The sequence below is a fragment of the Protopterus annectens genome, chromosome 2.part0 (assembly GCF_019279795.1).
Source record: "Protopterus annectens isolate FY-2018-M chromosome 2.part0, PAN1.0, whole genome shotgun sequence".
In the NCBI taxonomy this organism is placed as follows: Eukaryota; Metazoa; Chordata; order Ceratodontiformes; family Protopteridae; genus Protopterus; species Protopterus annectens.
The window spans coordinates 795,732,909-795,804,997 of NC_056728.1; positions in this window are offsets into that span (position 1 = coordinate 795,732,909).

The window sequence follows — 72,089 nt, forward strand, 5'->3', positions numbered from 1 at the left end:
GTGCCTGGGACTACTGCTGCTTTTGATGGCCTGGTTTGTTCTTTATCTGAAACAGAATTTAACTGCAAAAGTTGTTTATTACTTAAAAGTCATCTCATATATTCTGCAAGTAAACTGTCAGCCTCCTGGTCTGCAGGCATGAGAGGTTTCCATTGAGGTATATAGTATGCCCTCCCAAATAATTTTTCAAAAGTAGTTAACCCCTTTGCATTTGGAACAGTTCTCATGCTCAACAATGCCAGATGCAGGCAGTGCACCTAGTTCCTTTGTGTCTCACTAATTAATTTCCTAAGTTTGTTTTTCAAAATTCCATTATGCCTCTCTACTAATCCTGCAGATTGTGGGTGGTATACACAATGGTTCTTTAAGGAAATTCCAAAATATCGGCTCAACTGTTGTATAGTTTGATTTACAAAGTGTGTGCCATTGTCACTGTAGATCTTTTCCGGTATGCCAAATCTAGAAATAATTTCTTTAACAAGGGCTTTTGCAACAGTAGCTGCATCTGGATTTTTGGTCGGAAAAGCTTCCACCCATTTGGAAAACATATCCATAATGACAAGACAATACTTCTTATTTTCGCATTTGTTTAGTTCTATGAAATCCATACAGATAGTATGGAACGGGTATGGTGGTGTTGGGAAACTCCCTTGCTTAGGCTTCAATGCCCCTTGTGCATGATGCTTGTTGCAAACATGGCATGCTGCACAAAAATTTTTTGTGTACTTTGTAAATCCATATGCTGTGAACACTCGGTTCACTAACTGTACCACCCCCCCTGTTGAGACATGGCACTGCCCATGGCTCAACAAAGCTGCATATCTAAACAAATTAGATTGCAAAATCGGTTTTCTTTCTTTGGAGATGTACAGCCCTTTCTCGGATAAAAAGTATTCATTTCTGTTTTTCTATTTTCATAGTAAGTGTCTGCATTGTTTTCAACATTTTTAAATCTAAAATCTCAGAAGGTTGTAATTCCTCATTCAAAAGAAATACTTCTGAAGCTGAAGCTGCCTGCTTTGCAGCTGTATCAGCTCTCGCATTACCTTTTGAAATCCTATCCTGTTGCTTGGTATGAGCTACGCATTTACAAATAGCTACTTTCTGAGGTAACTGAATAGATTCTAACAAATCTAAAATAAATTGCGCATGATTAATCGGTTTACTAGTAGATGTTATCATTCCTCTATTTTAAACATGTACAGTAGAAAAAGCATACTGGCTGTCAGTAAAAATGTTCACACATTTACCCTTTGAAAAGGTACATGCCCTTGTCAAGGCAATCAATTCTGCTGCTTGTGCAGATAAGTTGTGTGGTAAAGACTTTGCTTCTAAAATCTCAGTATCAGAAACTACTGCATACCCCACTAGGTTCTGTCCTGTAGGACCCCTTCTGCATGAGCTGTCCACGTAATATGTCACCTCAGCATCATCCAAGGGAACATCAGTTAGATCTTTTCTAGGCAGTGTCTTTTGCTCAATCTCCTGCAGGCAGCTGTGCGGTGTGCCATCCGCAGGGGTCAGGAGCAAGGTAGATTGACTTAAAGTTGTACATCCTTCAATTGTCATATGAGGTTGGCTCAAGAGTATAGTCATACAGGAAAGATGTCTAGCAGGAGAAAGATATGCTACTTTTTCTTGCAGTAAAATAATCGTGACTGCATGAGGCAGTCTCAATGTGAGAGGGTGGAACAACACTACTGAGGCCGAAGCCTGTACTGCCATTGCAGCTGCAACTACTGCTTGTACACAGTGGGGCAGGGATCGTGCCACTGGGTCCAGCTGTGATGAATAGTAAGCTATGGGACGTTGCTTATCCCCATGTTGCTGTGTTAACACTGATGTCATATAACCTTGCTTACAATCTACAGTTTGGAAAAAACGTTTATGATAGTTCGGTAATCCTAAAACTAATGAGGATGCTATCAATTGTTTCAGTTTGCAGAAAGCTGATTCTGCTTCTGGTGTCCATTGTAATAAATCTTGTGCTGCCATAGACTTCTTGTATATCAAGTTGGTCAGTGGAGCAGACTCCAAGGCATAGTTTGGAATCCAACTCCGACAGAAGTTAGTCGTGCCCAGAAAGGACATCACTTCCTTCTTGGTAGTCGGTTTAGGTGCTTGTAAAATTGCTATTTTCCTATCTTCATCCAATGTTCTGCCTTCTTTGGATATTACATATCCCAGGTATTTAACCTGCTTTTTCCAAAGCTGCAATTTGTTTTTGTTTACTTTATGTCCTTGAGTGGCTAGAAATTGTAGTAATGCTATGGTATCTTCTCTGCATTCTTGCTGGGTGGGGGCTGCCAGCAGGATGTCGTCTACATAAAGTAAAATTTGGCTGCCTCTTGGTGGGCTAAATCCTGCCAAGTTGCTTGCCATCTCTTGTGCGAATATTGTTGGGCTTTCACAATACCCCTGTGGTAGTCACGTGTATGTATATCTTTTCCCCTAAAATGTGAATGCAAACTAATGTTGGCTGTCAGGGTGTATCGGTATCGAAAAGAACGCATTGCTAATATCTACCACAGAAAAATACTTCTGTTGAGGCTTCAAATCATTCAATAGGGAGTGTGTGGATCTGGCACCATAGGTGCTCTAGGTATTACTGCATCATTTACAGCTTGTAAATCTTGGACCATACGCCATTTTCTGTTTGCTTTCCTGACAGGAAATAAGGGTGTGTTACAAAACTGCGGTGGTGGTGCTGCGGTAGCGTTGTCGCCTCACAGTTAGACGTTGCCCGTTCGATTCTCACTTAAAGCGTCTACTGTGTGACGACATGCGTGAATGGGCGTTCCTTCGTTGAAGGTTGTGCGTTAGGCCCGGCAAGCCAGCATGTAAAACTCTACTGCCAATCATTAGCGGACCGGGGTTCCGCTGTGGCGACCCCTAACCGGGAAAAGCCGAAAGACACACACACATGGTGAATCGGGAGATTCTACCAGTACTCCTTCCTTAAGCAAAGCTGCTATTATAGGTTTGATTCCTACTTCTGCATCTTTTCTTAAGGGATACTGTCTCTTTTGAGGTCTAAATGCTGATTTTGGTGTAATAGTAACTGGTTCTACTGTACGAATTAGTCCTACATCTGACTTCCCTGTTGACCAGAGAGTTTCTGGTATGCTCCATAAGGCATTTTCTTCCTCTTCTAGTAAGAGTGCTAATCAGCTGTCCTTGCTAGACTGCAAGTGTACAGCTGGGTGTGTCTGTGTTATCCAATTTAACTTTTGCTTCTGTACTCCTTGTTCTGACAATTCTAACTCTGTCTGTTTTTCCCACTTTGTGACTTTTTCTCCTACGTCTGCCCATTTCACATTCTTGTCCTTAGTTAAACTAACATGTGGTAATCTATTAGATTTATAGAGTGCAAAGAATTCCTGGGGCAATGAACAGCTAACTACACTGTTTCCTTCTGTGTCCCAGTACAGATTACGCAATATTAATCTGTTTGCTTGGTTTTTAAACAGTTCTTGCTCATATTCCTTATCAGGTTCTGGTGTGCTACAATAATACAGAGTACAGTGCAATAAATGCTGTTTATCAGTGTCAAGGGAGGGTGACTTACTGATGGCTACATTCATCAGTTCTTCATTTACTGCCCCTGGGCCAGTCATGACTAAGTCCTGGCTGTACCAATAAAAAGTTTCGCCCTCCGGTCGCACCACAAAAGTATCCATTTGTCGCTGTGCTTCCATACCCTGCATAGTCGGAACTACTGCTATGCCAAATATCTGTATAAGATCTCTGCCCAAAAGATTTACTGGGCATTTTGCAGAAACAACAATTTTGCTTTTCTGGGTCATCCCTGAAACAGGGTCAGTTATTGCTATGTTATAGGAGAGCGGCTCCCAATACAGCTGTCCATTAGCTGCTTTTACTAATATGTATTCAAGTGATTCTGAATTTTCTGGTAGTTTGGAAGGATGTATCAGGGTCCGTGAAGCCCCTGAGTCACACAGGAATTTAACTTCCCTCCCCTCTACCAGAAGTGTAACTACCGGTTTCATGTCTGCTAAATAGAGCTCTAGGCTCAATAATGCCAAATCTAAAATTTCACTTTCTTCACCATCTGTGATTTCTTGCACTTCCTCTATTTCTTCTATCACATCTTCTACTCCCTCTATCACATTTGCATTTGTCTTTTCTCGGTTACTCCCTTCTAGTGATTCTTGACTATCATATAGTCAGTCCTCACCCTCCTTATCTTCCATGGCTACCTTCTTGTTTTGCTTGCAATCCCTTGCTAAATGTCCCTTTTTTCCGTACTTAAAACATTCACCCCTTTTCTTTCTCTCTTCAAACTCTTCTGATCATTTATCAGATTGTTTGTTTCCCTGGGCATTTTTCTTGCCCTTTTTTCCAGACTGTACTACATAAGCTTCTGCTCCATCTTCTACAGAAAATACTTGGGCTTTCTTTTTCTTTTTACTGTTAAAATGCCTTTCGGCATGTCTAGCATATTCAAGTAGTGACTGTAATCTACTTGTACGATGGTCTACCATGTGCTTTGTAATAAAGCTGCTTATAGGCAAAATACTGCCTTTCAAAAATGCATTCTTTAGCTGCTGCTCATACGGGGAATCATGTGTTTGGTCTTCAGGTACCTGCATTCCACAATGGTTATTAAAACACTCTAATAATCTAGCATAATATCTGTCAACAGTTTCACCTTCCTGTTGGATGCGTTGATTAATGCAAGTCCAGTCGCCCTAGGCTTCCACTTCTCAGAGATTCGGTCTGTTAGACCTTTCACCTTGTTATCCAGTTGTGCATTGCTATGTGGGTGTGGCTTGTGCTCTGTGTCACAGGGATTCCAGTTACCACTGATCATGTGCCAGTCTGGACCTACGATTTGTCTAACTACTTTTTCTACTTCTTCTCCATTTAAATGATAACTTAACCTCATGCCCTGTAAGTCTTCTAAGAATTTTCTAAAATTAACTTTTGGATGGGGAATTCCCTCTGTGGCTTTCCGGATGTCTTCCAGTGTCCACGGTCTATATACTAGGAGAGTCAGGTCCTGTCCTACCTGTCCTGCCTGTCCTGCCTGAGGATTTGGTACTTCTATGAGTGGACATATCTCTTCTTCACTCATAGCTTGTGAATTTTTGTTTATTTGATATAACTCAGTATCCCCTCTTAAGTTACGTGTTCGAGACCTAGTTTCAATGGGATCTCTGACATACGGTCTTGACTTCGCGGTGACAGCCGGGTATAGCGGAGGTAGACCAGCTTGTCCACCTGCTTCATATTCTGGTGCGAAAAGTGGAGGGGGCGGAGGGGCTGATGCTATTACCAAATTATTGTCTTCTTTATCTAGAAACATAGCTTTTGAATTATTACTTTTTTGTTCCCTAAGGTTTGCTTCCTCAATCCACCTGTGTGCCTGAGGAATGCCTAATTGACGTTGCTTTTTTACCTGACCTTTTGTGTTGGTTTTAAGCTGTTTGATAAGTTTAATAAGCAAGGCTTTTTCTAATTTGCCATCAAATTCATATTTATTAACCCATTTTGTATAGTATCTAACATTGTCAGCACTCTGTAATTGCATATATTTTGCATCTTCAGTTAGCAGTGGGTCTTGGGAACGTTTTGTGCACTTATTATAGGTTCATAGGTTCATAGGTTTATACTAGGCTATCTGCCCCAAGGCATTTATAAGCCTAGCCCGAATTTTTGTGGCTTACACCACCCCTTATATGAAAAAATACTGTACCCATTAGTTTGTTGTGCCTCTGTCCAGCAGTGACACAGAGATGATTCCCGGGGTAAACCTATGATCTCCCATCCACAGGTCAAGATTTCTCTTGAACAGAGCCAGCGAGGTGCTCTGCTCACATGGACCGGGACTCTATTCCACAGCATAGGGAGTCTCTGAGTGATAAATCTATCCCTCCAGCACGTCCTATTTATATCCGTGCTAAGGTTTAAGTCGCTTGCTCTAGTGGTTTTGGTGGATTTGGATTTTTTGAGGTGGAGCATGTCCATTAATTCCGGGTTGGACATGGCCTTGTATGTCAGGCACATGTCACCTCTGAGCAGACGGTATGCGACTGAATAGAGCTTATGACAGATTTTGGAGTCCTTTTATCCTTTTGGTGAGAAACTTTTGGGGTCTCTCCAATTGCTGCAGATGTCGGGTGAGATACATCCCGAATGGGGCATTGTACTCGATCATTGGTCTGATAAGTGAAGAGTACAGGGGAACAATGACCTCACTAGATCTGGATGTGAATCCCTTCATGATCAGGTGGGCAATGTAGAAGGTCTTTCTAACCACTTTAGCAATGTGAGTGTCAAAAGAAAGGCCACTGTCAACCTGGGTCCCCAGGTCCCTAATAACCTCTTCTGTGCTTAGTGGATTGCCACCTATATGGTAGCTTGGGGTTACCTTGTTTTTCCCGAAGGGTATGACTATACATTTTTTGGCGTTTAACTTCAGGCCATGGCTCTGGCACCAGCTATCTGTTTCCGTGAGTCCCTTCTGAAGGATATCCATGTCCGATGCACTTTCCACTATGGTGCCCAGTTTGCTGTCGTCTGCAAACTTTGTCAGCCAAAGTCCTCCCATGTTGGCCTGTACTTCTGAGAAGTAGATGCCGAACAATAGGGGGCCAAGGACCGAGCCCTGTGGGACACCACTTGTGACCGGCTTGGAGTCTGACATAGCGCCAGCAACTCTAACCCTGTGGGTTCTGTCCTTAAGCCAGTTTGCAACCCATCTTGTGACATATGGGTTTACATTTAAGCTGGTAAGTTTTTTTTACAATACCCGAGTGGGGTATTGTGTGAAGCCTTTGCAAGGTCAAGGTAGGCTGTATGGACTGCCTTTCCCTCATCAATGGCCTTGGTGACTGTTTCGAAGAAGTCAACCAAGTTCAAAAGGCATGATCTTCCCTTGAAGCCAAACTGGGTCGGGTCCAATGTCTGCAAGTCCCCTATATCTTTGTTTATGAGCTCCATTATGATCCTCTCCATAGCTTTACAGACTAGACTTGTTAAGCTTATGGGGCGGTAATTACCAGGGTCCGTAGAGGCACCAACTTTGTGGAGTGGGACCACAGTTGCCGTACGCCACTCCTTGGGCACGTATCCTGTGGTAAGGCTGAGATTAAACAGCTGCCTTATGTGCGGATTTAATTCCTCATTTAGCTCGTGTAGCTAAATCATTACCCATATTGTTCTGACTGTTAAAAATGTTACATAACCCTTCTTATTTTCACGTGGTACCACGACTTTCTGTGTCACAGTTTATCTAGAATAACTGTCTTACCTATTCTGTTTCCCTGATTTATGACAAGACTGCAGTCTTTCTGCCCCTGACTTGTACAAAACAAATCTCCTGACAGATGATTCAAATCAAGTCCCTGATCTAAAACAGAAAAAAGGTAAATCTCACCTTACCTGAGCCTCCGTGATTGACAGTCTCTGGTTCACGTGATAACTCGTCCTCCAGTCACAGATCAGAAAAGTGGCTGGCCTCTTTTGAACGAGAGTTCAGTCGGAGGTCTTTCAGAGCAGAAGAACTGATGTGGTTTCTTCCCCGTATGGTTTCATGCCCCCTGGCCCATCTGACCTGAGGCGAAGTGAGAGTTTCCGGTCCAAAGGACCAATCTGTCAAAGGAAAAACAACTTCAAAAAGATCAACACACGGCAGGTTCAGGTTAAGGCACTTTAATCTTGCAGCAAGGAGACAAAAACGTGCTAATACAGAGTTTGTCTAACTAGAATCAGGAAGTGAAGCTATTCTTATACATTTCTTACAAGACATTGCCTACCAAGCTGACGTAATAAATCACAAGTTCTTTCAATATTATTTCATAGCAGCTGTTTGTCCATGATTTTCTGCTGGCACATCAAGTTTACAAAAAAAACTTCCTAAGAAAAACAACGTGGCTTTGATGACCACCGGTCAGATACAACTTCTCACTATGCAATGTTACCATTCAAGGTACTATGGCTAATTCGAGCACAAAGCAAGTACAGATTATAGTTCATTTCTTCAAGCAGTCTTTGTTCGATGCATCTTTCTTTTCTGCAGCTGTGCATGTTCTCATAACATGAACAGAGCTGATTGTTCAAGTTCAATAACATTATAGAAAACAGTATTGTTCTATTCATTTATTTTCCTGACCTAGCAGATAATCACCTGCTTCTCAGTAAATTTCCAAAAGGCATAAACATGAATTTTGCTGTGCTAGCAAATACTAGGTCAGAGAGCATCTTGCAATTTCAGAAAGCATACTGCAGTTTGAAAAGCATGTTGTAATTCCATACAGAATTAAGCTGTACATAAAATAGAATAAAATGTGTTAACCCTTTTAGCTTCTAATAAGCACTAAACATATACATTAATACATATTTTTCTAACAAGTCGTATTAAAAGGTCATCTGGATACAACTGAGAGAGCAGAATTGAAAATTATGGCTACTTAACTGAATATACAGATATTAAGCAGAATAAACTTAAAACATAACAAACTGAAAAAGTTGTTCCTAAAGATAAATGTTATTAGATAGAACTTTACTCTGCATTGTACACAGCATGCAAGGTTAATAAAGTAAAGTAAGCTTTGGTAAGTTTGTTGTTTTATCTCAGTTAAAACAGTTGTGACTATGGTAACAGGTAATTTCAATTTCTTACGACAAAGCCAATCATAATTGTGGTGGTAAAGATGCAAAATCAGAGATGATCTGTAAATATAATTAAGCAGGTATTGCATCAACTTGCATTTTCTGACAAATAAAAAAGAAATGTTAGACTTAATGTGTAATACTGTTGACTGAATGTAACTCCCACTGATTTGACAAAGTCTTGTACATTTTATGAGGAACAGGGCAAAGGCATTAGGGAAAACCAGGCAAAGCTGAGAGATACGTACAGGAGGCAGAAGGTTTACAAAGGTATTGAAAGATTGGTAATCAGTTTTGTGGGTCATCACAGTCTGGTAAAGGAGATGAAAGGTTCCATGAGATGAAACATGTTTTTCTAGTATACTATTAATGCAAAAGAAACACTGAAGCAAGACATTATTTATTATTTTATTATTTATTTATTATTTTATTTTACATTTGTTGACCGGGATAGTCCGACTGGATTCATGTCCATTTTCAGCGGAGGCCCGGGGAGAAAAGCTCCAGGGTATACATAATAAAACATAGTAATAAGGACAATATAACAGAGACAAAGGTGAACATAGCAATGCAGACAAATACAAGTATGCTATTACCGTTAATACTTTGACAGTCAAAAGTAGACAGGTTCACGACATTAGTAAGCACTAGTTACAGTCAGGAGAAATTAAAACACATTAGCATTGACGTGTTAGATATTTTTGTACATTCATTAAAGCTGGCTAGCCAGGTTTGTTACAGTGGCAGAGCCAGTTTAGTGCCAGATGTTGTTTGAGTTTGGTCTTAAATTGACTTAGGGAGGAGAGCATAGTAATGTCAGCTGGGAGTTGATTCCAGGTTCTACCTGCAGAGATTGCCAAGAGAGCTTCCCCTGCTGTATTGTTGATTTTGATTGTAAGAATTTGAAGTTTATTAGAGGATCTAAGCAGTCTCTGATTAGTTTGGGCGGTGATAATATTTCTAAGAGCTGGTGTGCTATCTGGATTATAAAGAATTTTGTTAGCTATGATCAGAAGATTGGAATTCTAGTCACCCAAGCTGTTTGAGGTTGATGCAGTGGTGGGTTCTGCATGGCTGGTCAGTGGCAAACCTGGCAATGTGATTGCAACAGATAGACAGTCTGTTTAGTATTGACTTGTTTAGATTAGACAGAAGGGGGGAAGCATATGTAAGTGTTGAAATTAGATGAGAGCGGGCAATGGCAATCCTAGCTGGAGGGGTTAGAAAGGCTTTAATTCTATACAATGATCCAAGTTTTTTATTGGTGTTCTTTATTATTTGATTAACATGAAGTTCAAATTTTAGGTTATTGTCATTAATGACACCGAGCAATTTTGTAGAGGGGTCTGGGGAGATAAAAGTGCCATCTTTTGCACTAATGGTGAAAGAGAAAGTTGCAGACCTTTGAGTAGGTGAGAACAGCAACATTTTAGTTTTTTTGGGATTTAATAATAGCCGGCGACCAGTGAGCCAGTTTTGTACAATATTAAAGGTGGACTGGGTAGCAGACTTCAAATCTGAGGGAGATGTGGCTGAGCAAACCAGAGTGGAGTTGTCAGCATATTGGACACAGCTTACGTTTGGGATGACAGTATATAAGTCATTAATAAAAGTAACATTATAGTATATTGACTCTGTTTTGAGAATACCTGCATTTTCTACAGTAAAGGCAGGTAGCCAACTGTCTGAGATCTGTACATCATGGCAAATGCATGATTCAATTATTTTCAAAAGGGAACTTTTGGAAGGGAAGAGGTTGGATTTAGATAACAGAAACTGAAAGGGAGCTATGGATTGCATATCTGTAGCAGGCTCTTGCATCTTCATTTATTGTTTTTTTTTTTTTTTTTTTTAAGATTCATTGACCAGGTTAATATACTAATCAGCTAAGTTTGTATTTCAAATAAATTATGGGTACGTAGCACAGAGTTATAGAAACAAACATTCACTATGAACACGTATAGTTCAGGAAAAGTAATACACATTTTACACACAAATTTTGCAAATATAAGTGGCAAACAGAAATCAGCACACATTATAAATAACATTTTATTTTGGGATATATGTTTTACCTACATAGATAATTAACAGTTATAAGGCACAAATATGTTGTTGATAAATTAGATTAGCAGTTGTTAGAAACTCCATCATTTCACATTTAATAATTATGATAATAAGAGGTATATTTAGTTCTCTGTCTATCTATCTGTCTATCTAGCACACTGAACGTGATATATTTGTACTGGAATTTCACCATTTAGTAAATGGTTTACAGTTTTTGGAGGGAGGAAGGATTTCAAATTTTTGTTTAATATGATGTTGGTTAAATGAAAGGTATTTGGAACAGACCTTGAAAAATGGTAATAGTGAGCCAAAAGTCTTAACTAATCATTTTGATTTCTAAGGAATGAGGGAAACAGTTCTATATTTGGGTCCCAAATAAGGAGAAGACATAGTGTATTTAATTGAAAGTATTATATGACTTACTGAGAAGCAAAACATCACCATCATGAGACCAGGAGCCAAAACTAAAAAAGTGACAGAGCAAGAAAAGTCTCCAACATCCAACTCTTCTACACCAAATTGTGAGATTCTCCCCATCCCTGTGATGACATCATCCTGGGAGGACTGGTTTCACACAGCTGAATATCTGACAATGCTGAAGTACTGAATTGATGGGAGGCATGCTACATCAGGAAAAGGTGATGAGAGTCTATACAATTGTATGTTAATTAACCTCACTAGTACATAACCCAATGTATGTCAAACCTACCTGAGGATTCTGTGAGTATTTTGCATCCAGCTGAAGTTCTCTGATACAGCAGCTCCACCTGCAGGCCAAACCTGGTATTATAGGTAGGCAGCCAGCCTGTCTGCAATATCAGGTCTGAAATGCAGGAGGTGCATGAATATGAGGTCTTCCAAATCAAGACCTCCATCTATAGGCCAAACTTATGAATAAAGGCTGATGGATATTATGCCTGCATTTGCCCTGTCTGAGAAGAGGGAGAGGCATGACTGACCATTACAACTTGAGGGATATACTTCTAATTTTAACAAAGGGGCACTGGTAGCCATCCACATAGAACTTCAAGAGATGGCTTGTGCTCCATATAGCTACACAATTGTGTAGTCCATGTGTTCCTGCTAATTCCATAAACCAGCTGTACAGCTCCACCCATGTGCTGAACTAAGTACTATCTTACTTCCTACTATGAATTGTTTACATATCTAGTTGCACATAAAGGTGAAGCATTTGCCTCACTGAGAAACCCAGTAAGCTCTATAGGTTTCTTTGATTTTCCAGGCCTGTAAATACATGAGCTTTGCCAATGAACAATGCCAAATGTTTTCAATCAGGTGAGCCCATTTCCTCTTTTGCAATTAGGTGTAGGGTTTTGGGAGTCCCCATCTGCATACACTGAAAGGGGGCTGGAGGAACACTATGTTTCGGACTTGGGTGCTTGGCTTGGTGTATTCCTCTTGCAATACACATCCTCTTCATTTGGTTCATTAAACAATGTAAAGAGTTCATTTATAACTCTTTCAGCACATCTACAATCCTTCTATCTCTGAACAGATATTTATGATATCTTGAAAACCACTGTCATTTGACCACTTCAACAGACTGAATCTCCCCAGTTCGGTGTAGAATTCTAACTTATTGCAATCTACTCAATCCTTGGTACAATTATTGAAAAAGTACTATATATCCAACTTGCCTGTGCATTCAAAAATGTAGCTGATTTTTTCCCTAACATCATGGTTCCTAGACTGAAAGAAGCAAAGTGCCTTCCCTCTAAAAATTCACTGCTAATGTACTGATGTACTGATGAGAATATAATAAGTCCTTCTCATGAGTGCCATCATTGTGGATTTCACCCGGGCCACTAACCTCATAAATCACCATGTATTTTGTCTCATTCTCCAACAGCCTGGCTGGCATTCAATATTTATGTGTTCATTTTTGTTTGTTAACTGAATGAACTGTTCTAGGGACTCTTTCCAGTCATGACATGGACCATAATGACAAACACAAAACAGTGAATACATTGAGTACAGTATAGTGATCACTGTTCAGTAACACAATAGTATAATATTAAAAAATGTGACCTTACCTAAGTGTGTACAAAATAAGACATTTTTTAAAGAAGGATACAAAAAATCACCAGTGTTATAGTCAGTATTCATATTGTACAGATTACTTACAGTTGTTAAATTACTTTTTATAAAGTAATAATGCCAGGGAGGTGTATAGCAAGTGCTGTGCTCATATTACTAATATTTTGTAATAAACAGTAGCTATAGGTTGAGAACTGTGCCAACATAAATGGATGTCACTAAGAAGCTTATGTGTCTACCTATAGCCTGGTTGGAACTGAGGGCTCATGTCTTTTCCAACATTGGTACATTATACAAAGGGCATTGTCTCATATGTTTATTGAATGCCTCATTCAATACTATGACAGCATTAAAATAAACTGCATTTTGGTGTTAATGATAGTTTAGTTAGTGTTAACCAATGCAAGAGAAATGTGTTGTACAATGATTCAAATACTGAATTGGTACAGAAAATTAAAATCCTTGATAATCAGTTGAAGGCTAAAAAAAAGTCATGGAACTAAAAAGGCCACGAGCCTAATGTGGCATTTATAAAACTTAAATCTAGAAGGTCTTTAGGTTTTGCCAAGTGTGGCACATTTGTTGACACAGGAAAGGATAAATTGAAGCACAAATGGTTAGTCCTGATGTGATTTTCTATCATCCTGATATTCCATCTGATTCCTCAGGTGGTCCCAACCTGGAAACTGATGGCAATCTGTCCGCTAAGTCAAAATCTGTGCTTTTGAGGGGAAGTACTATAAATATATGTGGGGCAGCTGCAAGTTTCATTAAATAAAAATGATGAGATGAAGATTGTGGCCAGCTCCAGATTTTTAGTAACACTCAGGATTCATTTACAATTGTGTACACTTCATGTTAAGCCTACACAATTTAAAGCAGTACTCACTGAATATGCCAGCTGCAAAGCAAGCTAAAAAAATTTCCCAAAATGAAAAACCTTAAAATACCCAGAACAAACATTGAAACAGACTTTAATCCAGTGTTAAAAGATACTTTTCAGCTTATTCCAAGTTCAACACAAAAAATGAACAAACACTTCCGCAAAAAAAAATGAAATGAGGCCATAGACAATTAAGCAGTTTAACATTTTTAGCCTTGTACTTCACTGGCTTCTGCAGAACTGTAACTGCTAAAGAAGCCTACATGTTCAGTAGCTCTTTTTCATGGCCAGCAAAAATGTTAGCGGCCACGAAAAGGTGCACAGAGACTTGAGCAGACAATATAAGCAAAAGGTGTTGCTCATAACCAAACCTAGTGAGTGAGCACATGTGGACATAGCACAACCAAGGGCAAGTTTAATGAAAGATTAAGAGGTAAGGGAAGTATACGGGAAACTATATTCATATATATTGTGATCACTGCACAAACAAGAAGTGGGGAAGACAAACGGGGGAAATGCGCACACACAATTAAAATGTGATTAGCTCACACAGAGCATTTTTGCCATAAATAATTTACATTGCTTTAAAAAATAGGTATCCTATTCACCTTACTGACCCATGTACATAAAAAACAGACACGCTGACAAAAGATGTGAGAGGGACGCAAAGAAACAATGTAAAAAAGGGGAGGAAATGTGATAAATGTCAATAAAGTACTGCACTGAGATAACAGCAAAGACAGTAGATACATTAAAGGATATTTGTGTACACTGCAATTATTGCATATCAGATTTTTAAACAGAAAGTTACCTGTGTCAGCTGACAGTACTACTGTGTCCTCCACTGCATCCAGTATAATCAAAAGTAAATGAACCCTACAGCTGTTGTCTGATGCATATCAGAAAGGGACATGTCTTTGCCATTTCTTGTCACTTGTAAACATAGAAAGGGGGTATTGTAGCTTTAACCATGTATTAGCCAGGCATAGGTTGGATATTAGTGTAAATGCTAAAGGGTAATGTAATTACTGTCAAAAATACTTAAATGTTCAGTTGCCACTACAGATGTTCAGTGGCACACTCACTAACTGTGTTGCTCACATTGTCGTGTTGAGAATGTCTGGCTACGCATGAGGCAGGTGCACTGAAGTACTCTGCCATTGGAATGTACACTGTGGGAGTGATCAAAGGTAATAAATTGCATGACTGATGTTAGAACAAACATACAGGGTAAAGAATTCCAAGGCTGTCATTGCCATATGTGTATGAAAGAAACATTCTGACAGTTGTTAGAACAGTGTACACACTTGTGACAATGTGCAAATATTGAGAAGAATCATTATCACCTGTCCAAGCATAACAATACTGTTATTAACTGATGAAAAAAAACATTTATTAAGCAATCTGCATGCTGCAAATATTAGAAAGTTAGTAACTGTGCATGCATGCTGTGTATGTGTGTTGCAAATTACAGAAGGACCTGACATATAAAATATATTTATGATATATATAATAAAGCACAAAAAGGCCAGACTCCCACTGTCTGCTCTTAACACTTTTTATAGGGGATCTACCTAGAGCATCCTCACTAGCAACTTCATAGCATGGTTCAGCAACTGCACAGTTGCTGAGAAGAAGAAACCACACAGGGTGGTGAGGGTGGCTGAGAAAATCTTGGGCACAAACCTATCTTTTATTCAGGAGCTTTTCTTTACAAGAGCAAGAAAGAGAACATATAAAATACTTGCTGATTCAACCCATCCAGTCCACAACTGGTTCTTACAACTTGTGTCTGGAAGGAGGTACCACAGCTTCTGCTGTTGTAGGATTACCAGATTCAGGAACAGTTTGTATCCTAAGCTGTGAGACTTATTAACTCAGACACCAACTATAATACATGATACATTGAACCCTCTTTTTTTTAATTTAATCCTGCTGCTCTGAGCAATTACTGCTAGCATTACTATTATGCAATATGACGACTATACTGAGTCATGTCTAAGGTTAACAAGTGCAATATGGTAACTAAACAGCTGTTATTCACTAAGTCTCTATTTATTCTCTATCTTAACAGTGTAGGGGTTTGGTGGTGGGTATTTATTTATTATTGATCACTGGATAATGGGTATCGAATGTGTTTATGTAATGTGAACTACCTCTTGCATGTCATATGGGTTGTTATTTTCTCTCATGTTATTCTTTGATAGCGCTGTATCAACGTTATTTGCACTGCATTTCTCTTATGAGCTGACATTTGTAATTTCATTTAGGTTGCACTTAAGTGGTCCTAAATGACAATAAAGTTTCTTTGAATCTTTGAATCTTTAAATCTTGAATCTATAACACAGGTGTGTGACACTGACCAGGATTTAAACAGAATAATGATCAGGTATATAGTGACATTTTCCTAGCTATAAATAACATGACATAAGTGCATGCAAAATTACCCATGCTAATATTCCTTATGTGAACATGCACATAAGTCAAGGTATAAGTGAAGTGCATTCAGTTCCTCAACAAAAGGGTTGTGTTTCTGAATATCATGATGTATATGAATTTGCATAGGATGTAGTTTTGTGTATCTCACAAATGGATAGGGAGCCCACATGAGCAAGAGTAAAACAAACATGTCTACGTACAGCCTACTGTTGGAAATGAGGACTTCTTTTTTCCAACACTGGCGCATTATATAAAGAGTAGTGCCTAATATGTTTATTGACTGCCTTATTCAATTCTATGAACATTTAATGTCAGTTCCCGACATCACAGAAATAGGCATATTGTTTCTGTCATGAAGAATGCACCCTGAAAAGATTACATCAGTCTCCTATTGTAATGGATATGGATCCTCTAACTTGGAGCGTGAGTCCATAAAAATGTTCATAGGTTCATAGGTTCATAATAGGCTATCTGCCCTAGGGTATTTATAAGCCTAGCCAGAATGTGTTTGGCTTTCGCCACACATTTTAAATTAATTTTGCTATGCCCTTTTTCGAGGTTAGTATACTGTGTCTCTCTCTAACAGTGACACAGAAGTGATACCCGGGTTAAACCTACGACCTCCCATCCACTCATCAAGATTCCTCTTGAAGAGAGTCAATGAGGGACTCTGCCTAACCTGGACTGGGATTTTATTCCAGAGTGAAGGGAGCCTCTGGGTTATGAATCTGTCCCTCCAGCATGTCCTATTTATTTCAGTGCTGAGGTTCAAGTCTCTCAAGCGCGTAGCTCGATGGGATTTGGATTTTCTGAGGTGCAGCATGTCCATTAATTCCGGGTTGGACATGGCTTTATACGTCAGGCACAGATCGCCCCTGAACAGGTGGTATGCCACTGAGTAGAGCTGGAGTTTCTTTAACCGGGCAGCATATGGCATCTGTTTGAGCCCTTTGATCCTCTTGGTGAGGTACTTTTGGGGTCTTTCCAGTTGCTGCAGGTGCCTGGTAAGGTACATCCCAAAAGGGGCATTGTACTCAATTATGGGCCTGATGAGGGATGAGTAAAGAAGCACGATGACCTCCCTTGATCTAGTTGTGAATCCCTTCATGATTAGGAGGGCTATATAAAATGTTTTTCTAACCACTTTGGCCACGTGGTTGTCAAATGAGAGACGGCTATCAGCTTGGGTCCCCAGGTCCCAAATTACTTCTTCTGTACTTAATGATTACCACCTATGTGGTAATTTGTGGGCACTTTGTTTTTGCCAAAGGGGATGACTCTACACTTTTTGGCATTTAGCTTGAGGCCATGGCTCTGGCACCAGTTGTCTGTTTCTATGAGGCCCTTTAGGAGGATGCTTGTGTCGGCTGGAGAGTCAATTATGGCACCCAGTTTGCAGTCATCTGCGAACTTGGTCAGCCACAGTCCTTCTGTGTTGGCCTGTACCTCCGAGAAATATATACCGAACAAGAGAGGTCCCAGGACTGAGCCTTGTGGGATGCCACTTGTCACTTGCCACTTGGCTTGGAGTTTGACATGGCTCCAGCAATTCTAACCATGTGGGTTCTGTCCTTGAGCCAGTTTGCAACTCATCTAGTGACATAGGGGTTTATATTTAAGCAAGTGAGCTTATCAATAATGCCCGAGTGGGGTATTGTATCGAAGGCTTTTGTGAGGCCCAGGTAGGCTGTGTGGACCACCTTCCCCTCATCAATAGCCTTGGTGACTGTTTCAAAGAAATCAACCAGGTTTAAGATGCAGTATCTGCCCTTAACAAAGCTGAACTGGGTAGGATCCAGTGTCTGTAGGTCCCCAATATCTTTATTTATGAGGTCCATGATGATCCTTTCCATAGCTTTGCAGACCAAGCTAGTCAGGCTTATGGGGCAATAGTTTCCAGGATCCGTTGAGGCACCACCTTTGTGGACAGGGACCACTGTTGCTGTACGCCACTCTTTGGGTACATATCCTGTAGTAAGGCTGAGATTGAACAGTAGTTTTATGTTTGGGTTTAGCTGTTCTTGGAGTTCATGTAGGACACAGCCTGGGACACTGTCTGGTCCCATTGATGCTGTGTTTTTTGCTTTGGAGAGGGTGGCGTTTACCTGAGCATCTGAGATGTCAGGGGGGCAGCACTCTGCTGGGATAGATATTTGCCCTTTTGGTGGGAAAGGGGGGGGGGAGAAGTTTGCGCTGAACCTGTCAGCTAGGATGTTGGCAATGTCTGTGGGTTTGGTGTATTTTTTGTCATTTTGGACTAATTCTGAGCATATCTGGGAATTCCCACCCAGGTTCCTAACATAACTAAAGAAAGCCTTGTGATTATCCTTAGTGTCCTGTGCAATTTTTCTCTCGAAGCTGGCCTTAGATGATTTTATGAGTGCCCGTAGTCTTTTGCTAATACTGATCAGAGATGCCTTCCCTTTTTGGGATTTTGCTCTATCATTTAGTAGCTTCCTCCGTCTATTGTATAGTTTGTTTATGGCTGGGGTCCACCAGACAGGACGTCTGCCTTTGGAGGATTGGGTCTTGGTTTTATTTGGGATTGCATGATACATGCATTCCTGAAGGTGTTCATAGAATGCATTTATAAAGGATTCTGCGGTCTGGGCAGTAGTTTTCACAGGCCCGGGAGCTTTGAAGGATTCCACCTTGGTTTTGAGGAGTGTGAAATTTGCTTTAAAGAAGTTTTTCACTGTGGTTTTCTGGGCAGGAGGTGGGTTCGGGATGTTAATATCCAGTGAGATTAGTTTATGGTCTGATCTTACCAGTGAGGGATACACTTCTGGTCTGGAGCATAGAGTCCCCATGTTGGTGATGATTAGGTCCAGTATGTTTCTCCTCTTGTGGGAGTGGTAACAAGTTGTTCCATAGCATTTGAGTTTATAAATTCTTGGAACCTTTGGGCTAGGGTGTTGGAGCTAGAGTAATGCTCCCAGTCTATGTTTGGGTAGTTGAAGTCGCCCAATATAATGGCGTTTGGAGAGACCTTCATATTTTACAGTGCTCTCAGGAAGGCCAAGTGGGGTTCCTGGGTTTGGGAGGGTGGTCTGTAGCAGGCTATAAACTGGAAGGCAGTTTTACCCACTGTTAGTTGCACATGGATAGTCTCTGATGCTTCGTGCTGTGCCACCAACCTGAAGGTGTGGGTATCTTTGACGAATATTGATAATCCCCCTTCTTTTGTGGTTCGGTCCAAGTTTTGGGGCCGAAAAGCATAGTATGAGGTATAACCTAGTAGTGTTGGGGTGCTCTCGGGAGCCTTGAACCAGGTTTCTGTTACTGCACAGATATCGATGTTCTCCATGCTAAGGAGAGCTTTGAGTGCGTGCATCTTAAGCTTTAGACTTCTGGCATTGAGTAGCATTACTCTTAGTTTCTTATCCCTTGTGATACCTATGGAGGTGGGTTTGTCTTTTGAGCCTTGCTAAAAAAGGCACTATGGGGGGTAGCAAGAGCCTTTGCCAATATCCGAAAGCCCAGAGGTGACAGGTGCAATCCGTCCCTAGCAAAGCATCGTGGCTTGTTGAGCATGTCATCCCAGGCTGACAGGCATTGGATCCCCTTTGAATGACACCAATACTTAAGCCAATTGTTGAAATTGATCATCTTGTCTTCATATTGTGGCATCATTCTTGGTGAGGGTAAGATGCTACTCAAGGTCAGGGTCATACCGGCCTGGGCCACATGCTCAGAGAGCTCCTCTATGTCTCTTTTCAGGTAGTCCAGGGAGGTACGTCTCAGGTCATTCACACCAGCATGGACAATGACTGAGTCATATTTGTACTTGCCTTGGAGTGACCTGAGTGCTTGTGTTATGTGGCGGATCCTAGTGCCCGACAGGCAGCTCACCATGACCTTCTCCTTGTTCAGCCTGGTGAGCGGGACGTCAGTGTGCCTGATGATAGAGTCACCTATTACAAGTGTATCAGGTGTGTTGTTTAGCCTTAAGGGCTGTGACTGTTCGGCACACTGGCTTTGTGAGCTATGTGTTGCACGTGTTTTGTTTTGGTGTAGCGGTTGCTTGGGTGTCTGCTTTGGAGGTCTCTGCTGCTTAGGCAGATTTTTATTTAGAGCCTTCGAGTATGTTTTTGCGTGTTTATGTGTTTGGTTTGCTGTTGTGGTAGGTCTGTGTGAGACTGGAATTGTAGTGAGTGTGGTTTCCTTCTCCTCCTGACTGGTTACGCCAGTACTGAGTTGAGAGAGCCTCCAGTTTGGCTATATGGATGCATCTCTCACATGTGTTGGAATTTGTTGGGAGGAGGAGAGGGTTGTCTGTGTACATGAGGCAGTTGTAACATTGCCTCAAGATTCCCAGATTCACCAGCTGGACCGGAGAGGAGATTGACAACTGACCTTTGGACATGCTAGAATAGTATTGGGAATTCCTTTATAATTGTAAAAAAGGGCCAATGGGGAACAAGGTACTCAAGGGGAGTTTGTGAGGGTGCAGTGCTTTTAATTTTTTAGTGCTGACTTATATAATTGCTTTAGTGAGCAAGTGCCAGGTAACTTAAATGCAATGTGTTACAGGTAACTTAAATGCAAAAATGACAAACAGTAACTTTCTTTTAAGTGAAACAAGGAAATCAGTACAGTAAGCAATGCAGATATCACTAGGGATCCACAGAAGCGCTGAAAAGCCGTGTTTTAGGTGGTATTAGCGTTTCAGGGAAATAACAAGCAAACAAACAACAAGCATACAAACAAAGCTAGATTCAGCAGGCTGGGATCTAGTCTATGCTAAAGCAAACAAGGTGTACCAATTTCAGTAAGAAACAGTTGAAATATGCAGGCACTATAAGCCTTTAGCCAGAAATTCCCAGCTCAGAAGGGCAGAGTCCAGCCTCTCCTCCCACAAGAGTGCAGACCACTTAATTAATCTTCTTAATGTCAAATAACTGGCCTGAAGCCCAAGTGCATAAACCAGAACTAATACACTTTTAGAATAACAGACACTGAGCCCTCAATCAGCAGTTCCCAACTTAGAAGGATGTCAGCTACCTGTCCTGCCACCACAGTGCAGGCCACAAACCTCCCTAATGTAAAACAACTGGTCTGAAGCCCAAGTGCTTAATCCAAAAGACTTAGAATGATAGCTACACTTTAATCAAGTTACTACCAAGCAGTAGTAAATACAATTGAATACTTTAAAGAATGCCTGGATTAGTGCTCAAGTTATACAAACAAAGCTAGATTCAGCTTTGTCTAAGCCACTACTGTCTGACAGTTATACAATTTATTTATTTATTTTATTTTACATTTGTTGACTGGGCTAGTCTAACTGGATACATGTCCATTTTCAGTAGAGGCCCGGGGAGAAAAGCTCCAAGCATTTGCAGTGAGTAAACAATACAATATATAGTAATAGTCAAGTGGATTACAGTACATTAGCTACATAGTACATTAGCTAGATAGGTCAAAAAAATGTTTACAGAGTAAGTTAGTAGCTTTAAGCTAAGATTAAATACAGTGAACAAAAACATGAAGTTTTTTTTTTTTTTGAGAAATACAGATAGGTGAGATAAAACAGAACAGTAGAAAAGTATAGAGAACAGGAGGTGAAAGAGATATCAGTCTGGATTGGAGCAGTGACATAGCCAGTGAGCTGTAAGATATTCTTTCAGATGCTTTTTAAACAGAATAGTGGAAGCAAGGGAGGAAAGTACAATAGGAAGCTGGTTCTAGATTTTGCCTACTGTGTTGGTGAAAAGTGAGTCCCCTGCTTTGTTATTTGATTTAATAGTGGAAACTAGAAGCTTATTGGATGAGCGTAGCATAGCAAGATTTTTGTAGGGTGAAATCAAGTTAGTGAGGATAGGGGTATTTTTAGGGTGGTAAAGGATTTTTTGGGTGATAACAATTTGTTGATAAAGTAGTTGGTTCTGCAGTTCTAGCCATCCCAGTTGTTTTAGGTTAAGACAGTGGTGAGTTCTAAAGGTGGTGCCAGTGGCAAATCTGGCTATGTTATTGTAACTGGTGGAAAGTTTGGTGAGATTGTTTTTTGATAGATTGGTATATATTGCCCAAGCATAGAACAGGGTAGACATAAGGTGGGTCTGGGCAATAGTTATTCTGGCTGAAGGGGAAAGAAAAGGTTTGATTCTGTAAAGAGTGCCTAGTTATTTGTTGACTGACTTTATAGTAGAGTTAATGTGATAATCAAAAGTAAGGTTGTTATCAATTGTTACTCCTAGAGGTCGGGTTGAAGTATCTGGGGCTATGTTGGCTGCATTGTTGGAGGTTAATGTGAAGTGCAGTTGAGGTGATTTATGAGTTAGAGCAAAGAGTAATAACTTTGTTTTTTTGGGGTTCAGGAGGAGGCAGTGTTGCATAAACCAATTTTCAACACTGCTAAATACTGTTTGGGTGAGAGACTGCAGAGAGGTTATGGACTTAGCTGAACAAATTAAAGTGGAGTAATCTGCATATTGTATACAGGTGGCCTGAGGAATATTGGTATGTAGGTCATTGATAAACAATGAGAAGAGTAGAGGTCCTAAAATAGAGCCTTGGGGTACTCCAGTGTTCACAGGAAGGGATTTTGAAAGATTATTATCCCACAATAGTGCTTGTTGTCTGTTTTCCAGATATGATTTAAACCAATTTAATGATTGTGGGTCAAGAGATTGGGCTTTTATAATGTCTATAAGGATATTATGGTTGACCATATCAAAGGCTTTTGAAAGGTCAATAAATAACGCAGAGGAAAAAGTGTTATTGTTACGATTTTTGTTTATGGAGTCAGAAAAGGACAGAAGGGGAGTTGTTGTGCTATGGAAAGGCCTAAAGCAATGTTGTCAGTTGGCAAGTAGATTATTTTGGAGAAGGTGGGTAAGTAGTTGTCTGTGTATGCACTTTATCTTAGCAATTGGAGACAGTAAGGCAATAGGCCGAAAGTTGGAGAGTTCAGTAGATGACCCACCCTTATGTAGAGGGATGATGTGGGATACTTTCCAAATGGAGGGGATTTTGCTTTCTAAAATTGTTCTATTTATAAGGATGGAGATGGGATAGGCAATAGCTCTTGCTGTTATTTGCAGGTATTCAGCTGGAAGACAGTCAGCAGAAGGGGTGCATGGTTTTAGTTTTTGAAGGAATTTGCAAATGAGTGATATAGGTATCGGTTGTATTTGAAAGGTAGGAGATGGAGTCTTTGTGGTATTTAATGGGGATGTGGTAATAGGTGGTAAAGTATTGGCTAGGGTTTGAATGGCTTCAGTAAAGTAGTTATTAAAGGCATCAGGAATTTGGTTGGAGTTATTTTGGTTGAAACCTGTTGGGGCAGGAGTTTTAGAGTGGCCTGGCTGAAGAAGTTTGTTAATGCCAGACCAGAATGTTTGTGTTTTTTGCTGATGAGTTTGTTGGAGGTGAAGGTAATAGTGTTTTTTGTCTCTGAGAATATCTTTCTTGGTTGCATTTCTTACCTGTTTATAGTAAAGGTGATCTGATGGACATTTAGAGACTCTCCATTTGGCCCAAATTTTATTTCTGAATAGGATCTTTTGCCTAGTTTCTTTAGTGAGCCGGGGGCAATTTTGGTCCTTATTCTGGAAGAACGATAGGGGGCATGGTAATCTAGGATCTGAAGGAATTTAGTGTTAAAGTAGGTCACTGCATCATCAAGTGGAAGATGAGACATAGGTGACCAGTCACATGCTTTCAGTGCATTTTGGAAGCTCTCTTGGTTAAAAAATTTTTTGTAACATGAGGTTTTAAAATTATTAGTAGTAGGGCTATGGATTCTTTGTTTAATAATATAGGTTAGCATGTGGTCACTAATATCGTCAGAAAGGGTTCCTGGTTTATAAGTATCACGGTGGCTGTTTATAAGTATCCAGTCTACAGTGGTTTCCTTGCTGCTTGGCTTATGGATTCTACTAGGAGTGGTTATAATTTGTGAGAATCCGTAAAGATTTATGTGATTGGGAGGATTAAGGGAACTGCAGGTAGCCCAGTCTATATTAAAATCACCTAATACAATGGTTTCCTGAGGTAGGTGGGTAGAGAGGTAACTAAGTAAGTTTTCAAGAGTGTTGATATTTTTTCCAGGGGGGAGATATGTGCAGATTAGATAGATAGATTTGGAGTTGTTTATTTGAAGTTTGGCACTAAGAGTTTCTGAATTGGTATCTGATGGTAGGAGCACATTGAAGGGAGAAACTTGGAGTTCAGATCTATATAGAATGGCTACACCTCCACCTTTTTTGGTTTTACGGTCAAGTCTCAAGATATTATATCCAGGAGGGGTAATCTCTTGGTCCAAAGTTGAGGGCTTTAGCCATGTTTCTGTAATACAGAGAATATCGAATGAGTGCACATCTAAGAGTGCATGTAGGTGGGTAATTTTATTGTTAATGCTACGGATGTTAAGGTGAGCTATTAGGAGGGAGTTAGAGGGTCTATTTAAAGTGGTGATCGGAGGAGGTGTTAGGTTGTGTAGGTTATTGGGAATGTCAGTATTGGGGCCTGGGTTAGGATGAATATCACCATCTAATAGGGGGTGTTGGTGAGGATATTGTATAAACTTAAGGATTTTGTAGAAATTGTTTGGGCATGTTTTTGTATGGAAGTAAGTAACATGGGTAGCTCTATGGTATTTAGGTAATATATAGATAGAAGAGGAGGTAATGTTACTGTGGTTGAGGTTGTTTATGGGAGAAATTGGTAGAGTTTGCTGGTAGGGATGGTAGTGTTCAGGAAGAGAGGAGTATTCAAACAAGGTTAATGTGTATGGTATTGTGAGAGAAGTACGAGTTGAAGTTAAGAGTAGTAGGTTAGTGAGTATAGATTTGTGTGGTAGGGCCATTAGGATATGTGGTTAAGGAGTTTGGGTATATTCATGAAAGGAGTATAGTAAGTAAAACTACAGGTGGGGGAATTAAGTAAAGTAAAATTGGTTGTAAGAGAGAAGCTGTATACAATTTATGTGAAATTAAGGTGGCTGTAAGAGAGAAGCTGTAGAATATAAGCAAAATAGGAAGGGGTGGGGAGAGATGAGGGAATATTCCAAGAATAGCAATTATCTAATTAGGGACTTGTAGATATAAGGGGTAGGGCTATTAAGTGGAAGTTGTGTGTGACAGGACAAAAAATGTGAAGGGGTGGGGTTACAGGAAGTATATGGCTAGGACCACTGGGGGTGGGTGAGAATTGGGGATAGGGTAGGAGAGAGGACTGAGCCCGCAAAGCTAATGGAGCGGGTTCAGACAGGCAACTGAGAGAGTCAGGGAAGAGAGAGAAACAATCAGCAAACCGCTAACTACTTGGTGCCTTAGTTGGGAAGGACAGGCAGAGAAAGGAGGAAATAATGTTGAGAAAGTAAGTTGTTGCAGAGAGCAAAGCTAGCGGAAAGAAGAAGGTAAGTAGAAAGATAGGGCAGGAGGGAAATGCTCAATCCTGCGACAGAGCTTTTATTTCAAAGGAAAAATAAATAGGGAAGGATAGATGTACAAGGGGCTATCCTAGGTTAGGCTGCCATCTAGTGGTCAGATATTGTAATGCAACAGACGCAAGGGAGCAGAGATAAAAGGTAAAGGGTTTACGAGTGCTACTGTAGATAAATTACAGGAGACAGCACAAGAGTAAGAAATGAGAAAACATATGTATAGGTATTTAGGGAACAGAGAGGGGAGTATGGCAGCTGGGTATCCTGGCTAGGTAGCGTATCATACAAGCAATAGATATTAAGCAGGTGTTGAAAAGTACTACTCTGTAAGGTAACACATACTTCCTTGCCTCCTAGTGAACTGGGTTCTTAAGCCGGACGGCAAGTCTTTTTTCTAAAGAGAAGTTGGTTTGGTTTGCTTGCAGTGGGTCCTTTCACCAGGTAGGTAGATTCTTAGGGTTTTAGTGTAGGATAGATTTTTCAAACCTATGAACAGTGGGGACAAGAGACTCAATGATGGTGTAAGAAAACAGACATTTAAGAGACAGGGTAGTACACACAGCAATTCAAATTCTAGCAAACAAGCAGACATTAAATACAGTTTGCTGTATACACACACACATATATATATATATATATATATATATATATGTATATATATATATATATATATATATATATATATATATATATATATATATATATATATATATATATATATATATATATATATATATATATATATATATATATATATATATATATATATATATATATATATATATACATATATATATATATATATATATATATATATATATATATATATACATATATATATATATATATATACACATACATACAACAGACAGATGTTAACAGAGTCAAACCTTAGAGCACATCTGAATGGATAAAATCACCATTGTCTACTACATTGATGTTTCTGCAAAAAAGGAAAGGAAAGACAACGATAGAAGAGCCCAATAACACTGTATAATTACACACCCTGTATGTCTTTGATGCCTTTTCTTCACAGCATGAGGGAGAAACACACACTCAAAGTAGTCAATCAGCATTGGATTCAAACCATCTACCTATCTTGGTACACATTCTTAAGAATACAGGATCAACAGCGAGCACCACAGAAAAAGTTGTATTATTAATTTATTTATTTTGAATTTGTTAACCAGGGTAGAGCACTGATCCCACTGAACCTGTGTCAATCTCAACCCAGAGTAAACACAAAAGGTATCATGACATTATATACAGATTGAATGACAAAAATGTAATATATACATATATGATGTGCAAAGTGAATACCATAGTTGGCTTAAGGGTACAAAGGCAATAGATAAATGACATTATAAACAGAGTGATTGAAAACACACAACCTATGCATGAATTATATGTAGAGAGTGGCATCAGAGTTTGCATGCTCAAAGGATCACAATCAAAAACAGTGTCAGAACAAAGTATTCTTATTAGGAGAATGGAATGAAGAGGTTAAGTTATATGAACAGACAGATAGCAATTGCATTTTCCTAGAATCTTGAAATATATGTTATTTGTGAATGGAAAATGAGATAAGAGGAATTATCTTTGAGAAAAAAAGGGGAGAAGAGAAAGATTCTCACAGTTTAGAACCAAGGACTGAGAAAGCATGGTCTGTGCAGAAAAGCCTAATCAGGGGCGTTTGGAGGAGGGACAAGAATGATTAAGATTTTTAAGGTTGTATGTCGGTACATCTCTGAATAGTCTGGAAGCTAGTACGGGGAAGCTGTCATTCCTAATAAGTTTAAATAGTTGAGAGGCAAGTAGAAAGTCAACACATTATTTCATAGGTAGCCTATTAGCTTTTGAGTGGTTTTGCAGTGGTGTTCATTTCTTGGGTAGAAAATAACAAATCTGCTAATGATATCTGAATGGTGGATATATTTTTTCTAGAAGCAGCAGCAGTTAGTGGCAGATAATATTCTAGCTGATCCAGTAAGGTACCTTTACCTATGCCATTTCTACAAGGTCTGGGTAGAAAAGGGGAGATCCTGTTAGCCCACAACAAGATAGAGAGCCGGATTCATGAAGGCTTGCACGGAGTCTAAGAGAAGAGTAAGACTCCATGCACCCAACATGTCTGCCGAGCGAACCAGGAACAGCCAGTAGGGGCGTGCAACAGAGCTCCTAAAATGACTCTTCCATGGACAGGGCAAGGATATGCAAATTACCTCATTTGCTGCTGAAAGGTATGTAAATTAGGTAAATTTGCGATTCAGGAAACCCTTACCTGTCCGAGTAAGAGTAGTGTTATTTGCAGAAATGTACTCCGTTGACAAGTGAGTACTTTTCTGCAAATAGCAAAACGGAGCCGTGACAGCTCCAAAAAAAAAAGATGCATCCAGTCGAGGAAGCATGCCAATGGCCAAAAATATGGCCATTGACAATGTCCACCGATGCAAAAATAAAATAAATTAAAATAATTTTTTTCCCGATCGCCGATGTTTAAGCATAGCGCAGTGATGCGCAAACGCGCTGTGCTGTAAAAAAACAGAAAACCAATAATTAAAAAGCAGAAATGTGGATTTCACAGTAATCCCTAATATACAATGCAAGGGAACGGCAGACCAAAGACAACATGGCTACTAAGTAGAGGTTGCTAAGGGGGGAAGCTCAGTCTAAGAGTTGTAACCAAGCATTAGTAGGCAATCCTATGCAAATGAGGGTAAGGATAGTGAATCCCAAGTTTTCATAGCAAAAGAGCACAGTCAGTGTAGTGTAGGAGTAGGATAAGGGGTGTAACAGAGTAGAAGATAGGTGACATCATAAGGGGGGTATGTCTGAGGGAAGTGAAGCTCATTGGGGTAGAGTAGCATGTGTCTGCTGTCAGATACTAATCACTGGAAGAGGTGTGTCAATAGGTAGCCTAGCTAAAGGCAAGAAATTGAAGGTGTATGCCGTGAACAACACCAAAATGTTTTGTAGAAATGCCTACACTGTGTATGCACGCATGTGCGTGCCTGTAAAACCGAGTAAGCCTGTGTGCACACGTGTGAGCCTGAGTGCGTGCGTTTAAGCCGGAGTAAGCAAGTGTAAGGATGTTGAAGCCCGTGTAAGCGCGTTTGCGCCTGTGTGCACGCGTTAGTAAGAATAAGCAAGTTGTAGTCCATGTAAGCACGTGTGCGGGTGTGTGACCTTGTGTGTGCGTGTTTGTGCTTGTGTGTGCTGCGCTGCCCCCTGAGGAAACAGAAAGGGAAAAGGAAGCACAACAAATAGTAGGAAGCTGACCAGGGAGTACTAGCAGAGCTAGCAGGTGAAAAAAATCAGAATCAGGCAATTACACAGGCAGTACACTAGCCCAGCCCAGCACTTAAAACTCAGCAAAAAACATTCCAGTATGTTTTTCTCAGACACACTGTAACACTGCAGTAAGCTAATAGAAGTGAAAACTGAAAAAGCTTTACTGAGACAAAGAAATGTTAAGGGGTTCCATTGCTGTTATAAGGTGACATATGCAACATGCTGAGGGTGGTGACAATGCAAATGCTGCTGAGCAACCCACAGTGAGGAGACAGAGAAGAGTGTACAGGCCTAGGACTGGAGATAGTGGAGCAATATAGAGTGGACAGATACCTCATGTAGCAAATTGTTGAGCTGTGCAGGCCACACGTCCCACACAGAACCAACAGAGGGGAACCCATCCCAGTGGAAACCAAGGTATGTGTTGGCCTAAGAATATTAGCAACAGGTACCTTCCAGAGACCAACTGGTGATATAATGGGGATTTCACAGGCATCAGCATCCAGGGTACTGCAGCAGTTTCTGAATGCCATGTCAGCACATGTCGGTGATCATGTATATTTCCCCAATTCCCATGAGGTATCGGCCAGCAGTATGCGTCTCTTCCAGCAAATAGCAGAATACCCTGAGGTAGTGGGTGCAATAGACTGCACGCACATTCGCATCAAAGCACCAGCCGGTGACCGGGGTAGGGTCTACTATAACTACAAGGGTTACCCTGCCATCAACTGCCAGGTTGTGTGTGATGCCCAGAGTATAATAATGAATGTGTGTCCTGGCTGCCCTGGAAGCTACCATGACTCCCATATCATCTGACACAGCTGTACCAGACATTTGCCAATGGGGACATCCCCCATGGTCACCTAGTGGGGGATGCTGGATATGCACTCGAGCAGTGGCTGATGACACCTGTCAGAAATGCACACACACCTGAACAGGAATGCCATAATGAGGCACACGCACAAACATGAAATGTAATCGAGCATGTGTTTGGGCTGCTCAAGTCATGGTTCCAGTGCCTGGACACATCTGGTGGAGCCTTGCAGTACTCACCATCTACATGTACCCAAATAGTCACGGTATGTGCTATGCTACACAATATGATCCTGCAAAAGCAGCTGCAGCAGGAGCAGCATAGGGCTGGGCACAACAGCCCCCCACCATTGTAAAGGCCATCACAGGCAGAGCGTGACTCGGAGGAGGAACAACCTGAGCCTGCCCCAGTAGGCAGAAGGAGGTGTGCCCAGTATACTTTGGCCTTGGCAAAGAGGCAACGCATAGTATATACACTGGCTCAGTAGGAACCCTGGAAATGATACCTTTCTCCGACTCACACATATCGTAAAAGGGATGCCTAACTTGACACTACCTGTTAACAAACATGTATAGGGAGTGTAAAATGTGCATCCGACATAGGCAGCCCTGCAGCACCACCTGAGGCATGATTGCTATGTGTTAAGCAATATAAAGCACTGCTAAACAGCTTTCATCACTATTTAGTATATGTGAACAAAATTGCACACACTAAGTAGCACAACTACAGGCAATGTTGAGCAATATTGTGCACTGTCCAGCAATGTTGGCCAACATTGAGCAATGTTGTGCAAGTCTGGTCAAATGTGGGCATAGTTCAGCAAAAGCAGGTTAACATGTTCATATTTGCTTCACTTTTCATGAATCAGTCTGTTCTGGCATGTATGAAAATATGAAGCAATGACAGTCCTCAAACCCAGGATACAGTGCACTATAGTCATAGTACAGAACAACTAAACCATGACAGTATGTCAATGGTCAGCTTGTATGAAAAAATGTTGATAAGTCAATGCTAAGCATCTCATGGAAACCTTGCAGGCATAGCATAATCCCTGTCGAGTTAAGACACAAAGGTGAGGCCTGCAGTAATAATAGAACCTGATATTCAACACACATATAGTATAAATGTTAATATTGATAATGTTCACACACATCAACAAATGTAGTGGACCTCAGACAGCAACATACCGCAAGGTCACACTGGGCATGCTTACACACTTGAATATATGAGACAAATGCCAGGCAACAAAACACTAAAAGTCTGAACTGAGCATGCTCACACACTTAGGGCAAGTTTGAGTACAGCAGTGGGCCACACATATCCCTCAGCTGCATGTGTCAACCCAGGAACCTTGCACTATTCACCAATCCGCCATGTGCACACAGTGATATGACAATAGACACATATATAATATAGTGAAATCCTGTCACAATCAAATATGCTATGCAGATACCTAGGTTGTTCATAGAAAGTGGTAAAGCAAAGAAGAAACAAAACCTGCAGTCAGTACCATCACTGAACGATGTGCATCCTGAACATTAGCATAGGTTCAGAGGTTGACACTAGGCTATCTGCCCTAGGGTATGTAGAAGCCTATCCACAGTGTGTTTGCATTTTTCAACCCGGCTAGATCAGTAGACTGCGCCTGTTAATAGTAGGTCACACAAGATATCTTGCATATGTTCATTTCATTCTGCCTCTGTCTAGCAGGGACCCATAATATATCCCAGGGCTAAACATATGATCACCCATCCACCTGTGAAGATGTCACCTGTAGGTGGTCAGCATTTGTCTGTGCATATGTGGGACTGTGATCACATTCCCGAGTGAGTGGAGCATCTGTGATGGGAATCTGCCCCTCCAGCATGTCCTATTAACATCATTGCTGACGTACCTGTCCCTGGAGTATGTAGCTGTAAGGGACTTTGATATCCTCATGTGAAGCCTGTCCATCAATGCTGTGATGGACATGGCTTCAAACAAAAGGCACAGACTGCATCCAAGTAGGCAGTAAGTAACTGAGGAGAGCTGGGGTCATCATAGCCAAACTGTGCATACCATATGTGTGAGTCTCTAGATCCACTTGTTTATGTACATTTGTGTACATTCCAGTTGCTGCAGGTGTTGGGTAAGGTACATCCGAAATGGGGCATTGTATCCAAGCATGTGCCTGATGAGTATAGGGTCACAATGACCCCACCTGATCTTGATGTAAAACCATATGGGATAAGGTTGGCTAAATAGCAGGTGTGTCCAACAACATTGGCAACGTGAATGTTAAAGGTGAGAGTACTAAGTATTCATGTCCCCAAATCAGAAATCACACACACTGTACGTGATGTATCATCACCTATGTGGTAATGTGTGGGCACGATGTTACTACCAAAGGTGATGACTATGCATCTAAAGGAAGGTAGCTGTAGGCCATGGCTCTGGAACCAGTCATCCATCTCTGTGAGACCCTTTCTGAAGATTCTTGTGCCAGCTGTGGAGTCAATTATGGCACACAGTTTGCAGTCATCTGCAAACATGGTCAGCCATATTCCTCCTGTGTTAGCCAGTACGTCTCAGAAATATATACAGAAGAAGAGAAGTCCCAGGACTGAGCCCTGTGGGATGCCACATGTAACTGGTGTATAGTCAGACATGGCACCTACAATACTGACCATGTGTGTGCTATCCATGATCCAGTTAGCAATCCGTCTTGTGACATATGTGTAGATATTGAATCCGGTGATCTAATGTATAAAGGCTGAGTGGGGTATTGTGTAGAACTGGTGTGCGAGCTCCAGGTAGGCTGTGTGGACAACCTTCTGTACATCTATGGACCTGTTAACTGTTTAAACACATCAAACAGGTGCAAGAGGCAAGATATGCCCACAACAAAACCAAATTGTGTAGGATCCAGTGTCTGTAGGTTAACAATATGTAAGTATATGTGTTCCATGATGATACACTCCATAGCTTAGCAGACCAGGATAGTTAGGCATATATTGGGATAATGTCCAGGGTCCCATGTGACACCAGCACTGTGGAGCGCGTACACCATAGCTGTACGCCATTCCATGGGTACATATTCTGTAGTAACTGTGATACTGAACAGTGACATAATGTGAGTGTGAAGTTTGTCATGAATCTCGTGTAAGCCACAGTCCGGGACACCATCTGGTCCTACTGATGCTGTGTTGTCTGCTATGGAGAGGGCAGCACACACATGTTCATCTGTGATGCCAGGGAGGCTACACCCTGTTGTGATGGACATGTGCACTGCAGGGGGGATGGTGGGGAAACATTCCCACTGAACCTGTTGTCTAGGATGTTCGCAATGTCAGTGGGTTCACTGTATCATTTGTAATTATGCAGTAACTCACAGCATATATGTGAGTTCCCACCCAGGTCCCTTGTGATTGTCCATAGTGTCTGTTGCAAGTGTCCGTTAGAAGTGGGCCTTAGATGAATCAACAAGTGATTGTAGCTATACCATAGTACTGATCAGAGATGCCTTCCTGATTGTGATTGCGCTCTATAATGTACTAGCCTCCTCCTGTCCTTGTATAGCTCATTTAATGGCCGTGGTCCACTAGACAGGTCCCCTGCCTTTGGAGGAGTGAGTCTTGTAGTTATCTGGGATAGCATGATCCATGCATTCCAGTAGTTGTCCATATAATGGGCTTGTAAAGGATTAAGTGGTCTGAGCCGTAATTAACACTGTCCCATGGTCATTGAGGGATACCACCTCAGTTTGTACAAGTGTGACATTTGTTCATGAGAAGTACATCACTGAGATCACATAGGATGTGTGTGTGTATGGGATATGTATGTCTAGTGAGATGAATGTATGTTCTGATCTTAAAAATGATGGGTATACCTCTGGTGTGGAACATAGAGTCCCCATGTTGGTGATGATCAGGTCCCACATGTTTTATCCCCCTGTGGTTGTGGTGACCAGGTCTGCCATAGCATTTCAGTGTAACAATCCTAGCAACTGTTGTGCGAGGGTGTCAGTGCTTGAGTAGTATACCCAGTCAATGTTTGTGTATTTGAAGTCACACAATATAATGGTGTCTGGTGAGACCTTCACATTCCCCAGTATTCCCAGGAATAACGAGTGTTGTTCACAAGTTTGGGAGTGTGGTCTGTAGCAGTCTACAAACTGAAATGCAGTCTGGCCCACTCTCAGTTGCACATGTATGTTCCCCGATGCTTTGTGCAGTGCTACCAACCCGGAGGTGTGTGTATGAATGATGTCTATGGATACCCCCCCCCCCTATTGCTGTTGTCTGGTCCAAGTCTTGTGTCTGAAAACCATGGTATGAAGTAAAACCTATTAGTGCTGCTGTGCTTTTGTGAGCCTGAACCAGGTGTTTGTTAGTGCACATATATCAACAGGCTCCATACTGATGTGAGTCCTGAGTGCATGCATTCTGAGGGTTAGACATCAGTTGTTGAGCACTATCACTCTCTGTTTCCTTTACCCTGTAACGTCTATGGCTATGGTTATGTCTTCTGAGCCTCACTTCAAACAGCCACTATGTGTGTGTCAAGAGCCTAAAGAAGTCTGTGAAAGCCTAGGGGTGACAGGTGCATGGCGTCCATAGCAAATGTACGTGGCATGTTGAGCATGTAATCCCAGGCTGACAGACACTGGATCCCCTGTGAATGACAACAATATGTTAGGCAACTGTTAAAAGTGAGCATTTTGTCTGTATACTGTGACATAGTACTTGGTGAGGGTAAGATGCTACACAAGGTCAGGGTCATACTGGCCTGGGCTACATGATCAGAGAGCTCCTCTATGTCTCTTGTCATGTAGTCCAGGGAGGAATGTCTGAGGGTTTACACACCAGCATGGTCAATGATGGAGCCATATTTGTACTTGCAGTGGACTGACAGTGCATGTGTCTTGTGGCAGATCCTGGCACCCCGACACACAGCACAAAGTGACCTTCACCTTGTTCAGCCTGGTGAGTGGGATGTCAGTGTGACCGACAATTACAGTCACCTAATACAAGTGTATGAGGTGTGTTGTGTAGGCTTAAGGGCAGTGACTGTGTGACACAATGACTTTGTGAACTATGTGATATATGTGTATGGCTGTGTGTTAGCAGTTGTTTGTGTGTCTGCTTTGGATGTCTCTGCTGTTTAGGCGGAGTATATTTAGATGCTCCAAGTATGTCTTTGTGTGTCAATGTATATGGTTTGCTGTTGTCATAGGTCCATGTGCGACTGTATTTGTGGTGTGTGTGGTTATCTTCACCACCTGATAGACTGTGCCAGTCATGGCTTGGGAGAGCTTTGCCTCCTGTCTGTCTATACAGTTGCACCTCTCACATATATCTGAGTTTGTCGGTAGGAGGACAATGTTCCCTGTGTACATAAGGCAGTTGTAACAATGCATCAAAATTCCAATATGCACCAGCTGGACTGGAGAGTACACACGAAACCGACCTTTGGACATGCCAGGATATAATGATGACATACACTGTTGACTGATCACAAAGGATCAGTAGTGTGTGAAGTGTGTAAAAGAGTATAACAGGGGTTTAGTGTTCAGGTTTGTTGTTGCTGTGGAAAGATAAACTGCGAAGCAGTACAGACAGAAACATTACACCTTCTTCAGCTATGTCAGAAATATCGATGTACAGTCATATATGTCCTGAGTCAGGGTCAACTGTACCTGACTGACAATGTCGACATCCTGTCAGATAGGCCCATACATACATACCCACCTCCCAGTGACAAAAGGCCCTAACATCATACCAGGAGATATTACATGTAGAATGTATAAACTGGTCCTCCCAATGCCAAATTAATCCCATTATGTGGATAACATTGTTTTCCCATATGTGTCATAAGTGAACAACAGGACAAACAGACTCTGCACCTGAACAGTCTGTTGAACCTCACACTCTCTACAGGATCTTACACCGTTGAATGTGTTACAGCAACATGTGGCACACCCCACAAGTATTGGTGCACAACACACCATGGGAACTATAGTCCTATAAGCCTATGAAGTCTGAAATGCTAGTCCATGGAGTCCATCATGATTGCAGTCAGGAACAGAGCTATTGTAAACCGACAAACACACAACCCAAACGTCTGTGATATGTTAATGAGCACATCATGTTCCCCAAACCTGCTAGATATCTTGCAAGGCAGCCACCCAGGACATACATCACTGAAAGGAGCAACACAGGTCCCACATAGACTTTGACTAGCCCTTTACCAACATCACAGACACATGTTGTATCCACAAAACCAACAATTCGTGCATGAATATGTATTGTCATATGAAGGAATGGTAATTTGTCCACAGACAGATCACACAAGCTATGAATTGTGTATTCCTGTTCAAGATGTTCACACCTGCTGACCCACAAGGTTCATTCCCGGGATTGCATAACACCAAGTGCACATACATTACCATGTCCAGTCTGATGATGTCAGCAACCTACAAATATAGCATACGAATAGAAGCCACACAATAAAGCATATAGCGTGTCATGTTAATGAAAATCTCACTAGTATCATAGCAGAGTTAGGTAGAGGTTTGAATTCTGCAATTGCTGAGTGTGTGTGAGATTGGCTTTGAAGGGAGTGGCCTTTTTGGAGACTGTGGAAACACAGGAGTGGTGAATACCTCTTTACCAAGTGTGAAGACATCAGCATCCTACAAAAACAGCATTGGAAATGAATGCTCCCAGTAAAGCAAATAGCGTGGTGTGTTAATGCGTATCTCACTGGTGTCATAACATAGTTATGTAGGGGTTTGAATCCTGCAAATGTCAAAGTGTGTACGTGAGATTGCCTTTGAGAGGAGTGTCCTTTTTTGGAGATTGTGGAAACACATTTGGAGTGGTGAATACTTCTTTGCCAAGTGTGATGATGTCAGCATCCTACAAATACAGCATTGGAAATGAATGCACCTAGTAAAGCAAATAGCATGTTGTGTTAATGCATATCTCACTAGTGTCATAACATAGTTAGTGGGTTGAATCCTGCAAATGCTGAGTGTGTGTGTGAGATTAGCTTTGAGATGAGTGGCCTTTTTGGAGACTGTGGAAACACATTAGGAGTGGTGAATACCTCTTTGCCAAGTGTGATGATATCAGCATCCTACAAATATAGCATTGGAAACAGATGCTCTTACTAAAGCAAATAGCGCACCATGTTATTGCATAGCTCACTAGTGTCATAACATAGTTAAATAGGTGTGTGAATGCATGAGATTGCCTTAGAGAAGAGTGGCCTTTTTGGAGACTGTGGAAACACATTAGGAGAGGTGAATACCTCTTTGCCAAGTGTGATGATGTCAGTATCCCACAAATACAGCAGTGGAGATCAAAACACCCAGTAAAGAATATAGCGCATCATGTTAATGTGTATCTTACTAACATCATAACATAGTTAGGTAGGGGTTTGAATCCTGTGAATGTGTGAGTAACCCTATGAGAGGAGTGGCCTTTTTTGAGAATGTGAAAACACATTGAAAGAGGTGAATACCCCTTTTGCTGGTTTGATGATGTCAGTATTCCACAAAAACAGCAGTGGAAATGAAAACACCCAGTAAAGCATATGGCGCATAGTGGTAATGCATATGTGTCTAGTACCATGACATAGGTAGGTAGGATTTTGAATCCTGCAATTGTTGAGTGTGTGTGTGTGTGTGTGTGTGACACTGTTGAGCAAAGTGTTGTGTGTTTTGCTACTACTACTGTATGACATATCAGTAAAACAACAGTATGTATGTATGTATGTGAGAAGTCCAGCCACTGTAGTGAGCTGTGCCCTAGGTCATCTGTGTCACACACACACATGACAGTTGTTATACAATAGTGTGAGTGTGGGTGTATGCCTGTGGCATATGACAGACATGCCCAAACACAACACAGTCTGTCAATAATGACCATTCATGGTAGGTATAAAACAACCCCGTGTATATGCATACAGACACCTTATTACTTATGTGATACACTGAGGGACATCAGCATAGCTTTGGGAATGTGGATATCAAAGGTCAAATGAAATCACATGTGGCTGTCTGTACACATCAGTACCCCTGCTAAACGTTGTGTGCTACTACCAATGTGGTACAATCAGGATACTATGTGTAGCAAATGTGGATGAGTATGCTGTTGTTGGATCATATCTTCACAACATGTGTTTGTCAACAGGTATGTGTCTGTATGATACTCTCATGGAAGATAGGTGTCTAATCCAGGGAATGCTTTGTAGGCCACTGTATGCATCACCAGATGTGGATGTACATATCCCTAGTGTGTCTGCGTGTACCTAGGATGGACACATGCCAAACATGAGTGGTCATGGGAATGTGTGGTGGTCATTACCACTGGTAACTGGTACAGTACAAAACCAGAAAGATTCTAATGCTACTGTGTATCCTACAGCTGTGTGTCAGTTGTCACGACATCATGTAACGATTTGTTAAAATCTGGCTGTTGAGGTTATGTACACTACCAGAATGCTAACCAATGACCAATATCAACAGTATCACCCACAGCATAGTGTCATACCATGTCATATACACATGTGTACCCAAGTTGTGACATATGTGTAGTGACATGCATATTGGATACCAATAGGAAGTATGAAGTATTAGCACTGCATAATACAGGGCATGTCACCCTGTACATGTGCCCACCATGCAAAGAGTGCACCTCCACCATGTCTACAAATGTACACCTTGGAATCTGTACTGCACACATCATAGATGCTACATCCACTCAACAACACATACTGCCAGTACCACACACATCAGCCAACTGTCACATGTGTGGACAATCCATGTTTGGTATTAACACTGGTGTATACAAAACAAAATTGATAATCACTGCTGGGATGCATCATGTCTGCTCAGATACACCTACAAGGATATCATTACCCATTACTGTTCACAACATGCTAACATTGCTACACTGCTAGTAGGTCACCCTGTGCATCAGCACCATGTTATCCTGTTCCTGCATCAATGTCACAGATGACAGGAAGTGGCACAGTTTCATCATATGCACAGAGTGTGTGGTTGTTTTCCAGAGCTTGGCAATGACCCAGCCAATCAACATGTATGTGTGTGTGTGTGTGTGTGTGTGTGTGTGTGTGTGTGTGTGTGTGTGTGTGTGTGAGAGACAACAGTACAGTATGGGTCAGTGTTGATGTGATGTGTGTGTGTATGTGTTAGCCCTACGTGTTGGTAGTATGTGTGTGTGTCTGCATGCACACAGTACCCCCTTGTGGCTAACAATTATGGGAGTTCGTGGAACAGCCACAGACTGTACCTGCCAGGCTGTACATATCACTGTCTCCGGCCATGGACACAGTACCTGTGCCTGCCAGGGGTGACACGGACTGTATCGGGTACTAAGCCAGACTGAGTACTATTGTCAGAGGCAGAGGGATGTTGACTGGACCCATGTCCCTGCTGGGACTGGCCAGAGCCACGTGCACGTGGTCGTCTCGGACGGTCTACAGACAGCCCAGCCACAACATTGCTGGGGCTGGTACTGGCACTATGGGAGCGGCTGGCACTTGGTTGTCATCTGTGTCAGCTGCCAGCTGAGGATGTTGCTGGCATACATCCAAGTCGACATCCCAGCCATCCTGCACTGTCCTGGCACATGGACATAACATTGCAGAGGACATCTAGTGTCTCCCCCCAACATCTATCAATGACATTGGTGTAATTGTGGATGGCACCGGCAAGGTCATGGATACTGTCATTGATCGCAGTGCTATGAACCCTCTGCACCCTTAGTCCCTGCCTGGTGTACCATTCCATATGTGCCTGTGCTTGCATTACAGCCCGGAACATACCTGAGGTTGTGAGACCTGTGCGGGCATGCCTGCCAGGGGCATTACGCCCAGTGATGCGCCCACGGGAACCCCTAGACATATGCCTATGTGGTACTGTTCTGTGTGTCTGGGCATGGCTGCTGTGTGGGGTTGCATGTGCCATGGATACCACACTTTCCTTGTCAATGCCTACCGTATGCTGTTCCTCACCTAAGGCCATTGGTGTTGAGGGATGTAATGGCAGTACGTATGTGTGCATAGATGGGGTGGAAAGCTGTGTACTTTCGATTGGTGGACCATCGACAGACCCTGTCAAACATGCCTGTGCCACTACACATGAATCATCATGGTCACTATTAGTGGCAGTGACCTCAGGCTCCCCGCTAAACCCATCCAACATTACCTCAGCACCTGTGAGAGGGAGCCAGGAAGCACACTTTACCATCTGTACAGGATGTTCGCACACATGCACACATGAACACATGCACACATGCACACATGCACACATGAACACATGAACACATGCACACATGCACACATGAACACATGCACACATGCACACATGAACACATGCACACATGCACACATGCACACATGAACACATGCACACATGAACACATGAACACATGCACACAAACCCATGCACACATGAACACGTGCACACATGCACACATGAACACATGCACACATGAACACATGAACACATGAACACATAAACACATGCACACATGCACACAAACACATGAACACATGCACACATGAACACATGCACACTAATACACTACACATTCAAGTTGACATACACACACCAACAGCAATATGGAACATAGTCGTTAGTGGTTTATGGTGGAGTACAGTATCACAATACAAAGAGTCCTCTCACACGTGTCAGCATGCAGGATGTGTGTTGCTCGACAGCATGCAGTGCAAGTGTAGAGAGTCCTTGTAGTTAACAGTATACATGTCATCGATGCATGCGTGTTGTTCACTGATTGCCCTCACCCTGGTAGACAATGTGTACATGGACACAACATTGAACTGCAAGTCTGAAACACTTTCCAATGTTGTGTGCACCATCACTCATAGGTATACAAACCATGTCCGGATGCATACAACTGTCAGGTGTATAACGATGAATGCTATGTGTAGTACTGCAGGTACTGTAACTGGATGTAGTGTAGTACCATGAGCCATCATTAGGCAGCATCATGTGGTCACTCAAGGACACTGATGCATGTCACACTGGCAACTATCTTGCTGTACCTGACTTGCACCACTTAGGCTACATTAAGCAGTTCACAGACAGTCGTTGCATGGGCATGTCAGGTGTTTAATAGGGAACATTGCCTAACATGACTGTGTTGTGTGTTGATGCATGTCACACTGCCTCATGATAGGGCTCTACCCCCAGGTATAGTATGTGTGCTGTGTTGATGACATATGGGATACTGGAGTACAACCTTACAGCAGGTGTCTACATACGCCATGTGTATCATATTAACACATACTGCATATGACAAAGTGGTGTATGTTGTGTGCATGTGTATTGATGATGCCTATACAGTGTCCACTACAGTGTACCCCACTTGTTTGTGATGATCTGTGGTTTGCATGTGTATGAGTCAGCTACTCATGTCATTGTGAAGTGTATAGTCACACAGAGAACATGCAGAGCATGCACTATGCATAGGTGTTTAACATGTGTATATGGCCTACAACTCTCCTATGACATGCAGATGTTATATGCTAAATTGACTGTAGCCCATTCACCAGCATGGGTCTCCTGTCTTGCTATCACACCAGAGGGACCTACAAGGATATGAGACAGTATGTCAGTGTCAACAACTATGATATTGCTGCTGTGAGTCTGCAATTATACAGTAGCACATGGGTTGACAGTCACAGGCATACAGATAATGTCCCGAATTATCAGTATTGCATGACACCAGGCCCCACATAATCTGCATACACAGTACACATCTGATTAATGCATATTATAACACTTTGGATAACAGTGGTTTACAGATATGCCATGTTACCTACATGCTCATTGTCACTGTGCTGGGTGACTCCGGCCTCCATGATGACACAGGTGTGTTGTAATGGTTGGCCAGGAGCCACCGCACTGAGAAGCAGCTCTTCCACTTGGGTGAGTGGGGATGTGTGGCTGCACCACCACCTGTGGCAAGCTATTGTCTGTGGACATCGGAGGCATGCTGCCGACATGTCTGATTAAATCACTGCAGTGATGGCGTACCTGCTCATAAGTCTGGTTATGCATGCTTACATCATTCACCCGATGGACAGCATCCTGCCACAGTGCAGTGCAACCATGTTGGTCCTGGCAGGATCTTGAAAACAGTAGATTATAATGTTGGATGAGTGCAACTCTGATAACATCCTCCTCCTCAGGGGTATAGGATGGCTTTCGGTTATGTGCCATAACACTGGAAGACAATTAAACAGTATTTGTGAAAAAGCCATGTTGCACACTCAACATTCTAATGTACAGACATCATTGAAATGCCATATATAGCAACCTATTGGCTGTCAGCAGATACACACTTTTAATAACACATATGATTGCTAAGACCACAACTGCCTGACAGTGCCTGGCACATGCTAAATACAAAACCATGTTCTGCACAGCCACAAAGTGAAACTAGTATGTAGGACAATACAACAGTACATGGCACACTGTATGTGACACAATGCAACACCTAGCCACAGGAGGTGTATATAAAGCTAATGCATACAGACATTTGTCATCAATTTAAATCTATGTACAGTACAGTTATGGTACTAGCAGTACACCACACTACATGTTGATAGCAAACCCCTCAGTAACATATGTGCACATTCACCACTATAGGTGACATACTGCTGTACTACACTATACATGTTGCTAGATATGCACCTATATCCTGTGACACACATACCACCGAGGACATGTTACAGGCATACCCACACACACATCAGACATACCTACAAAACACAAGGGTATGGCAACCCAGATTACAGTTACCTATGTACCATACATTACTGTGTGTCAGCACATACATAACCTCATGCCTGAGGTATGTGATGTGTGTGGACTACAGGTAACAAACAAAAGTGTGTTACCAAGCCATGTGGATATAAACCACACTGTGCAGTTGAGGCATACAGCTTCAGGTAGTACTACAGTCCATACGTGACTTGTATTCACTAGTGTTAACAATCAATAAGCATACATGTACTGCTTTAGCCTACAAAGGCACACTCCATTCGACAACATGGGACAACATCACAAGATATGCCATAGTGATTTTCAGGCCTGACAATAGCATACGGACCTTTTGATGGTATTAGAGCTACAACACTACATACCATGGTATACATAGACTCCCACTAGGCTATCACACATAAACACATCATTGACACATTCACATACACATTCTCCATCACACACAGTCAACCTCACATAGCATGCGTTGCAACAGGTACATGCGTGTGTGTATCTTGTCATAGGTAGCTGATAGGCTGTTATCCATAGAGCCTATGGAAGCATAGACATATGGTACCCTGCACTATGACACACATGTAATGTAGGTTCTTGTGCCCCTGTTATGCAAAGCCACAGGGGTGATTACTGGGTTGTGTTTCCTATCTCACATGCAATCATCATGGTTATTGATGGCAATTGCTAATGAGGACCTTCATATGCTGTTGATAGGTTGTTGGTTCCACAGTATGGTATATGTCTGTGATGATGATGTGCCAGTCAAGCATGTTCTGCTTTTTACATTACAAGGTGTTGATCAGTAGAGTGTGTATCTTGTCTGGTGTTCCATCTGTTTACATGGAGCACGTCCAACACCTGTGGGTTTTCCATAGCTTTGTATGTTGGGCAGGGTTAGCCTCTGGGTAGGCGGTATGCGACACAGTGTACAATTGGTTTGGTAAGACAGTCAGCATAGAGTATCTGTTGGAATCCGGTAACACTCTTTGTGAGGTATGTGTCTGGCATCTACTGTTGCTGTGTATGTGTTCTGAGGTACATACCAACAGGGACATTGTACTCTATGACTGGTGTTATGATGGATGAGAGGAGTGGAACCCTGACCTCTGTTTCCATGGATGACACACATTTACTGATGTCATATGGACTGTAGTAGGTTTACATGACTAGTGTGGCACAGTGATCATCATTAGGGACACTACTGTCCACCTGTGTCCCGTAGTCTCTTATCACACCTTCGGTGTTGAGTACACTACCACCTATGTGTTAGTTCATGGGTACAGGGCTTTTAACAACAGGGATGGCAATACATGTACAACATTCAGCTGGGGCGTACATTTCAACATCCACTGGTGTACGCATTGATATGCATATCAGCACCTATACAGTCCACCTTTCATGGTGGGAATATCAATAATGCTGAGGTTGAGGGGGATACAGTTATGTAATGATATTGCACAGTCTTGTGCAGAATGCATGGAAGGTGTTCTCAGCCCATATATGTTTAGCAGGACCCCATATCTGGGAGACGATATACCTAACAAAGCATACACACAGCATTTGAACAACACATGTCATATGCCAGCACTGTATGCTGTCTTGTTTGATACACACTACAACCTGTATATATATATATATATATATATATATATATATATATATATATATGCACATAACCTGCACCAACATATAAATGTCCTCCTTTCACAAACAGTTGCAGTATGTCCCTTGCTCTATGCACATGTTCAGATGCTCAGAAATCAGACACACATGTATCTCGACATATGTGTGTGCCATACAGACACAAGGTCCACAATGTTGTAAGTACATACACCTCATGGATGACCTGTTGGGCCTTGCTATGACACGGACAGTTGTCAAATGTGTGCATACAGTAATAGTACAAGGGTATACATAGCTGCAAATGATACATCACAATGCTAGCCTGCTACAGCGGTTGCCAATGCTAAGCTACACATTATGTGACTATCATGCATGTCTTACTCTGTGACATCCAGGTTTATCTAGGTGTTTGCAATACTCCCCAAAACTGTCATTAAACGCAGTACTGTACAGACCATAGATAACATGTTCAGATGTTTGACATGTACTGCTGACCTACAGCTGTCACTCTTATGTCCCACTGCACACAGATACCCAACAATTTCTCCATGGCAATACTTATGCATGGCATCAGTGCATACATGCCTACTGCTGCAACATATGCATGTATCAGAGGATCAACAGTACTAACCATAACCATGTACTACCTGCCGGTAACTACAAACTGTTAATACCTGTATGTCCCTTCCAGGTCCGTCTGTGTATTTTTTTTTTTTTTTTTGGGTACTGAAACATACTATTTTTTTTTCCTGCTTGGCATTGTTTGCTATGTTCAACTTGCAATGTAATGATTGTATGTGGGGATAGCAAGTCCTATCTGCTTTTATAGGTATCTGCACATGTGCATGTGATGCCCTCTGCACCAGTTGTTGGCCAGCATTTGGCAAATGCATACAGCCTGCTGAGTAGTAATTGCAGTACTCACTGTCATAGCAACCCAATGCTATAAATTGCTAAGGTATGTAGGCATAGCCCTTTCAGATATCCAGAGTGGAGCCCATGCTTGTTTGCTGTGGAGAGTGTTGTGTAAGTCAGAAGGTTGGTATATGTCTTATAAATGAAGCTAGAGGTGTAGACAGTGATGTACATGTTGTACTCAGACCTGACTGTTGCCACTTCCAACACTGAGCTATCAGTGTAGAGTTTTACTCACCACTACAAATGCTTACACAACATTTATGTGACTATACTGGGAATGTTAATGTATTGACTTCTGCAGGGTTATGTTTTTACTGTTGACATTACCACAAGGTTTGCAGGACAATTGGACAATTCCTGTACTGAGTATGCCTACCTACACACTTGGTAGACCCTAAACGCACAAGTATCTTTTAACTGGAGGGAGGCTTACATACTGAGAGCATTATCCATTAATGTGTGAATATTATCTTACTGGACTTGCAGGATTGATGTGTACCTGTGTGTTTATCAGGGCAGGTTGTCTGTCTGCAGGGTTCCCACCTGTGAACATACCCAGATGGTAGCCAGAGGTTACACTGTCATTCTTTGTCTGTGCAACTCACAGGTGTTTTCAGCACTGTTACAGTGGCATTGTTATAGTCAGTTGCTACCAGTACATGGCTACATCCATTGGTATTTCTGTGTTATACTCCTACATAAGGGTATGCTTGTGGAGGGCATAAGAAAGCTATTTGCAGAGTGTGTAACAGCAGTACAGTATATATATGCCTGTGTGTTTGGGCCTCTGCTGGGCCTATGGAACAGTCACATACATCTTTGCATGGTGTCATGGATATGTAGTTGAATGTGAGGTACACCTTACACATAATAGGAACAGTAAGTGTATACTTCAGTGAAGCAGTGCATATGGATTAGTACATACAAGCAGTGTCTACTGTAATTATTGTCAGTATTCATTGTGTAATAGCCCACCATTCTGACTGATGTCAGTACTTTTCTGTGGGATTCCGAGGGACACAGCTAAAATATGTTTCACAATCAGGGGCATCCCTGGAAAGTTGACTGATTTAGGAGGTATGACCTCTGCCCTACTCAGATATGCCACTGTTTGTCCTGCTATGATACTGTGTGGAGGTTGTAAAGTGCCTCTGCAACATTATTTTCTGCTTGATTGGCTGCTTCTCACATCACACTCATGTAATGCAATCCCACAACAAATGCTGGTAAAGATCCAAAGAACAGGCTTTGTGTTATGGCCTTCCTATATTTCCTTTACATTCACTCATTGTAATGCATGATATATTTTTTGCAGCACAAACTTATTGTATATCTGTTGTGGCTTAGTGGTACTTCATGTAGTCTTATGTGTCCAAGGTCTGGGGTTCGAGACTGACAAATGTATTTTAATTTTGCTGCTGAGCAGAACAAGGGCCCTGAACTAGAGTGACTAAGGCACTTTTAAGCAGTTGTAAGCGGGTTTGCGTGGGTTTGCATGACACTTAGCAATGCTTAGCTAAGCACAAACATGCGCACACTCGCTTAATCTCACTTACTACTGCTTAAAAGTGCTTACTCCCGCTAACCCCCACGCTAATTTCTTTGAAAGAAAAGAAAATGGGGGGATAGGAAAGTGGTGAAAAAGGGGGCACAAAGAGGGAAAGACAGTTGGAAAACAAGCTCAGGATGTGCAGGCCGGGTGTAGGGAAGGTCCATAGCTGCCCATTTCTTTACCAGAAATAGCTGTGCATATGTTGCAAATTTGGAGTGAAATTTGAAACCATCCACCCCTGAGAGAGGGGTGAGGACAACATAGTTTGTTGTACTGCCAATTAGAATTATCAGTGTACATGTCCAACGGACATGTGTGCGAAATGGGCAGCTATGTATGGGGCGTAATTTTTTTCAGGTACAGATTGCATTTTTTTTTTTTTTCAGGGAACAGTGGAAAGTGAGGTAGAGGAAGTAGGTATATTTGGGGAGGTAGGTTGGGTAGGTAAACAAACAAAACTAACAAGATGCATACAGTGGCGGAGTATGACACATGGGGTGGGTAAACACAATTGACGGGGATGGATGTTTGAAAATCGCAAGCCCATGAGCCCACAGATGGTAACAGTGGGACTGAGATCCCCACCCATGGGCAGTCACCACTGGACCTTCACAGACCCGAGGGTCACTGTGCTGGGGGCTGTGTAGGAGGGGCAGGCTTACAGGTGAGTCACGCCACACTCGCCTCGAGCAGGCATTGGGGATCAGTGACTAAACGCTGGATCACCCTACGCACCACAACCCGGACCCTTCAGAGGGTGACAGGAGGCCCTTCTCCACCCATGCTTGCAGGGGGGTGAGCCCCATCCCCTGCAGCGCTTCCACCCGAAGGTAGCACAGGACCTACGGAGGAGAGTGGCCCGGGCTGGGCACCAGACCTGCTGGTGTTAGGTGCAACTGCCAGCTGAGGAGGGACAGGTGGGTCCGCTTGGACCGGCCTTCTCATACGTTCTGTGATTAGGTGTGTTTAATTACAACATAGACAACAGCATTACAAGTTAGTTGTAACAGCATGCAGTAATATTCCCATTAACCCAACACACCAGGGTTACAACAGTTGAACAGCAAGCATAACACATGCATGTATTGAACAACAGTAGACATTACAACAGCAGGCAGGGATGATTGGTGTCAACAGACCACCAAGATTGTGGTGTTTTAACAGGGGACATGCATCAAAGTAAGTGCAGATTTTATATAACAATAGGACATATGTCCCAACAAATGTTATGAGATTAGACATACCCATTGAGGTGTGGAATTGCATTGTTTATGCACATGGAGTAGGGTGTAAAAAGAAACCTCCATTAACATCTTATTAGTACTTTAACTGTACACTACATTCCTATTGACTGCAGGTGTATATCCCCTACATGTATTCTTACACTAGGCAACATGCATTTGATTGCGTTATGGGTTTTGCTACTTCATTATATACCTGACCTATATCTGACATAGTAACTGTCCAAGATGCAGATGTTACTGCTACATACTTGTAATAAATTGACTTGTTTATGTATCTGCACATCTGGATGTGTTCACATGCATTTTTCACTTGTTTTCTATACAACCCTACTTTTCAGGTAGCACACTAACATTTCTGGGGAACACCTTGACAGGCTGCTCATGTGCCAAATTTACCTATGCATGTCAGCCATTTCACAACTGTTGAGGACTGTTACATACTTCACAGCTACTGGCACTTCCTTCATCCACTTTATATGGGACTGCACTGCTGGGGGTTGTCAGCACTTAATACAACAGTAACATTTCTTCACTGCAAGGGTACAACAACATTTCTGAGTAACTGGCACATACACACTGCAAGCATTATACCTTTCTTATTTACATTGAAACTCTTTTCTACAGGCTCTCTCCTTTATTTGACATTACACTACATACAGTAGACTTATTCAGGACATGTTATACCTTTATTGATAGGTTAGAAGACTGTTTTTCAGGCTCACTTACTTTTTATCTATGACAGTGCATGCAGAGATAGCATTCCAGACATGTTTTTGCTTTATTCATGGGTTACTACACTCTATTCTTGGCCATCTGACTTATGATATGTAACATTACATGCAGAGGATTTATTCAGGGAATTAATGTTTTATGCTTCACAGCTACTGCCACTTCCTTCATCCACTTCCTATGGGACTGCACAACTGTGGCTTGACAGCACCTAATACAACAGTACTATTTTTAATTGCAAGGGTACAACAACATTTCAAAGTAAGTGACACAGACACACTCCAAGTTTTATACCTTTATTAATTACATTGAACACTCTTTTCTACAGGCTCTCTCCTTTACTTGTTATTACAGTGCATACGGAAGACATATTCAGGACATATTATACCTTTCATGATAGGTTACAACACTCTTTTTCAGGCCTGCTCACTTATATGTTATGACAGTACATGCAGGGATAGTATTCCAGACTTATTTTACCTTGACTGGTGGGTTAGTACACTCTATTTCTGGCTCACGGATGTTTGTTATATAACAGTACATGCAGAGGATTTAATCAGGATATTTTATTGCTGTATTATTGGGCTGAAACACTTTTGTCATGCTCACTCACATATATCATGTAACAATACATGCAGAATATTTACTAACCTGCCTGGTGGCACAGCCTTAACAGCCTATCTGTATAGGCTTGCTGATTCATAGCGCAAGCGCCTGCAGCTGTGGAGTAAATAAAGGGATATTGAGACATACCTATCCATTATTTAGTCTATATTAGCTTGTCTTACATACTGCATTCTATGGCTACCTACTTAGTAGTGGGGCATCACGCGTTTGATGGGCCTCCTGGATCCACTGGTTCAGAAGCTCCTGCATCCACCTCTTCAGGTCTGCATGGTGGTGACGGACCTGCTCACCAGTCCAAGGGATGCCTGTGGCACTCGTGATTTCATGAGCCAACCGGTTCCAAGCCTTTGCCTTATACTCCATTCCTTGGAACTGGCCCTGCAGGAGTCGAGTCTCATGCCGATGGACTAGGAGCCAAACCATATATCTTGACTCCTCGATGCCCCAACGTTGCGCTCGAAAGTGTGTACCCTCTCCAGCACCAGACATTCTAACTGCAGATGGGAGCTACAATCAGTTATGGTGAGTATTCCTGCCTATGCGGCTTAAATATGCCGCATTTCCCACACTTTTCTGTGATTGGCCGTTTTTGAATATTCTCAGCTGACTGCAGACCCGCTTAGCAATTGTTAATCTAACATTTATTACTATATATATATGTTAACAGTGGATGTTTATCCTAAGCTGGCGTGGCTTAGTGGTTCAGTGCTTTGATTATGGTGCACAGTATCCTGGGTTCAAACCTTATCATTGCTTTTTATTTTACTACTGTCCAGACAGGTTAGGGGGCGTGGCTGTGTTTAAGCAAGTCTGCTCTACTTTGCTCCATGTTGTCTGATGGTGCGCTGGATGGAGCGGCGTACACCTCCGCACAAACCGATTGCACTGGGTAAAGCGCTATTTAGCTATGGGCAACTATTTTGTGCTGGGTAAAGCGCGATTTAACTATGGGCGACTACATTGCGATGGGTAAAGCGCAAGTTAGCTAGGGGCAACTATATTGCACTGGGTTAAGCGTTGCTTAACTGTGGCCAATTATATATCAGGTTCCTTTAGAAATATACATTTTGTTCACTGATACATAAGCCATTTGAATGCTTTTTAGTAAAAGTTTCATCATATATGTCAGGAATTATTTCATATACTAATTTGGAACAGAAAATAGGAAGGGGAGTGGTGGGACTCAAACCGTGAATGCCTCCTCTTTGCGAGAATGCTCTACCATAACACTATTACTATTTGGCGTAATTTGCATAAACTCTTGTGTGTTGACATTTTGTTTTTTCACACACTTGCAGGGGCATAGACCTTTACACTGCTCGGCAGTCGGACACACCCCCTGCTTGCCTGCACGGTCCGTGTTGGACTTGGGGTTGAGTCAACGTGCCCTCATGAATATTCATGGCACGCTGATGTCATAGCGTTCAACTGCAGCCTCCAAGTAAGACTTATTTAGTCTTACATGGAGGATTCTTGAATCCGGGGGTCAGTTGATTTTTTTTGTGTGTGTCTGTGTGTGTGTGTGTGCATGTAGCCCATGTGAACTTGGAAATTTAGGAAGTGGTCCAACCAAACCCTAGGTATTCAAATGAAGTGACATTTTCAATAGTGTTATTAAGATGATCAAGGATTTTTAGAGGCCGGTAGATATAAGTGAAATTTTGTCTAGTGCTAAAAAGCATTGTTTTAGTAGAAATTGTTCATCACTGACCCTTTGAATAAGAGTATGAAAATCAGTCTGACATTTTGAGTTCAAGAAAGGAAACAGTGTGCTTGGAGTGGAATAGGACCATGTCATTAGCACAAAGCAGGAGAGGAATATGAGGTAAGTCGAAAGAAAGCTTGTTTATGTATATAGAAAAGATAAGAGGTGCCAGAATAAATGCTTTCAGGACATGCTTCTGCAAAGTGGCTGATGTAGAGGTTGCTGAAATAATATTATCAGAGAAGTGACGGTTACAGAGGTATCTTTTGAACCAGGGCAATGTATCATCACTATTGCCTATTTCTTTAACATGGTCTAGGAGAACTGAGTGATTAACAAGATCAAAGGCTCTTGAAAGATCAATGAAAATTGCTCCAGTAATTAGGCTTTTGTCATTTCCAAGAAGAGTGTTGTCCCTGAGTGTCCAGATAGCTGTGGATGTACTGCAACCAGAGCAAAAGCCCTGCTGCTTTTGGGTGAGAAGATGGTATTGGATGATGTACTGAGTGAGTTGCAAATAAAGTAATTTTCCCAGAATCCTTCTTAAGGCAGGTTGGATAGAAATGGGCTGAAATTCTAATTGCTTGGCAATACTGGATTTCCTTAGGGAGAGATTTTACAATGGCATTCTTCCAGATATTAGGCATAATAAGTGTAATACACAGGTTGCAGATGTGTTCAATGATGTTGCCCCTACAGTGATAAATAAACCATGGCAGTACCGGGGGGCCATCAAGTTTAATCTGTTCAACAAGCAGAGTGTAGATGTCCTTGGACTTGATAGTTCTAAAGTAGAATGAAAGGATGTATGGAGAGCAGGTGGGAGTATCAGATGCAGTTTGAGACTGGCTAAAAAAAATGATGGGAAGATTGCTGAAATGAGAAATGAATTCTCATTACAGCTGTGGGATAGTGCAGTTTTGAAAAATCATTATGTAATCAGTGTGCTTCCAAAACCAGGTTTCACCTGGGGATGCTAGAAATTTATAGGGTAATCATCTGTCAGTGTCTCCTAAGTGGAAGTGTACATAACAGGTCTGTGAAGCAGCCAATTATACATGACAACACGTGCAGTCAGACTATTAAGCAATGCTGGATTTGAGCCACCTACTAAACTAGCTACGCAATTTAGAAAACACAGTATTAACTGCAAGTGCCAGAAGAGAAGATTAACTTTTATAGTGAAAGAGTGCACTTATGCAAGGCTGACCTCAACAGAGTGTTGCAGAGAAGATGTTTGTGTTAAAAGTGGGATAAAGTGATGGGGGAGTCTTCTCCCAGATGAAATGTTTCTCCTGAGTGGAAGTAGATACAGCACTTCTGCTGATGAAGCTATATGTACCACACACACACACACACACACACACACACACACACACACACACACACACACACACACACACACACACACACACACCTACACACACACAAACACATTCACATATTTCATCTTTGCTGTCATTCATGTACATTACAGTAGTGAGAGTGACATATGCCTGTTTTACATGATGGTGTTTTGATGACAATCACACTTGTAAAACAGTGGTTCAACCACCAAGTATTCATGACTGTTCAGCTTGGGATAATTGTATGCAAACTGTAATCATTTGCTGTGCATTACCAATGGTATTTGCTCACACTTGAAGAATGTGTAGTGTAAATACAAACAGACAGGTTAAAATATAACAATGCACTGCTAAACAGCAATGATGAGGTATTTGTGGAAAGTCTCCATACCACTGCACATCATTTCCAAGTGTTTGTATTGGAGTACAGGCATAACTTCACAGAACAAAATGTTCAGTCGTCATCACAGTTAAATCCAAAGGAACAGTATATGAAGAGTGTTTTGCAGGTGAAAAGAGTGTCGGATAGAGTGATGTTTATGAAGCTGGAAATTGATGGTGTAATGATGAATGCTGCTAGTGCATATGCTCCACAAGTTGGGTGTGCAATGGATGAGAAAGAAACATTTTGGAGTGAATTGGATGAAGGGGTGATGACTGTACCCAAGGGTGAGAGAGTGGTGATTGGAGCAGATTTCAATGGGCATGTTGGTGAAGGGAACAGAGGGGATGCGGAAGTGATGGGTAGGTATGGTGTTAAACAAAGGAATGCAGAAGGTCAGATGGTAGTGGATTTTGCGAAAAGGATGGACAAGGCTGTGATGAATACATATTTTAACAAGAAGGAAGAGCATAAGGTGACATACACGAGTGGAGGAAGATGCACACAGGTGGATTATATCTTATGTAGGAGGGCCAGTTTGAAGGAGATTGGAGACTGTAAATTGGTGACCGGAGAAAGTGTAGTTAGGCAGCATAGGATGTGGTTTGTAGGATGACGTTGATGATCAAGAAGAGGAGGAGGAGTATGAGGACAGCACCAAGGATCAAATGGTGGAAATTGAAAAAGAGTAATTGTGAGGTGGAGTTCAGGGATGAGTGAAGACAGGCACTGGGTGGCAGTGAAGAGTTACCAAATAGCTGGGTAACTACAGCAGAGCTAGTAAGAGAGATGGCTAGAAAGGTGCTTGGTATCACATCGGGACAGAGGAAGGATGACAAGGAGACATGGTGGTGGAATGAGGAAGTACAGAAGAGTATACAGGCAAAGAGGTTGGCAAAGAAGAAGTGGGATTGTCAGAGATGAAGAAAGTAAACAGGAGTATAAGGAGATGAGGTGCATGGCAAAGAGAGAGGTGGCAAAGGATAAGGATAAGGCATATGAAGAGCTGTATGAAAGGTTGGACACTAAGGAGGGAGAAAAGGACCTGTACCGATTGGCTAGACAAAGGGACAGAGCTAGGAAAGATGTGCAGCAGGTAAAGGTGATAAAGGATAATGAGGGAAACATACTCACAAGCGAGGAGAGTGTGTTGAGATGGAAAGAGTACTTTAAGGGGTTGATGAATGAATAGAATGAGAGGGAGAGAAGGTTGGATGATGTATGGATAGTGAATCATGAAGTACAATGGATAGCAAGGGGGAAGTAAGGATAGCTATGAAGAGAATGAAGAATGGAAAGGCTGTTGGCCCAGATGACATACCTGTGAAAGCATGGAGGTGTTTAGGTGAAATAGCAGTGGAGTTTTTAACCAGATTATTTAATGAAATCTTAGAAAGTGAGAGGATGCCTGAGGAATGGAGAAAAAGTGTTTTGATACCAATTTTTAAGAATAAGGGTGATGTGCAGAGCTGTAGTAACTACAGAGGGATTAAGCCGATCAGTCACAGCATGAAGTTATGGGAAAGAGTAGTGGAAGCTAGGTTAAGAAGGGACGTGATGATTAGTGAACAGCAGTATGGTTTCATGCCGGGAAAGAGCACTACAGATGTGATGTATGCTCTGAGAGTGTTGATGGAGAAGTACAGAGAATGTCAGAAAGAGTTGCATTGTGTTTTTGTAGACTTAGAGAATGCATATGACAGGGTGCCTAGAGAGGAGCTGTGGTATTGTATGAGGAAGTCAGGAGTGTCAGAGAAGTATGTAAGAGTGGTACAGGATATGTACGAGGGTAGTGTGATAGCGGTGAGGTCTGTGGTGGGAGTGACGGATGCATTTAAGGTGGAGGTGGGGTTACATCAAGGATCAGCTCTGAGCCCTTTCTTATTTGCAATGGTGATGGACAGGTTGACAGACGAGATCAGACAGGAGTCCCCATGGACTATGATGTTTGCAGATGACATTGTGATCTGTAGTGAGTAGGGAACAGGTGGAGTAGACCCTGGAGAGATGGAGATATGCTCTAGAGAGAAGAGGAATGAAGGTCAGTAGGACTAAGACAGAATATATGTGTGTGTGAATGAGAGGGAGGATAAAAGAATGGTGAGGATGCAAGGAGTAGAGGTGATGAAGGTGGATGAGTTTAAATACTTGGGGTCAATAGTTCAGAGTAACGGTGAGTGTGGAAGAGAGGTGAAGAAGAGAGTACAGGCAGGATGGAGTGGGTGGAGAAGAGTGTCAGGAGTGATTTGTGACAGACAAGTACCAGTAAGAGTGAAAGGAAAGGTCTACAAGAGGGTAGTGAGACCAGCTATGTTATATGGGTTGGAGACAGTGGCATTGACAAAAAGGCAGGAGTTTGAGCTGGATGTGGCAGAATTAAAGATGTTAAGATTTGCACTGGGTGTGACGAGGGTGGACAGGATTAGGAATAAGTATATTAGAGGGTCAGCCCAGGTCGGAAGGTTTGGAGACAAAGCCAGACAGGCACGATTATGTTGGTTTGGACATGTGCTGAGGAGGGATGCTGAGTATATTGGGAAAAAGATGCTAAGGATGAAGCTACCAGGTAACAGGAAAAGAGGAAGGCCTAAGATAAGGTTTATGGATGTGGTGAGAGAGGACATGCAGGTGGTTGGTATGACAGAGCAAGATGCAGAAGACAGGAAGAAATGGAAACAGGTGATCCACTGTGGCGGCCCCTAACAGGAACAGCTGAAAGAAGATGATGATCTTAAGTAATACAAACCTCTAGCAATACTTTTATTTTTTCAAATTCTCTTCCTGATCCTGAAGTGCATCTCTGGCAATCTCATTTATTTGGTTTATGCCGAAGTATTACCTCATGGATAATGATATATTGAGGTGTTGAATTTAGAATGAAAATTAGCAGAAATATGCTCCTTTTCAGCCTTTGTGCATATAAGGAGTATAGACAAACAAACAGGTCTGAATGTGACAAAATCCAACCAGTTACTTGTTAAGTTAATGTTTTGTGTGTCATGATTTCCACATTAGTCATGACACTTGTAATACATTCATCATTATATGGATGATACTGGTATTATATTTACACAGCCCTCAGATCTGGTGATTGTGCAGGTATTTGAAGCATGTTTCAATTGTTGCTTTGCAATTATATGTGTTTGTATGATGTGACTGATGAATAAAAAGTTAATACATCAATAACAGATGTGTATGTGTTATAATTAATACACTTCAGAACATGGGTTGAAATGAAATCACATTGATGCTATCACCTTATGTGTGCATATTATCAATATTGCCCAAATGTGCCTATTGTAGTATGCTTGTTAAGACATACTTAAAGTCCTGCAATAATTTATGGGATAATATTGTTATTTTGTGAATGAATATGAAATGCACGAGGGACCAAGCATGTAATAGTGGTGGAAACTAGGGCTATGGAAACAGTATGAATCAAGAAAGTTTGTAAGCAGCATTTTTTATTACTCTACTTAAAATTGTAACATTTCATTGCACTCTGCAGCCTCTTGAAGAGATGATATGAACTGTCTCCTCATGGTGCTATCAGCCTATATTTGCACAGCACAGAGAGGCTAAGCACAGTAGTATGAAGGGCATCAGACTAATGCAGCCAAAGGCGCAAACGCACAAAATTTTGCCATCAGCTGTGTACTGCCATGTCCCATAGGTTACAAGTGCTGCTCAGTGCCAGGTATCATACAAATGCTGTGAAGAAAGACTGATGAGACAGAGTGGGTTGGAATAGGGAGAGATTTGGAGACAGGAACAGAGACATACTAAAAGATTTGTTTATGAGACATTTCTCCACATGTTTGTGGTGTGTTACTCTTAGCATTGTCATGATGATTGCTCTGTCAGGCTCTGGATATACAAAGGAAAATGATAATGGGTGACAAAAGCCAAAAATTAGGGACAATTTTTAAATACTGCCTTTATAAATCTACAATGTTGCTAGGATAATGCATTTTCTGACCAATATAAAGTTTGAAAATCAAATGTATGGAATTACTTAATGATTTCAGTCCTCAATAATTCACATGTGCTGTGATGAACACACCACACATTAAGATGCAGAAATGTGGACATCCTTTAAAAATCTGAACACTTTAGAGGTGTTGCTGTGTACAATAAAGTGTTTCCAATCTAGATCAGGAAGGAGCGGAGAGTGAAGACACTATGAGGATATAAGAAGAATAGTGGTGGGTTAATAACATATGATACTATTAGTATGGAAAAATATTACATAATTATATGATCTATTTCTGGGTTCTAACCTTTGAGTATAAAAATACTTGCGTATAGATCAGAAGATTATCTCATCTCACCACATAGGAACTAATACTTTAGTAAGTTTACATCACACATGGTAAGGGACACTAACAACAGGTAGAAAGGGAGTATATAGGCAGTGGCCTTCATCACAGTTATATCAATTGAAACATCCCTGACACTTTAAGTAACATAGGTTCATACAACATAGGTTCATAGGAAAGTGCTAGGTAAGCTGGCCTTGTAGGCCATTTAAGGCTAGCCAGTTTCCCTTTTTTCTGCTCAAATTAAACTATCCCATTTGGTTAAAAATTGGTCTTGCCCATACCATTGTCAATAATTATATATTACTCCTAATGAGATAACCAGGATTATACTACAGATAATTTAAGGGACCCATGCAGATAAAGCATTAAGGAGCTGTCTCTTTCCACTAGTAGTGCAGGAACAGTCCTGGGGTAAATTTTCTGTTTCCCATCCATAGATTCAAGTTGCACTTGGATAAGGACAGAGACAAACTTTGTTTTATGTGGATGGGCAGTCTGTTGCAGAACAACAGTATCCTCTGCAAGATATACCTGTCCCCTCAAACTGTTCTGTTGATGTTGCAGAAGAGGTTTAGATACCTAGGATTATGTGTAGCAAGTCCATCAGTATTGGGTGTCAGGATGTCTTGTATGACAGACACAGGTGACTTATTAGCAATCTGAAGGATACCAAGTCAGTGACAGATTCTTTGAGTCAATCCATGCAGGGCATTTTGTTTAGGCCTTGTATCCTTTTAGTAAGGTACCTCTGTGGGCATTTCAGTTGTTGCATATGTCTGGACAGATGCATACCAAAGGGAACATTATATTCAATGATTGGCCTAGTGAGAGCTGAGTAAAGAGGCACAATGACATCCCTAGATCTAGACACAATCCCTTTGTTTATAAGCTGTGGAATGCAGAAGGACTGTCTTACAGCTTGGACACATATTGGTCAAAGTTAGGTTACTGTCCACATAAGTTCCCAAACCACGAACTGGGTCAACTCTTGGGGCAGTATTGTTAATGTGAATGTTCTCTGGAATAGATTTCTTCCCACAGGATTTTGACACCAGTTATTTTTTGGGGAAAAACCTTCCTTCAGGCTGGCTAATTCATTTGGGGATTCAGTGAGTGCTCTTAGCTTGCAGTCATCTGCAAACTTAGTCAGCCAGAGCCCATTAGTATTGGCTTTTACTTCAGAAAAGTAGATGCCAAACAAGATATGTCCCACCAAAGAATACCCAGCAGCCTAATAGATATGGAAGGGTAACTGTATCACACTTTAATATGTTTAGTCTTTTTGTTGCACTGCAGACTTAAGCATATTTGCTTGAAGCTAACTGTGCTGATGCAGTCTGATATAAAAACTCACAAGATTCTGCCATAAGATGTGAACTGCCATTCATTGTCTTAAGCACTGTTGTTCAGTGCCAGGCGTCACACAAATATTGACAACTCAAACATGATAAAACAGAAAGGGGTAGAGAGACAGATGGGGAGATGGAGGCAGGGAGCAAATAAATAATGACAGAAGCAGGGTAACAGTGACTCGGTACAGTATGTAGGCAACAGCACATAATAGCCTTATAAAAACAGTGAGTAACAGTTTTCATATTCTGGATTAAAACACCTAGCACTATGCAAAAATCAGTGTATAGGTATGAGCATTATCTCAGCACACTATAAAGGAACTCCTGTATCACAAAGTTAAAAATCACATAATTGAAGGGACAGTAACAACAAAATTGAAGCAAGAGAGGGTGCAAGTGGTAGGCTTCATCACAGTAATGCCAATAGTGAAATCCCATAAGATGAACATTACATCCATCAGCTTAATAAATATGCAAAAGTAAAAAGTGATGAGACAGAAGGGGTGAAGAGACAGAGAGAGAAATAAAGAGAAAGAGATGGAGAGAGACATATCAAGAGTTTGGTTTTTGGGACATTTACAGTACCCTTTATGGTGTTTTACTGTTAGTGTTTCTTCACCACTAATCTGTCATGCTCTGTACAATAAAGTGTTTTCTTTAGGGAGCAAGAATGAGCAGGAGAGTAGAAACAAAATTAAATATAAGCAGAATAAGGGGGGTTTAATCATTCTCCCTGCTGGGGATAGAATGTGTTTGCAAATGCTTTAGTGCTGCACTATTCAAATGCTACACTATGTTTTTCGAGTCCTGCTAGGTTTTTGAAATGTTGTAACTGGTGATAAATACAGACGTTCATAGTTAAACACATGATGGGAATATAAAATGACATGAAATAATATTTTGACATATATCTGGAATTTAACTCTTGATACTATGCAAAAATCAGTCTATAGATGTAAACATTCTCAACACACCATATAAGAATTCCTAATTTGTTATGCACAATAACAATATAATAACTATATTAGCCTTATAACTGTTAATGTAACTATTTCAAAATAGTATGTTTACTCTGTTTTCCTATAATGCAGATGATTTAATCATATTTTTATGAAGATAACTGGATGATGCACAAAAAGCAATTCACTGACACTGAGCACTGGTGCATAAAGTCACCCCCTGCAGACATACTGAGAACAAAAACTGCAGGCTTTTTGATGGGCTATTTCTGGCCATGTATGTTGTGTGTGATTCTATTTTTTGACCCAATTCGATGTGTGAAAAAGGATTTGATAGGACAGTGATGAAAACTGGGGACAATCAGAGAGGACACAAAAGGAAAATACAGAAATGTTCAGAATGGTCGTTTGACAGCACCGTAGCTATCTGCTTGTGCACAATATATATGTAGAACTGTGCACAGAATTTGATGAATTTGGAGCATCACCACAACAGGGATGGGTGACAACATCAGAATAATGCTGTACAGCTAACTGGACCAAATTACATGTGTCAAGATGATAGGCAGGTGAAGTGGAAAGCTTTGAATTGGGCATTTTTGTCTGTGTGTGTGTGTGTGTGTGTGTGTGTGTGTGTGTGTGTGTGAGTGAGACAGGTTTCTTTTTTTTGCTTTTTCATTTCTGTGGAGAGAGATGAATATTGGGCAAGGTGCTTAAGATTAAGAGGGTCAGGTAGATAGGAAAAGTTTGTAGCAGGCATGGACATGCAGGCCGTACAAGACAGACGGGAAGGGTGATGGACACAAAAAGGGGACACCATAAATTATGATAGGTAGGGACATCAGAGGCATATCTGTGTCCAGCTTGAGCACAATGAGAATCTAGTACTCACCCTCAGAACGGTCACCATTGTCCCATGAGTCAGGTTCCTGGATCATTGCTGGATATGGCATCGATTTTCAACCCAGCACAGGAACTTTTTAAGAAAAACTACAAACAAACAAAAGAAAAAAATCATAAAAAACACCAAGGCCAGTAAAAACAATCTAACTTCTATTATAAAATACTTAATACTCTCCAGCGCTTCTGCCAAAAGCACTTTCTAGAGTTAAAACTTAACAAGAATTTTCAATTAAATACAAAATTCAATCAAGAACAACAAATCAGAACTTCACACTAATTAAAACAATTAAATATTATAACCAATCCCTACACAGTCTGTAAGAACATTTCCCACTTGCATTCTAGATTAAGACGACCAGGTGTCAATGTTCCATATTTTAAGAAAAATAAACTTTCCATAAAAAGCAACCTATGCTTCAAATCCATGTTATTAAAAACTTTTGCTTTTTCCAAAATTGTCGCCTGAAGGCAATTGCCATCAGCCCCATGGTGAAGAAAAAAATGCATACCTATCAGACTTTCTACTTTTTTTATTTCTAATATCGCTCAGATGTTCCAGTAACGTAACCCTAAAAGACCTTTTGCTTTCCCGTATGTACAAAAAGGCTGCACAGACATCTCAGTGCATAAATCACTCCCTCCGTACTACAACTATAAACCTCTCTGGGAGTATAAGTAATGCTATTAATTCTATCAATGAAATTAACAATATGCTTACGCACCGAGCAATTTCCACAAGGGGTCATACCAACACTCCTAACCTCCTCCCAATTCTCATATCAGGTGTCAACTAATAACTATGAACCACTATATCTTTTATGCTTCGTCCCCTCTTATAAGAAAAAGATTTTTTTTGGTAGAAAGTGTAATAAATCATTATCTCTTAACAACAAAATCCCAATAATATTTAATAATATCAGAAACCATCTCAGAATGAACAGTATACACTGTAACAAAATATATGTTATTCTGCACATGCAATTCCCTACACCTTCTAGAAGAATAAAACTTCTTACTTTGAGATGACCAACCTTCCTCTAAATTACTCAATGGCCCCTTAATGTCCTGCACCTCGTATCCACTCTGTTTAAATTGAGTGTAAGAGTTCAAAAATTCATCTTCAAGTACCCTTTCATCACAAAGCCTCGGTATACAGAGCAGTTCCCCATAAGGCAATGATTTAATAAGGTGTGGCAGATGGCAACTCATTCCATTCCAAAGAATGATTACCATTCTCAAATTTTCTATGAACCCTGGTTTTAATATCAACATTCACCACACCTACTAATTCTATATCCAAAAACACTACCTTTTGTCATGCTCCACTTTATTAAACTACACAAACACTCAAAGACCTTTGACAACCTTTATTGTATAACACAATAAATGATAACATGAAATTTTATTGAACACAATACCACTTCAAGTTCTTGTAAATAAAACATGAAATACATAACCATAAGGGCAGCGTAACTGTTAACCCTTGGATAAGTAGCATCCCCCACCTGCTCACTTATCATTGCACTAACAAGGCAGCATTCCAGCTCACCTTCAGCATTTCTTCACCAATTCAAACCATCAGTTCAAACACCTCCACCATCACACTTTACCACGTCAAATCTTTCCACCTATTATCCACCAGAGGGGGAACAGAAGAGGGGCAAGGCTGTCCCTCTTCCCTGCCAAACATTCAATACCATAAAAGGGGTGGGTTAGGAGAGTAACAAGATCACAACAAATGTGACTCCTAACATATAAAACCCACCTCAAAAGCCTACCCTACCTCACTTCCTCCTTCAACCTCCAACCTGTTTAACCCTTTCGTACCCACTCCCTACAAACTCACAACCACCTTATTTACTTCTTTATTACATCCCAGCCCACCCCTCCACCATTAAAAATGTCCCGTGACAACTTTCATCTGCTCTAAACTTCATTTTCCCACACTGTATAGCATCAAACTGCAAACCAAACATATTTTGATGTAACTCCAGCAAAACAATATTAACTAATGACTCCCCACCATCACACAAAAAATGAAATTATCAATAAATTTAACAATTGTTGTTATGCGTTTCTTAGAAAAATCCAAATTTAAAGAAATTTAATCTCAAATAAACCCATATACAGGTTGGCATACTAGGGGCAAATGGAGACCTCATGGCTGTTCCTTTCAACTGATGATATATTCTTCCATTGAACTTAAAAAAGTTATTTGTTAAACAAAACTGTACCATTTCGATAATAAAACTAGATAAAAGACTTTCACCCATAAAATAATTTAAAGCCTCAGTACCCCATTCATGTCAAATATTAGTACAGAGGCTTTTCACATTCACTGTCAACCAAAATCTTACTTCTAACCAATTCATTGATTTAATCTTATCTAAAAAATCAAAACTATTATGTACATAAGAATCTAACTTCATCACAGAGGGTGATAAATGCTTATGTAACAAAAGGCCCATATTATATAAAAAAATAATTACAGGTTTAAGCGATATGCCTATAAGGTGGGGAGATCATACTTTTATGCACCTTAGGCAAACAAAAAAATGTTGCTAAGGTACAACCTCTTACAAAAAATTTCATGTCTACATCTTCTTTGGATAAATAACCAAACTTATAGTCCTTTTGTACTAGATCCTGAAAATCCAGCACATCTTTTTCGTATTCCGCAGTTGTTACAACCTTATATACATCAGAGTCATTTAAATTATCATAGCACATTTTTTCTTATTGTGAATGATGCATTACTACTATCTTATTGTCTTTATCTGATGGCTTTATCTCTAAATCATGTCACTAAGATTTTTTAAGGTTATCCACTCCACCTTAGTCAAATTAGAATTTACCTTCTTTTTATTTTTTTTTCAAAATCCTTAAGTCATCTCTAAAGCAAAATTCACCATAGCTGAAAAGCCTTTTATACCCTCATGTGTGAAAGGAGGGACAAAGTCACTTTTGCAAACAATATCTGTGGTATCCTACAAACAGTATGCACTTGCATTGTCATTCTCCTCGAAAGAGGAATCACAAGAAAAAACATTTCATCATCATCACAAGATTCAAAAATATTACCTAAATTACCCCTAAAATTCTCAAACGATTGCACATTATTGTCATTTTGCAAACAAAACTAATTTACTCAATGTAATTTTCTAATGAAATGAAATGTCTCTATTTCAATATTATGCAAACTAGGTATAACAGTGGGTACAAATTTCAGTCTGCAGTTCAAAAACAGGACCTTTTTAATTCTGCCAATTCAGTCACCAAGGCCTCTCTCCATTATGTCCTTCGCTACCCCTGTCATCTCCTGCTGGATGACAAAATTACCACCTTCACTAATACTGCTTCCAGAGGGCGCCACTGTACCAGCAGCTGGGGCAGAGCTACCTGACACAGATGGAGCAGGTAGGGCAGCAGCTGTGGAATCTATGCTGTCAGGTTGTGATCCAGATGTACTGGGTGGCTGTGCTGCCTGTGGTGTTGCCACTGTAGAAACCTGTGGAGCTATGGCCGGCTGAACTTCCAATGGTCAATTTAGCTCCCTGTGGCAATGGTCATTTTGATTTCACCAGCAATGTGTCTCAAAAAAATGGATAGATAGGGATAGGAGACAAAACAGAGAGAATAAGATCAATGACATGCCACATTATTTTATTATTTCAATACATAAAACAAATATGACGCATACATATGCTCACCTTTGGCATGTCCAAATATGATATTGATATGATGTGAAGGCATTAATGTGTCATAAAACAAATCAATCTCAGTTCAATTATGTAAGGAATGGAAGCATGCATTTGACTATTCTGGGAATTGAACCCACACACAACTAAGCTGGTGTACTCATTGCCCAATGTAAACACCAAGAGCTATTAGAGAAGGCGTGTATGTTTGATATAACCATTTAAGGACTTCTTCTCAAGATTATGTGGACCGATGGGCTGAAAATTACTATCTGGCTTGCATTCAGACCTGAGGCATACTCAACCCATGCCTTTGACGTATGCCAGTCTCTCCTGATGCAACTCACAGTGCTGTGCTATCTCATCTGCAGCTGTACAGTACAGAATAAAAAAAGACATGAAAGCATATAGGATAACTGTATTCACTAGCTAATCCATGCTATATCATTGACTGATGATGATGGGCCAACATATTTACACAACTGAGGGGTGTTTGTTATCTTAAATTCCTCCTCCCATCAGCTCAGGAGGTCCTGCTTGCACCTCTTCATGTCACTGTAATGGCAGTGGCATCATTACCCAGTGTGTAGAATGCCAGTTGCAATGGAATCAGACTTGATCAAGGTAATCTAAGTCTCAGGCCTATGCTGAGACCCAGTATAATCTCCTTGCAGTAGCCTATTGTTGTAGTGTTTGTTGAAGTGCACCTTGAATATTCTTGACTCCTCAACACTCCATCTTTGTGCTCTAAATGGAATACCACCTTCTCCTTTACCTGCCATGTGTGCAGCAATCATGCTAGAAATATGCATCTGAATTGGCACCCATTTCAGATTTTGCATGCAACAGCCAGTTTGCAAAGCTGCACAGCTTTTTCAGCTACATTTACAGAACTGAAAACACAAATGATGCTTGTTAAAGATATTGGTAATGATTACATCTGAAAAATGTGAAGTATGGTGATGAAATTTGGCCATGTGTGATGCTCACCCTGTTTATACATGTTCCAATGTTAAGCACTGAAATGCTTTATGATTTTCATTTTAATTATTACTGATTGGAGGTAATATCGTGTGAATTGTGACATTTTGGGTTGTTGGGGAGCGCACACTAGAATCACTGAGTAGTATTACTTGGAGATGAATCCTTGAGGAAAAGGATAAAATGTTAACTTTTGCTCATTAACTAACAATGCCACAGGAGAGCTTTCTTTTTCAAGTGTTCATTGGAGATATACTCATTTACAAATGAATGGAGGTGTACTTGATGAATGTCACTTTAAATAGTCATAGAACCACATTTCTATTTAAAAGGCAGTATATATAATTGTAAATAAATTTCAAATGCATGGCATTGCATGACATGAGTAGTGCATATTGGAGGATATTACATACATACGTAATGTCATAAACACATAGTTAGGATATTTGATGAGTCATTTTAAGTTTCCTATTATCACCATCATAGTTAATTTATGCACTTTATATTGGACTGATGTAGAAAGAATTAATGACAGAACTGTTGCAAAAATCATATTTATGATAATCATTTGTATTTAGTGTTACATTCCTAAACAAAAGTTTGTGACAAATGTCATTCAGACCCTCTCAGTAAAAACATCTGGAAACTGAATTTGAGCCCTGCATTACCTGTCTTTTTTCTTTCATCTCATATCACTTGCACCTTGTACCACAAATATAGGTTGCTGACAACTGCATTTTGTAGTCTAAGTGCAATCCAGAGTGCTGAAAGAAGCACACTGGTGCCAGTCTCAGTTGCACTGCTGATGGCATTTCAAATTATATTTGTGAGTTTTTACCATAGAAAGTCAATTGTCTTTCAATGCTAGTGACTGCTGTCAGTTAAGAGTGTGTAATGCAAAGTATATCTATCTGTCTATCTCTATAGACGTTATGAAAGAAGGATTTAAAATGTACCTTTCTAATATTTTTTCCACGTTGTTGTCTTGTAATATGAACATGTGCTCTTAGTCATCAGCACTTTCAGACAAATAGGACCCTATATGGATTTGGACCATCGACACGCACATTTGAGATTATTTTCTCTATTTTCCAGAGACAGACTTATACTAAGAAGAAGACAAAGTATATTACATATCCTTAAGGTGTGACATTTTATCCATTGACATGCAAGGTGCAACATAAATTTGTGAAAAGCTGCCCTTTGTAATTTGCCAGTAGGTGTCTGGATGAAGGTGATATTGGGAGCAGATAAGGTAATACTTCTTTTCACAACTGTAAACACTATTTCCAGTACTACAGTTGTTTTCTTCTCTTTGTTTTGTGAACATCATTCTCTTATCGACACTTTTCTAACAGAAATGCAATATCATTTGGATTTATTTTGATAATTGTTTAAATGGGTAATATACTTCATTAGAATTACAGATATTTTGTTTTACTTAGAGACACAGTGTAATCATAAGCACTTATTATTAAAGCTGTTATAAATGTTTATCTTCTAAGTCAGTCAATGTAATCCCTGACCTTTTGGGAACTCTCTCGTACTGATACACTGTCAGTAAATATATAACAAAGAGTTAAGAAAGTGAAGCACTGATTTTTCCTCCAGTCAGACTAATCATTCACACTTACAAGCCCTTAGCAAGCATCACTTCTCAATGCTCATTCTTGTAATGCTATGGTGTGTGCACAGAATTGTGTAGTTCCTCACACAATGTTTACTTGCCCAGCACTTAGTACAGATTGTGGGATTCATGAATGATAATGAGTTCACACCTAATTTGCATATTCCAGAGACTTCAGTATTGCTGTTTCACCGCTGGAATTGCAATTTGTTGTGTTCTTTCATAAAGATACCCCAGGATTCACAAATCCTCCATGGAAGAGTAGTCTTACATGGAAATGCCAGTGTAAGAGTAAGACGGCAGCACACCATGCGTATTAATGAGTGCGTGCTGCCATAACTCTAAGGCTAACACGGAACATGCACGAGTGCAGGAGGTGTGTCGGACTGCCGAGCAGTCCAAAAATCCATGCCCCTGCAAGTCTCCCGATCGGGAAATGTCAACCTACATGAGCGAGTCCACTCAAATGTGTACATAGCCAACACTACACTCCCCCACATTCTAAACCCCAGTACAATTATAAAATGTAAACCTTTTAATTTTTTTTTTTCATTCCCGATATAGATGCCTGTATTTGCACGTGTTTGCGTGGGTTTGCCCATTGCTTAGCTACAGTTTACAGTCAAGACATCGAAGAGGATAATAAGAAACCTATATGCAAATTAAGCAAAACAGCAATAGCGTAGTGGTAGAACCTTCCCACAAAGAGGAGGCATTCCCGGTTCGAGTCCCACCACTCCCCTTTTTATTTTCTGTTGGGAAATCTGTATATGAAAAGAATTCCTGAGATTTATCATTGAAATTATAGTAAAAAGCATTGAAATGGCCTATGTAGTAGTGAAAAAATTTTAAATATATATATATAAGAAAGTGAAATGGTTCTGCATACTGATGATTGCATAAGTAATGTATCTTAAGCAATGTGAAGTACTGCTAAGCAAAGTGTACCAGAATTAAGCACATGGCAGTATAATTGCCCATAGCTTAGCACTGCTTTAACTAGAGCAATAGCTTTGTGTGGAGCTGTGCACTGCGCCAACCAGCGCAACGTAGAGCAACGTAGAGCAATGTTGAGCAACGTAGAGCAAAGTAGAGCAACGTAGAGCAATTATCATTGAAATTATAGTATAAAGCATTGAAATGGCCTATGTAGTAGTGAACAAATTTTAAATATATATATAAAAAAGTGAAATGGTTCTACATACTGATGAATGCATAAGTAATGTATCTTAAGCAATGTGAAGCACTGCTAAGCAAAGTGTACCAGTATTAAGCACATTACAGTATAATTGCCCATAACTTAGCACTGCATTAACTAGCGCAATAGCTTTGCACGGAGTTGCACACCGCACCAACCAGCGCACAACGTAGAGCAACGTCGGGCAACATAGAGCAACATCGGGCAACGTAGAGCAACATTGAGCAACATCGGGTAACATAGAGCAAAGTCGGTAAAACATAGCCACACCTCTTTGCAGGTCTTGCCAGTAGTGAAATAAAAAGCAATGACAGGCCTCAAACCCGGGATACTGTGCACCATAATCACAGGACTGAACCACTAAGCCATGACAGCTTTCTTAAGTATGCACTTTCAACACAAACATCCTCTGCCAGCTTATTTAAAAGCAAGCTCAAACCCTACCTTAAATCACACTGGCTATGCCCCTGTGTTAACCCAGACTAAGCACCAGACCATTAACTAGACTCCCATGATTCCTAGTCTCTCATGATCATGATCTTGTGTTTACTCACTAATTACTAGTGAGCTTAACCTTTCTTGGGATTTTTTTTCTCATGTAAATATGTATATACTGTGGAATGATCAACCACCTTCATATAAGATCACAACTTCGGTGATAAAGAACACTATAAATGCATCCTTGTATGTTGATCTTCTATACTCTATCCATTGATCTCTAGTATTTTCTTTCTTAGGTTTATGTGTGACCTTAGTACCTATTAATATAAACTAATAGTTGTATCTAGTTAAGTCTTATATTAAGTTTTCTTTCCCTAATAGAATACATAATACAAAATCCTAGGCTTGTAATATGCTATAAAGATTTGTAATACACCATTTCCAATGCAAATGTCTTAGTCTTGTTCATCTATTCTTAGATAAATATTTCTTTCCCTACTGAAATATAAAATATATAATCATAGGCTTGTAATATTTTTTAAAACTTCTTATGTACCAAATTCTACTGTTAATGTCTTTGTCTTGACCTTTTATGTTGTTGTAACTTGTGGAACTTTTCTGCCCGGCCTCCACTGAAAATGGACATATATCCAGCTGGACTAGCCCGGTCAACAAATGTAAAATAAATAAAAATAATATCAATGGAAGTTTACCCATTGCTAAGCAGGTGTAGCCTCAGCTGCGTGTTTTCAAAACTGGCCAATCACAAATAAGTGCGGGAAATGATTCATATTTAAGCTCCATAGGTGGGAATACTTGCCATAACTAGTTGTAGCTCCGATCTGCAGGCAGCAATGGCCGGTGCTGGAGAGGGCTCTCGTTTTTGAGTGCAACGTTGGGGCATTGAGGAGTCTAAAGTAATAGTTTGGCTCTTTGTCCCCATCATGAGGATAGACTCCTGCGGGGCCAGTACCAGGGCACCCAATACAAAGTGGAAGCCTGGGACTGTCTAGCTCATGAACTCACCAGTGCCACAGGCGTCCCTCAGACAGGTGAGCAGGTCAGACACCACCATGCAGACCTGAGAAGACGCAAAGCAGATCAACTGGACCAGTGGATCCAGGAGGTCCGTGGGATGCCCAATGCCCAATGCCCCACTACTGAGTAAGTAGTCATGGAATTAAGTATGTAAGAATTGCTATTCTAGTGTATACTATGGATAGGTATGTCTCAATATCACTTCAATTACTTCACAGCTGCAGGTGTCAGTGCTGCAAATCAGCAAGTCTATGCAGATAGGCTGCTAAGGCTGTACCACCAGGCAGGTTAGTAAGTATTCTGCATGTACTGTTATGTAAAATAAATGAGAGAGCCTGAAAAATGTGTTTAAACACAATAAATAAAGGTATAATAACTTTCTAATAATTATTCTGCATGTACTGTCATATAAAATAAATGAGAGCCTCTAGAAAAGTGTTTTAAGTCTTTAATAAAGGTATAATTCCTAGAGTGTTTCTGTGTCATTTTCTTTGATATGTTGTTGTACTCTTGCATTATAGAAATAGTACTGTTGTATTAAGTGCTGTTAACACACAGTTGGGTAGGCCCATATAAAGTGGATGAAGGGAGTGCCACTAGGTTTTAAGCATATTCACAGTCCTCAACTGTTGGTTCATGCCCAGCATGTACAGGTTAATCTGGCACATGAGTAGCTTGGTATTGTGTTCCTCAGAAATGTCATTGTGCTGGCAGAAATGTAGGGAGCTGTTAAAATATAACTGATAATTTCACCTACACATATCTAGATAAGTATATGAAAGTAGAGCTGTCAGTGTACCATCTCAGCAGTAGTGTGTCTGAGCAACTCACAAAATATGTAGCAGTAACATCTGCATCCCGGACAGTTTGTATGTCAGATACAGCCCATGTATATAAAGATCTAGCAAGACCCATTTCATGATCTAAGGACAATTGTGTAGTGTAATAATACAACATATACATATAACTGCAGTCAATAGGAATGTAGTGTAAACTAGAAGGATATATAAGTTGTTAATGGAGCTATCATTTTCCACCCTACTCTATGTGCATAAAAAATGCAATTCCATACCTCAATGGATATGTGTAATCTCAAAACATTTGTTGAGACATATGTCCTATTGGTTTATAAATATCTGCATTTATTCCGATGCATGTGCCCTTTTCAAGTACCACAATATTGGTGGCCTGTTGCCATCAATTAAACCTGCATGTTGTTGCAATGTCCACTGTTGTCCCATATATGCATGTGTCATGCTTGCTCTTCAACTGTTGGAACTCTGGTGTGTTGAGTTAATGGGAACACTTCTGCATGCTGTTATAACTAATTGGGAATGCTGTTGACTGTTACTAACCCATATTTTCATTAAATCCCCCTAAATATAGAACATCTGGGAAGGCCAGTCCCAGCGGACTCACCTGTCCCACTACAGATGGCGATGGCACCAGGCACCAGCAGGTCCGGTGCCTAGCCTGGGACCTCCTCCTCCATTGGCCCTGTGCCACCTTCAGTTGGAAGTGCTGCAGGGGATGGGGCTCATCCTCCCATGCAAACGTGGGCAGAGGAGGGCCACCTATCACCCTCTAAACGGTCTGGGCTGTGGTGAGTAGGGAGATTGAGCGTTCTGTTGCTGATCATTTACACCAGCTTGAGCCGCAGATGGTGTGACTCACGAGTGAGCCTGCCCCTCCTACGCAGCCCCCAGCACAGCCACCCTCTGGGATGTGAAGGTGCAGTGGTGACTGCCCATGGGTGGGGATCTCAGTTCCACTGTTGCCATCTGTGGGCTCATGGGCTTGCGATTTCCAAACTTCCTTCCCCGTCAATGGTGTTCACCCACCACATGTCATATTCCGCCCCTGTATGCGTCTTGTTTGTCTTGTCTGTGTACTTCTTCAATCTACCTCCCCAAATATACCTACTTCCCCTACCCCACATTCCACTCTCATCTGAAAAAAAAAAAGGGCATTCTGCTCCCCCCCAAAAAAAAATCACGACCCATACATAGTTTCCCATTTTGCACATATGTCCACTGGATACATAAACTGATATTTAATTGGCAGTACAACACACTTTGTTGTCCTCACCCCTCTCACAGGGGTTGAAGGTTTCATATTTCACTCCAAAATTATTGCATATACACAGCTGTTGCTGTTAAAGAAATGGGCAGCTATGGGACTTCCCTAAACCCGTCCTGCACATCCAGAGCTGTTTTCCCTACTGTCTTTCCCTCTTTGTAGCCCGTTTTCACCACTTTCCTATCACCCCATTTTCTTTTCTTTCAAAGAAATGAGCATGGGGGTTAGTGAGAGTAAGCACTTTTAAGCAGTAATTAGCAGGTTTGCACGAGTGTGCGCCTGTGTGCGCTTAGCTAAGCATCTCGTAAACCTGTGCAAACCCGCTTACAACTGCTTAAAAGTGCCTTAGTCACTCTCTATATCAGGGGCCCTTGTTCTGATCAGCAGCAAAATAAAATACCTCTGTCAGTCTCGAAACCCAGACCTTGTACACACTAGACTGCATGAAGTTCCACTGAGCCATGGTAAACATACAACAAATTGGTGCTGAAATCAATATATCATACATCAGAATGAGTGAATGTAAAGGACAAATAGGAATGCCATAACACAAATCCTGTTCTGTGGATCTTTACCAGCAGTTCTTGTGGAATTGCATTACATGACTGTGAAAAGAGAACCCGCCATTCTAGCAGGAAATAATGTTACAGCAGCACTTTACAATCTCCACACAGTATCATAGCAGGACAAACACTAGCATATCTGATTAGGGCAGAGGCCATACTTCCCAACTGTGACTAATTTACAGGCATGTCCCTGATTTCGAGACATGTTTTAGCTGTGTCCCTCTGAATCCCTCTGAAAGCTACTGACATTAGGCAGAAAGGTGGTGAATTACACTTAATGAATAATGACAATAAGTAAGAGTTAGACACCACTTGTACTTCAGGAAATGTGTATTAATCCATATGCTCTGGTTCTCTCAAAGTCTCAACCTAATGTCCCTAATATTGTAAAGGTGTACCTCACTTCTACCT